The sequence below is a fragment of the Triticum aestivum genome, chromosome 2D, assembly GCF_018294505.1.
Source record: "Triticum aestivum cultivar Chinese Spring chromosome 2D, IWGSC CS RefSeq v2.1, whole genome shotgun sequence".
NCBI lineage: Eukaryota > Viridiplantae > Streptophyta > Magnoliopsida > Poales > Poaceae > Triticum > Triticum aestivum.
In genome coordinates, this window is record NC_057799.1 from 110,018,232 (window position 1) to 110,090,320 (window position 72,089).

General features: G+C 46.8%; 3 protein-coding genes and 1 non-coding gene across 6 annotated transcripts; 3 read left to right on the forward strand and 1 right to left on the reverse strand.

Annotated features, from left to right (window-relative positions):
- Window positions 1-19,621: 19,621 nt before the first annotated feature.
- Window positions 19,622-20,918, reverse strand: LOC123051992 (ribonuclease 1). Its single transcript, XM_044475006.1, has 2 exons — window positions 20,666-20,918; window positions 19,622-20,514 (listed from the first exon to the last, which is right to left on the reverse strand). Exons 1-2 carry the CDS (start codon window positions 20,759-20,761, stop codon window positions 19,885-19,887), a joined length of 726 nt encoding a protein of 241 aa, XP_044330941.1. The 5' UTR covers window positions 20,762-20,918; the 3' UTR covers window positions 19,622-19,884.
- A 1,212-nt stretch (window positions 20,919-22,130) lies between these two features.
- Window positions 22,131-22,211, forward strand: TRNAL-CAG (transfer RNA leucine (anticodon CAG)). The gene has a single exon. It is a non-coding gene; the product is annotated as a tRNA-Leu (tRNA).
- Window positions 22,212-28,684: 6,473 nt separating this feature from the next.
- On the forward strand, window positions 28,685-30,172 carry LOC123048963 (probable leucine-rich repeat receptor-like protein kinase IMK3). The gene is made up of 2 exons (XM_044471970.1): window positions 28,685-29,199; window positions 29,288-30,172. Exons 1-2 carry the CDS (start codon window positions 29,163-29,165, stop codon window positions 29,482-29,484), a joined length of 234 nt encoding a protein of 77 aa, XP_044327905.1. The 5' UTR covers window positions 28,685-29,162; the 3' UTR covers window positions 29,485-30,172.
- A 10,992-nt stretch (window positions 30,173-41,164) lies between these two features.
- Window positions 41,165-45,209, forward strand: LOC123048964 (uncharacterized). 3 transcript variants are annotated; one of them, XM_044471971.1, is made up of 7 exons: window positions 41,165-41,305; window positions 41,411-41,501; window positions 41,924-42,848; window positions 42,955-43,034; window positions 43,143-44,152; window positions 44,442-44,594; window positions 44,775-45,209. In XM_044471971.1, the coding sequence occupies exons 5-7, from the start codon at window positions 43,619-43,621 to the stop codon at window positions 45,156-45,158; spliced, it is 1,071 nt and encodes a 356-aa protein (XP_044327906.1). In that variant the 5' UTR covers window positions 41,165-41,305; window positions 41,411-41,501; window positions 41,924-42,848; window positions 42,955-43,034; window positions 43,143-43,618; the 3' UTR covers window positions 45,159-45,209. The 3 variants fall into 3 exon arrangements, with proteins under 3 accessions (XP_044327906.1, XP_044327909.1, XP_044327908.1); XM_044471974.1 differs by having other exon boundaries at window positions 42,970-43,034; XM_044471973.1 differs by lacking the exon at window positions 41,165-41,305 and having other exon boundaries at window positions 41,356-41,501.
- Window positions 45,210-72,089: the final 26,880 nt, after the last annotated feature.

Sequence of the window (72,089 nt, forward strand, 5' to 3'; positions counted from 1 at the left end):
GCATTATTCAGGTGTGCATGAATCCCTCTTGGTCAGGTAAGGATTGATGAGTACAGGAAGACCTGTGTTAACAAGACAACGATGGCATATCACGCGGACCCATTCATTCTTGCCAGCGATGCTACCCAGATTTTCTTTATGGAAGACCACTTGGATAAGAACGGTCATTTAGCGATGCATGGGAAGAGAAGGGTACTGGGTGTCGACGATGTTGCCGATGAGGACGAGTACGATGAATTTGATGAGTTGCCAGCCAAGGGACCATGCACCCGTGTAACAGAGCAGCGTAAAATCATCAAAAACCCCAAGTTCATTCGGGGTCAACTTAATGATCCCAGTTCCCCCATGTACATGGGAATTAAGCCGTAAGACTAGTCTTTATGCCTACCCTGCAACTTACGTTCAATTTAGAACTGTCGCGTGTACTGAATTTGTGAGTTATGCCCGGTTTTCTGTTGATGTAAGAACCGTTAATATGTTGACCTTGATATGCTGTCAGCTCAGGCAATGAATATGAACTATTTTTGTTATTATTATTATTATATCATAGAGGTAGCACACTCAATTGATCTCACTACAGTATGTGCAGCGGCGGTGCCAACACCAAAAGGCTATGGGTTCAAATACACTAATCTCTCTAAAATCTTCTAATTTTTGCACAAATATGAGTAGAACTAGGCTTGCAATCAAAAAACCTGTGGGGTCGGCTGACCCCACAGGTTACCCATGGAATCGCCACTGAGTATGTGTGAACAAATATATGCAATCTGGTTTGCGAATAGCACATGGTTCGTTGATGAAAGTCGTGTGCCGACCAAACCCCGCCACCCCGCCCACGATCTGAGTCGTGCTTTTTGATTGGCCAGAACCCAAACCCCACGGATCGTACGTCTACACCATTGGATGCTCCCAGATCGAACGGCGATCCTCATCCCTTTCGACAGCACATGCAGTTCCGGTTGTAATTTTATTTTTATGCACAAAATGCACGTTTATCTCAAAAAATGTCTTAAATATAGCTAACAATATCTGAAATGCGCCAGAAAATCAAACCCGTGGTATAATGGTGATTGCGTACCGTGGGGAAATTTTTATGATGCCAAACGATGAAGTCACCGGCCACAGGAGTTTAAATTGACACGTCTCCTTTTGGAAAACCATGATCCTTCATGTGAGATGCTCCGGTTTGGAAGGAGCGTTCATCAAAACTTGTGCCAAACTTTACCAATTTTTTTCCACGGGGTCGTGAGAGCACGCCACAGGCACACATCAATTTTGATGATGTCCGAACTCCATCTGAATTTCCTATAATTAAAATACCAACTAGGCCTACGCTAGTGGCCGCACCCCGCGGCCAAAATGTTTGAAACTTCTCCCCGCTTCTCGAACAAACGGATGAAAACTCACAAAGCGACGCACAAATGATCTGTACACCTTTGCTAGGATGATAGTAAGGGGGTATCATAGCTACTATCATGCATGCCAACTAGGCAATTTTGATGAGCGGTCATTGAATTAATTAAATGAAGAAAGAGAAGGTTAAGTATCATATCATGAAGCGTATCATAATAAATGCTATGCTACTATGTGTCATGCATGACAATATAAATAAAGTACTACATATGATACTAGCTACTTTATGATACTATGCATTAGAGCAAGTACACAATAGAGTGACATAAGACTAGCCACAATGGGTAGTAACATAGAATGTTACTAGTCTATGTTACTACCTCTATAGTGGGGAGTGACATATATGTAGTAACATGCAACACTTTATTTATTAGGCTATAGACTCATCTTGCCTTGAGATGTCTGATGTTACTCATACTACCAGTAAGACTAGCCACAATGGGTAGTAACATAGACTAGTAACATGCCCATGTTACTAGTCTATGTTACTACCTCTATAGTGGGGAGTAACATATGTGTGGTAACATGCAACACTTCATTTATTAGGCTATAGACACATCTTGCCTTGATATGTGTGATGTTACTCATACTAGTAGTAACTAGCTATGTTACCACTTTCATCTCTTTCTTCATTTATTGCATGCCACATCATCTATTTTATCTAGATACGCGTGATGTTACTCCCACTGTGGGTAGTCTAAGCAGGCTATAAGGAATAGAATAATATATATGTGCTTATTAGTTGGAGGAAAGAGAAGAGAAGCGGGCTCTTGGTTAGTAGAGCCAGCTGCAACACGAGACCCAAGACACTTTGTGAGGATGTAAGGTAGGCCAATTATTGATAAACTAGTACGTATATAAAACTTATTATTGTACATGCCCACTAAGAGGTTGGCTGTATATGACATGGCAACTTCTTATCACTACTAGGGAAGACCCTAGCAGTAGCGCGGGTATTTTGCCTATCAGTAGCGCGGGAGGACGCGCTACTGATAAGGCGCTACAGCTAACGTGTAGGAGTAGCGCCTGTCGTCCCACGCTACTGCTATACATGGATAGCAGTAGCGCGCTTTGGTGAAGAGCGTTGCTGCTAATATCTGCAGCGCTTTTTAGAAGGAAGCGCTACTGGTAAGGCAGCGCTATAACTTTGTTCCCCTCGCTACTACTAGTTTTATTAGTTTCTGTTTTTTCTGCATATTTGTTTTGTATTTGAATAGGCTTTATACAATAATCTTTAGCATATCATACACATACAAATGTAATCATAGCATATACATACAAATAGTCTCATCAAATCATGTCATCATCATAATCATCATCCAACACAAAGTGGTCTCTCGTCATCATCTCGAAAATAGCGATACAAGTCTCATTACTTGCAACTACATCGTCATCCATCTAAACAATGATATAGGCGAGAAGAGCTATCACTTTGAGTGAGAGCGGAACTATGCAGTACATGAGTTCAGATCCCTCTCTCGCATTAGCGTGAACCTAAACTAACTACTGCTTGTCGCTCGGAAACCGGAAACCGGTACACCTGGGCCTGACACTCCGGCCACTCGTCGTATATATACTCCTGGCGTAGCACTTCTTCGCCATCGATGATCTATGCACCTGCATCGTCACATGAGTCGATGATATGCAACATATATAGTTGAGCAACAGAAAGAGACAGACTTGGCAAAAATAGAAGCAACATATCATAAGAATAAATAACAAACTTGATACTCAGGGAGATAGTCCCCGAGCCTAGTGAAAGGCTTCAGGTCGAGACGCTGAGCGGCTACCCGTGTTCGGACGTCTTCCCGCGACATTTGTCCTTCTTTGTAAAACATCCCTATTTTTCCGACGACCTCCTTCATGATGATTTGGGCAAGTTCGCGCTGGATGTGATAGAACTCAGCTCGAAGTCGATGATCCTCGATATCTCCTACGTTCTTTGCCCATTGTAGAATATGGGCATCGCCGGATGTAGGTCACATGCGAAGGTTCTGGTGATCCCGTCTGTACTCCAGCATGTGGTGTAGGACATAGAATCCAGCATTAAGAGAATCACTCGGTTGCTGGATGCAGCAGAAATCGGTCTTATGGCCGAAGGCGGGCCTGCCGCCCCTTCTCTTCTTGTCCTTGACCTCTCCACCCCGTGCGTCGTAGTAAAACATAGCACTGTCAAGAACATCCTTGATGTAGGTGAAATCCTTTTTGTTAATGTTCTTCGACGATTCCAAGTAAAGAGCGTGGGAGTATCGGGGGTAGAGGATGATGAGGACGGCGCGCCCGCTGCTGCGCAAAATAAGTACACCTCAAATTAATTAGCCTCCACCGTGCAAATGAATGATTGAAATCAAAGGAAGGATATCCGCGCGGATGACTTACAGGGGATGATAAGGCACGAGAATCGCCTCCTTGTCCTTATTGGCGATCATGAAATTGACGATGTATTCCCTCGCGTATTCACGGTGCTTTGCGCAGACTCCCAAGAAGCCCTCGTGCATAAAGTACGGGTCAGCGACACAGATATGAGGTATCTGCTCAACCCCGATGATGTAGTTCATGTGCAAGGCATAAAGGCGGACAAACGTAAAATCCAGCTTCTTCACGTGAAACATGTCGAATATGTAATCGAATCGAAGGAAGAACTTATCCGCGGGGAAGAAGTCGACGTACGACAATTGCCATGGAACGTTAACCACGTAGAGTGGGTATCCTGGATCTTTCGAGGTGATGAGGCCTTTCTCTATCCGCAGCACATCGTCATGAAGTCTCCTTAGATCGCCGAATCTGGCCCCTAGCGCTGCTGCAGGTAGGATTGGTTGACCGGGGATATGCCATTTATCCGCACCGGGGATATCTATATGGTCTTGAACCCGAGGCTGCTGAGGCGGCTGGATCATAGAATCAGCTTTTTTGCCTTTCCTCGATCTCTTCCTAGACTTATTTACTACCGGAAGGTCGTCCATAATACGTTCAGCCTCCGGAGACGGCAATTCAGGCACCGACTGATGACGCTCAAACCCTAAGTAGGCGCCAGTATAGACATACTGTTGAGTGCCATCGTCATCCTCATCCTCATCCATGGCGACGTCATCAGCGACTAATGGAACCTCTTCCTTACCACGTCCTCTATCACGCAACCCGACACCAGACGCTAATTGGGTAGGTGGGGTGTTGATGTTCATACCTTGCTGAGGCTGCGTGCTCGTGGGTGTGCTCCCGGCCGCCTCCAGACGAAGCAGACTCTTTGGCCACAACAGGACCCACCCATTGCAACAATCACCAAGCTGCCGCAGGGTCTCGTCGTCATCCCCCACTAGTACCAGATGAGGCAAATTCTCGTGGCCCAGTTTGACACTGGCCACGAAAACCTTGAAGACGTTCGGGGGGATCGGCCGACTGTGGAACAATGGTTCCTTCGGCTTCATTATCATCGCCTTCCCCATGTCCACCTTCTGGTCGCCGATGGTGTACAATATGGTGCACGGGGTTTCGTCGGCCTGCAAAGAAAAGTCTGCGACGTGAGACATCCAAAAGGCAATGAAAACGGGAGATTATACATTTATTGAAGGGGGCCGGTGTGACAGATACCGGGAGGGCGTCGAGCTTAGCCAAAGACGAAGCACCGCCGAGCACGTCCGGTGCCGGAGCCGGTGCGGGAGCAGGTGCGGGATCTGGTGCGGGAGCAGGTGCAGCTGCAGGTGTTGGTGCAACGCTAGTCGAGCTGCTCCCCAAGAAGTTAGCAAGGGGAAAGTCCACTGCATTTTTTTCTGGATTTTGCCTGGTCCAATTGAAAACGGCCGGAACCAAGGAAGTAGACATATCTACAACCACCTGTTTTGCGGCAGTTACCGCTATTGCGACTGTCTGAGATGATTTCTTCTCAACCGCAATCTCAACCTTCTTGTCGATATTTTCTTCAGTTAACCTCCGTCTTTCCTTTCTCTCCTCCGTGGTCTCACGGTAGTACTTCTTCCACGTGGCGCCGTCTCCAACACCGTGCACGCGTCCATACGACGGTCGAGTCTCCACCGGGAGTCATTTCAATATGTTCAACGCCCGGTTGAATGGAGTGTCCCACTTGGGCCTCGCCAACGCCTCAGACGGCGAGTCGCTTTCGGCCGCAATCCTGTGCTGCTCTCTCTGCAAAAGGCACAAGGATCATTACAAATATGACTAACGTGTAGTCGAATTAATCAGAAACTAAAATTACCAGCAGTCTCATGAACTCCGTCGTGACCGCGTTCGTCTCGAAAACCTTCTTCACTAGGTCCCAATGGTGCCGGGCCCTGAGGACCTCACGCTCCTGTGGGACGGTGAACTCCGCCAAGGGGTCTGGGATGCCCAGACTCGCGGCTTCCACGTCCTCCTTGGCCCATATGGACCTCTTCCTGCCGTAACCACGGCTTCCGAGGTGGTGGCACCCAATGTTCCTCTGTTGAAGCCCCTTCATGTACTTCGACTTTTTTTGGCATCTTCGGCCTCGCAAGCCGCCTTGAATATTTCAAAGTGCTCTGCCGTGATTGTCGGATTATCCTTTACAATCTCGGAGTAGGGTTCCTTTTTGTCGATGATCCTTGCTTTCACCCTTGTTTTCCAGGCAGCCAACACGTCGCTAAACTTGGACATGGCGTGTTTGTTTATCTTCTTCATTGCCATGTCCTTATCTGGATCTTTATAATCCTTTTCATTCCGTCCCGGGAACAAGAATATCTGGTGCAGCTTCTTTAGGAGGGAGGGCCTCATATTATCTATCTTCTGTAGTTTCTCATCGTTGATGGTGGCGGTTGTCCGTACGACGCAGCCTATTTGATTGTCGTAGCACGCACGCGCTTCCTCGGGCGCAGTTGGATCAAAATTGCCATCGTCCACCTCCGTGACCACCAGTCTAGTAGCATGAGTTTGTTAGGAAGCCGCTGCCTCTTTTCTTTCTGTTCTACACCGGCTCCGCTCCCCGAGGCAGCGCCGGCCTCAGTCTCAGCGCCGGTCTTGATGCCGGTCTGAGTCTCGGCGTCGGTCTCAGTCTCAGCGCCGGTCTCTGTCTCAGCACCGGTCTGTGTGTAGGTCTCAGTCCCTGATGCGACCGGTGGGCCCAACAACAACATCGGTTGATCGTCGGCAAGGCTCAAAAATTCGTCTGGCGCCAGGTAGACATCGTCGCAATAACCAGAACCCTGTCCTTCATCGTTGCTAGCCATGTTTCCTACGATTAAATCTAGTCAATTAATTCTAGACCTAATAAAATGAATAATGACATAAAAAGGCCTATGTTTTGCAGGAACGTTGACTCCTTCCCGGTGCGGCAAATCCCGGGCACTCGATATGTCCTAGTTTGTAGCACAAGTCATGCCGAAATTCACGGAAAATTTCGGCATGACCTTTGCTAAAAAGTGGACAAATCGAGAACCTGAAATTTGCCGGAACGGAAATGAATCAACATTCCGGCAAAATATAGGCCACTCAGCTTCATTCCCTGGAAACAACAAAAGGCCACTTGGGCACAATCGAAACATGGGCAAACACAATTGAGGAATTTGCATATATCCTGACCACTTCAAATTTGCATGTCCTAGCGTTTGACACTTCAAGAAAATCTACACAAATCTCATGCTCTCTCAATCTCAATTCAAAAACCAAATATAGATTATATTTAGTTAACTACTGAACTAAACTTTACTCTAAACTAAACCCTACTACCCTAATTAACATATAGTTAAACAAACTCAATTCAAAAACTAAACCCTACTGAACTAATTAACATCTACATTATCTACTACTTAACATCTATTATTACCCTAACTAAAAAACATCTACTATTAACCATACTGCCCTAGTTAACTAGTACCATCACTACTACTAATTAACATCTACTACTACTACTAAAAATCATTATGTATGAACCCTAGTACTAATTAACATCTACTACTACTGCTAATTAACATGGCAGAGGAAGAAAAAGCAGAGAGAGGGGGTGGGGGAGGGGTGGGGGGCTTAAAGAGAGGGGAGAGACGGTGGCGGGGAGGTGCTTGGCGGCGGAGGTAGGGGCGGCGAGGGCGGGCTCGGGATCGGGAGGCGGCGGTCCTGGGCGGGCTCAGGGGCGGTGAGGTCGAGGGAGGCGGCGGTGAGGTCGAGGGCGGCGACGGTGAGGTCAAGGGCGGCCCGAGAGGCGGCGGCGGTGAGGCTGGGCAGCCTCGGGCGGCGGTGGTGAGGATGAGCGCGGCGTCGACGCCGGCAGGAAACGGCGGCGAAGTGGGGGAGACGGCGGCGAAGTGGCGGGGCGAGGGATTTGGGGGAGAAGTGGTGGCCGCGTGGAAACCGTTTTTGCGTTAAGTCAAAAATAACGGTAGCGCGTTAGGGAAAACGCGCTATAGCTAAGTTAGCTATAGCGCGTTTTAGCAAACGCGCTACGGCTATTCCTTCATCTTTTTTTCCCTTTTTCGTTTATTTTTCTTTACATTTTATATTTTTCCTTTCTCCTTTTTCTGTTTCTTTCATTTTCATTTACTTTTCTATTTGTTTTTCATTTTATTTTATTTTCGTTAGCAGTAGCGCTTTACACATAAACGCGCTGCTATAAGAATATTAGTGGTAGCGCTGTTTTTTAAAGATCGCTACTACTATGTGTAGCCCATCGACTTAGTGGTTGGAATTTTAGTAGTAGCGAGTTTTCGCTGAGACGCGCTACTGATATATATGCATCTGCAGTGCGCTTATTTTGCACTCGCTACTGCTGTCTAGCAGTAGCGGGCTTTTTTAACAAGCGCTACTGCTAAAGTTCTGTGTATAACGTTTTCCCTAGTAGTGTATAGCCGACCCTTGGCTGTATTATTAACCATGCTCTTACTGAGGTAGCTAGTATATCATAGACGACTAGCTAGTATCAGACTATCCACAGTGGGAGTAACTTCAGCAGTAACATCGACTCCAACTCAACAAACTTGCTTATGTGGCAATAAGTTAATGAGGAGAGAGATAGTTTTAGTAACTTACCTAGTTACTGTAACATCACATGTCCCAATGCAATATGAGTCTATAACCTAATAAATGAAGCTTTGCATGACACTACACTTATGTTACTACCCACTATGAAGGTAGTAACATATATAGTCTAGGGATATGTGTATGTTACTAGTGTACTCTCCATTGTGGCTAGTCTCATACTCCCTCCTTTCCGGTTTAGGCTGGTTGTAATGGTATTATCATAAGCGGTATCATGCATGTCAACTAGACTTTCTGGATGATGTGGCACACAATTAAATGAGGAAAGAGAGGATGTGGTATCATATCATGATACCGTGTCATATTAAATGTTGTACTACTACTTTGTGTGATTCATGACAATTAGTAAGGCAACCTAAGATGCTAACTTATGATACTATGCATTACGGAAGTAGTATCCTACACTATCATATGCATGATACTAGTATATGATACTCCCCATTACAACCAGCCTTATAGGGCTCAATTGAAAAATCTCACCAATCAAGGTAGATGGTGAGTGGTGAAATACTTTTTGTAGTTTGCAAAAACACCCAATTAATGCTTTTGTTTTCCTATGTATTAATTGCAATACATGCATGCATATATAAAGTACATGCATTGGTCAACTTTCTCTTAATACTTGCATGCAATGATTTAATGCACCTTGGAATCTGGACATGTGATGGGGAACAACCAAATTGAGCCTTATAAAATGGAAAAACTAAAATTTTGAGATAAGCCTATAAACCGGAAAGGAGGGAGTATATATGCATGATACTAGTATATGATCGGCAATACCTCTGTAATGCGCGCATGCGTAGTATCATAAGTTGGTATCTTAGGTTCCTTATTAATTGCCATGCATGACACAAAGTAGTACATCATTTAATATGATACGTTATCATGATATGATACCACACCCTCTCTTTCATCATTTAACTGTGTGCCACATCATCCAAAAAGTCTAGTTGGCATGCATCATACCGCTTGATACTCCCATATTACGACCAGCCTTATTAGGGTGGCCATAGTGGGGGTATCTTAGCCGGTATCATGCACTCGGGAATAGAAAATAAGATGATGTGGCAAAGAAGTAGTAACATATGTAGATACCGTAACATATATATATATAATAAATGCTATACTACTTTGTGTCATGCATGGTCATAAATACGGTCATCTATGATATATACTCCCTCCGTAAACTAATATAAGAGCGTTTAGGTCACTATTTTAGTAATCTAAACGCTCTTATATTAGTTTACAGAGGGAGCTAGTACTACTCTATGATACTATATATGCACTATGAAGGTACGTACGTAGTATCATACACTAGTATCATATGCATGATACTATATATATAGTATATGATACTCCCCACTATATAAGGCTGGCCATAGTGGTGGTATCATAGCCGACGATGTCATGCACTCGGAAATAGCAAGTATGCTGATGTGGCAAAGAATTAAACATATATAAAGAGGGTTAGAGTAACATATAGGTAGATACCGTATCATGTTAAATGCGATGCTAATTTGTGTCATGCATGGCAATAAATATGATCTATATATGATACTATACTCTATGTATTATACTATGCGCTATAATTAATTAAAGGTAGTATCATACACTAGTATCATATATACTGTATATTCATGATACTAGTATATGACACTCTCCACTATACTCGTGATTTCTTACCGTCGAAAAAATTGGAGGCGAAACGATGAACTCATGTTTTCATTCGAACAAAAATATGATGTTAGGTAATGTAAATGTTTTCAAAGAGCACACGGTTCACTCACGAAAGCCGTGTGTCCACTAAACCGTGGCTGATGCACCACACCCCTCTGCCACGCGCGCGATCTGAGTCGTGCTTTCTGATTGGCCAGAACCCAAACCACACGGATCGTATGTCTTCATCGTTGGATTATCCTTGATCAAACGACGATCCTTGTCCCTTTCGACAACACATGTACATGTTTTCAAATAGCCCCTCCCAAAAAAATGTTTTCAAATAGCACATGGTTCACACACGAAAGCCGTGTGCCTACCAAACCGTGACCGATGCCCCCCCTGGCCCCCTCGCTGCGCGCGCGATCTGAGTCGTGCGTTCTGATCGGCCAGAACCCAAACCCCACGGATCGTACGTCTGCACCATTGGATGCTTCCAGATCGAACAGCAATCCTCATCCCTTTCGACAGGAAATGCAGTCCGGCTAGGAATTGATTTATATGCCAACATGCACGGTAAATGCCAAAAAATGTCATACATATAGCACACGAGAGCTGAAATGCGCCAGCAAATCAAACCCGTGGTAAAATTATGATTGGTTTACCTGACAAAAATTTAGAGGCGAAACGATGAACTCACGTCTTCATTTCAAAATTAGTACGTCTTCATTTCAAACGAAATTATTCTGTTTGTGCACACGAGTGCTTAGAGGCAACCATTTGCATAGGCCTTTCCGCACGCGCGGCGACCGGGGATATTTTTCACCCTTTTCACCTAGGCCGCCAACACCCGAAGTCCCCAACACCCCCCCCCCACCGTCCGCCCGCATTTCACTCAAGTAGTCCACCTAATCTCCTTCGCCAGCTCCCCCTCCCCCAGATCCACAGCAGAACCCTCTCCGGCGCTGCAGTGCTCACCCCGGCCGTGTGTCCGCTCTTCGGCGTCAAGCCTACCTCCACTGTTGTTCCCAACATGCGGCGGCCCGAGCCTCGCCATCTTCGTTTGCTCGCCAACCACCCTCGAGCATATCAATGTAGTAACCCTCGCCTCTCCTGTGGTCCGGCCGGGTTTGCATTAAGAAGCCTATTAGTTACTGCTCTCCATCGTGGTGAGGCATATTTCCTCGCAATCCCTCTTCTAATTTCATTCTGTATGTTCCCAAATTGGCTATAAAATAACGGAGAGCGTATATATGTTCATTATCTACCTTCCTTACCACATATAAGTTGTATTTGTTCCAATAAGTTACTGCCTATTTACAGATCGCGGTGCCCGAGTCACACAAACTTAACAAATTAGCCGTACATTTTCTAAATTATTGCATGGCATGTTTAGAAAGCTTGATACCAAGTTGTTAGTTTTATGCTTATCCTCCTTTCCTGAGTTTCGCATGTGTTCTCTGTAGATGCCGAGTAGCAACGACAGCACTCATTCAGGCCATGTATCTTCATCTGATTCGGACAACCCTAGGTCTTCAGCAGATTGTGAGGGATCAAGTAGTCTTGAACGGGATAGAGCTGCAGCAATTACCCTTCCTGTTAGGACACGGAGGAACGCTCCAAGCAAGCCCACACACCAGCCTAAAGGTGTATATGAAGTAACCGAGATTGATTTGAAGTCCTGGGCTCCAACTAAACCAGATAAAGCACGCATGAGGTTCAGCAGTGTGTGTGGATTTATTGGCAGGGCAAGGCTCAACATTAATCTGCTAGGGTTTCGGAAGACTGACACAGAAACACGGCGAAGGATAGTCCGGGAGATCATGGATCACTTCAACGTTCCAGAGCAGTGGAGAATGCAGGTGGAACACGCTGCACTGAAGAAGGCTAGGGATGCTTGGAGAAACTGGAAGCACGTGTTGTACAAGAAGTACTTGAGTGAAGACAAGGACCCAATCCCCGCATACCCCCAAACTACAAAGGCAGACTGGGCAGAATTCAAAAGGGCCAGGGCAACTACAGAGTTTGCTGAGAAGAGTTTCAAGCAATCGAAACTTCAGAAGAAGAACATACACCCCACCGTATGGGTGTGGCAGGATACTACGACATTAAACTGATATGGGAACAGGAGGACAAAGAAGCAGTAGCGGTGGGTGGGAATCCGGCCTTTAGTGAAATCAGGGGCGAACGCGCGAGAGACTACTTGCGGGCACGTGCAAAGAGGCGTGATGATGGAACTTTTTACTTTGAAAACGCACGTGACGCCAAACTATATGAAGTGATGTTAGAGGCTTCCAAGATCCCTGGAAGGTTCTATAGGAACTCAGGGCCATGTGACATTCTGTCCATTGCTCTGGACACGAAAGGGCCCCCTGGCCGTGCAAGGGGTATATGTGTTAATGTCCCGCACAAGAGGGCTTTCACACTCAGCAAAGAAGAGAGGCTCGGCATGAAAAAAGCGAGGAGTGAAATGAAGCAGAATGCATTGTATGAAAGGTTGAAGAAGGAGATTTATCCGGCTGTTCTAAAGGATGTTGAGGAGTCAATGATGATGCAGAAGACTCTAACACTGACAGATAGCTAGCAGATGGGAGGGGAGGCAGGCATGGATGATGCTGCTTATTGCGCGACAACACTGCACAAGAGTATCTGTGCATCAGCTGACCCCAGCGACACTGAGACTGCAGCTGCTCGTGATGATGCTATATCTGATCTATCTGGAATGAAAGACAGACTGAAGGGCGTGCTTACACATTATGAAGGTACATTAAAATGTGCAATAGCATGGGTTTGCCCACCCTTCTTGGAAGATGGCCTCTTCTTGGACAATGTGCCATTGAAGCCGAGCTGTGTGAAGTGCTACGTGACTGAAGTAAAGCCTGGATTCAATGAATTTGCCCTGAAGAATGTCCTAGGAGACTTCGATGAGCAAAGGACCTTGGGAGAAACACTGTTACATCACATCCAGTGGCCACGAAAGGAAATAGAGTTCATCGATGAGATTCCTGAAGCCCCGCCAAGAGCAACCACTGTCGCCCCTCAACCGGTGACGCTCTCCTTGCCACAACATCTCTCGCGGGCTGATGCATCAACCTTTATCAGCCGGCCCGACTTTGTGGCGTACATGCCATGTCATCCTCCGCCCCAAAGTAGCCAGTGGCAAGGCATACAGCTGCTGATGACGCACCACCGGTTCAGATGCCGGCCGCTGAAGCAGCGGGGGGAGACCCAGCTGCAGCACATGCTCAGCAGACCAACCTGGTGGAACAGACTGCTAAGCAGTCTAATGCTTCAGAAGCGCATGTTAAGCAGTCTGTAGATTTAGAACCGACTTCTCATCAGTCCGTCGGTCCGCAGGCACATGATCATCATACCAATGCGTCAGCACTTCGTGCTCAGCAAACCAACGCGTTGGCACAACCTCCTCAGCACACCGACAAGTTGGCACCACCTGTGCAGAAACCCGACATAGCTTCAATGCATGGTCAGTGATACTTCTCCAACGTATCTATAATTTTTTATTGTTCCACGCTATATTATATTCTGTTTTTGATGTTTAATGGGCTTTATTGTACACTTTATATTATTTTTGGGACTAACCTATTAACCGGAGGCCCAGCCCAAATTGCTGTTTTTTTGCCTATTTCAGTGTTTCAAAGGAAAAGGATATCAAACGGAGTCCAAACGGAATGAAACCTTCGGGAACGTGATTTTCGGAACAAACGTGATCCAGAGGACTTGGAGTCTACGTAAAGCAATCAACAAGGAAGGCACGAGGTAGGGGGCGCGCCCACCTCCCCCAGGCGCGCCCTCCACCCTCATGGGCCCCTCGTTGCTCCACCGACGTACTTCTTCCTCCTATATATACCCATATACCCTGGAAACATCATATACGGAGCAAAAACCCTATTTCCACCGCCGCAACCATCTGTACCCGTGAGATCCCATCTTGGGGCCTTTTCCGGCGCTCCGCCGGAGGGGGCATTGATCATGGAGGGCTTCTACATCAACACCATAGCCTCTCCGATGATGTGTGAGTAGTTTACCTCAGACCTTCGGGTCCATAGTTATTAGCTAGATGGCTTCTTCTCTCTCTTTGGATCTCAATACAAAGTTCTCCTCGATTTTCTTGGAGATCTATTCGATGTAATCTTCTTTTGCAGTGTGTTTGTCGAGATCCGATGAATTGTGAGTTTATGATCAAGATTATCTATGAACAATATTTGAATCTCCTCTGAATTCTTTTATGTATGATTGGTTATCTTTGCAAGTCTCTTCGAATTATCTGTTTGGTTTGGCCTACTAGATTGATCTTTCTTGCAATGGGAGAAGTGCTTAGCTTTGGGTTCAATCTTGCGGTGCTCGATCCCAGTGACAGTAGGGGAAATGACACGTATTGTATTGTTGCCATCGAGGATAAAAAGATGGGGTTTATATCATATTGCGTGAGTTTATCCCTCTACATCATGTCATCTTACTTAAAGCATTACTCTGTTCTTATGAACTTAATACTCTAGATGCATGCTGGATAGCGGTCGATGTGTGGAGTAATAGTAGTAGATGCAGAATCGTTTCGGTCTACTTGTCGCGGACATGATGCCTATATACATGATCATACCTAGATATTCTCATAACTATGCTCAATTCTATCAATTGCTCGACAGTAATTCGTTTACCCACCGTAAAACTTATGCTCTTGAGAGAAGCCACTAGTGAAACCTATGGCCCCGGGGTCTATCTTCCATCATATTAATCTTCCAACACTTAGCTATTTTTATTGCCGTTTATTTTACTTTGCATCTTTATTTCTCTTTATCATAAAAATACCAAAAATATTATCTTATCATATCTATCAGATCTCACTCTCGTAAGTGACCATGAAGGGATTGACAACCCCTTTATCACGTTGGTTGCGAGGTTCTTATTTGTTTGTGTAGGTGCGTGGGACTCGAGCGTGATCTCCTACTGGATTGATACCTTGGTTCTCAAAAACTGAGGGAAATACTTACGCTACTTTACTGCATCACCCTTTCCTCTTCAAGTGAAAACCAACGCAGTGCTCAAGAGGTAGCAGTCAGCAGTCCGATGCCTCTGCTCCTATAGCCCAGCAGTCCGTCACAGCAGCACCGCCAGCTCAGCGGTCCCGCATAGATAAACCGTCTGCTAAGCAGTGCGTCCAAGCTTCACTGTCTAGTTGGCAGTCTACCTTGCAGCCAACCAGACGTTCTGCCAGAAATGCTTCAAGTACCAAGAAGGAAGTGGCCAAAAAGGCTACACCCACGACCACGAGGAAGCGCAGCGGGAGAGTGAAGAGGAAAGAGAACGATTGCCTCTTACTTAAAGCACTCATCACCCAGAACCAAATTAACAGCAGCTTGTTCGAATCGGGGAGTAATATTATTTCTGACGCCATGGATAATGAAGAAGTAGAATTGTTACTTGCTAAAAGTAAAGCAAACGTACTTGAAGCACGCAATTACGTCCATGGCCAGCCATTTCTTGTTGGCGAATACTTTGATAAGTGCAGCTCCAGTTGCCGCGAGTTACATGAATATTGCATGGATCAAATGTCAGCAGGTCATAATGCTTTGCTAGTCCACTACAATAGAGATCATTTCCGACATGATGCTGGTTCCCTCAATGTGAGTTTCGAGAACTTACATCTCTTCTTCAACTTCAACGTGCTCGATGCCACTCTTGTTAGATGCCTGATTTTGTAAGTACTTAACAAACTCTGATCAACTTCTCCATACAAGGTTGTAAGTGATAAACAGCTAACTGCATTTTATTCGTCTCAGGGGATTGAACGCACGAGAAGAAAAAGGGAGAGTGTGTATTTCATAGATCCTGCATTAGCAAATGAAACATCATTAGATGGTAAGGACCGACGGGACTGGGCCGTTAACACGGTCATCCATATCTTCGAAAACACGTCTCATGCAGAATCATTTCTCTGTCCATATCATGAATGGTAAGTCAAGTAAACAACCACACATACACTGATTGTCTTTAAGATTTCGACATCATTCATAAGTTCATGGCTTTCTTAATATGTAGCAATCACTTTATATTGGTATTCAATGTTCCAAACAAGAACACAGTTTAATACATTGATTCTCTCAAAGAGTCGACAAACGCTCAGGATCTGACGCATGTTCAGCAATTCTTGGATAGATATTGAATTCTATGATGTTGAAATTAATGTGCATTCATATCTGGTTCAATAATTGATGTTGTCAAAATTCATCATCATTTGCAGTGTGCTCGCATTGTGGAAAACTAAACCAGGGAACCTGTTCAAGAGGGAACTACCTCTGTAGCACGAGATCGTTTCTCCGGTAACACACCGAAATCCATTATTTTCGGAAAATTTATCCAACAGTCTGCAAATACCTTTCCTTACGCTAGTCAAATGTTTAAGCTTCTAAATAAAACTCTTTCTATTTTGTTCAAAGAAAAAATAATACATCTAACACCGGGTAGGTTGTTCCTAACAGGACAAATACATGACTAATTTTGTACAAAAAAATTCAGTGTCCTCAGCAAGAAGCAGGGACCAACCTTTGTGGATACTATGTTTGCAGACACATGATCTCCATCTGCAAATCTGCTGATAGTTGTTACGATCCTCGCGAATTAGTACCAGTAAGTCTATCTTAATTAATATCTTCTACTCCACTCATATGGCACATTCTGATCTTAAAAATACTGCAGCTCATCTTAAAACCGAGGACCCCTGAACCGCTCCCGGCTGGTGAATTGCTGATGGTTCGGAGATTTATCAGCGACTTCTTCCTGGATCACTACATCAATCCCACTAGTGATAATGAAGATTTCAGCATGCGTTCTCCTGAAACATTGAGTAAGAGTTAGCCGCTAAACATATAACGCATGGATCCATTGTTTTCTATCTGAGAGGTCTTCGTATTTCATACACTATGATTAATTATGTAATGCATATATGTGTAGACAAATCATTGGAATTTAGCTACCATATGTTCAATTGCAATTGTTGCGAAATCTGATGAATGTTCTTCCTGTGGACACTATTTGTTCAATTGAATATTGTGGCGAATTTGCTTTTTGCGTGCCGATTCAAAATGGGATATTTTTGTTTATTTGTTCAATTGAATATTGTGGTGAATTTGCTTTTCGCGTGCCGATTCAAAATGGGATATTTTTGTTTTAAACTGGCAATTGCTCCGCACACGGTTCAACTAAATGAGTGTGTGCGATCCACATCGGAAAGCATACGTCAATCGTAGCGGAACCGTCGGTGATACACAGCAGATCGCAAACGATTTGCAGCGCTATTACGTGTGCGTAGGGTCTCCGGAACCGTTTGTGATATCACGTTATCGCACACGAGAACTGGGAGTAAATCGTGCCCAATGCAAAATACAATCCCAGTTGTAATTTTTTCAGAAAACGTGTGGGATCCCAAACGAAAAGCACACGTCACTCTTGCGGCAACCGTCGGTGATACCCAACAAATCACAAACGGTCTACAGCAGATGTGTGCGAAGGGGCTCCTGAACCGTTTGTGATAGAACATTATCGCAGACGGTAATTGTTGGCAAACGTGTGCGATGGAGTCTAGCATGGCAGACGGGTTACGCAGAAAACTCGTGTGCGATGGGGCACAAATCGCACACAATTCATATGTTGGCCCGTGTGCCTTACATACTATTTCCCAAACGGTTCGTTACGACAGACCGTATGGTTTCACTGCGTCATTAGAAACTCTTAATCACCGATACCACACGTGTGAAAGAATTTAGTGTGTGCTGCATCGCACACGATTACATTTTGGAAGGCCTCTGGATCACTGCTCCATATCCCCGATGGTTTCTGGGTCGTGTGGGAAGGACACCCTATCGCACACACTCACTTGACGACGGTCCCAAATGCCGTCGCGGAAAGGGGTTAAAAACCGTTTGTATAGCACCGACGCGTACCAGTGCGAGTACCCCGCCCCCACCTCTGCCTAGGATATTGCCTCTGCGTCGTCCATGGGGTTCCCATCCGTGGCACCGAGCTGCAGGCCAGAGAACGTCCCTCGTAGGGAGCGGTGACGAAAGTAGCGCAAGAGGGAAGTGGCGGGGTAGGGAGTTCCAGACAAGGATGTTGTGGACCTCGAGGAGGATATGTAGCCTCCACTGCACTTGGTCGCCTCGCGCCCGTCCATCCAGTCGTCAATAATGAAGTCACCGACTGCCCTGCCCACGACTGACATTGATCGAACGACCGATTGGGGGATTCTAGACAGATTCACGTAACTGCAGGGGACGACCAACGAGGTGTGCGACTTGCCACAACTCCAACGGGCGCGGAGAAGCATGGGCAACACCGACGTCCGGTCTACACACGTCCTGGTCAACAGAATGTCCCAGCGGGAAGGGATACAAATTTTGCTCCATTTTGTATGCCTTTGTTCGTTATATTTGTTGTGCCCTTGGATACGATAATCGCATATGCTGTTATTTTTCTTTGTATTTGTTGTATTGTTGAATTGTGATGAATTCATGATATATGATCCACGTGCATATATTGCATGGTTTCGAGGGTTTCGATTTAAGGAGTGTGGTTGCCCTGCAACACTTATTCTTTCAACAAAGGGCATTTCTATTGACTCATTATGTAGTTTCCAGGGGATATATAACACAATGAAAACACCAATGGCCTCTGCATAACTACGATGCACACAATCAATACTAATCCACACACAAAGGATCACGCTGGCAAAAGCAAAGTCATACAAGACCGAAGCTATGCCTAGGTGATGGGGAGAAAATGACCATCAACACCAATCATTCCTGACAACACAAGGACTAGGAAAAAAGTTCTCCAAAACCGGGAAGGAAACGATGCGCAAGCACCTCCGTCACCGGATCCAGCCATCGAATGTCAGATCATGGGTTTCCACCTTAAAGATTATATCCGAGCAAACTCCAAGCAATGCCTTTAGCATGGTAACGACACAAAAACACCGTCATTGTCAGGTATGACCAACTAGGGTCAAACCGTTGGTCAAACCTAGGGTATTCACCCCGGAGCTCAAAACCAAAGGTCCTCGAAAAGCACCACAAATCGAATTCATCATGTGTTGCCGCCTCCATTTTCCGCCATCCCAACAGCGTCACACACAAGGTGAGGTCATTAACGAGCGAGAAAGGGCATCGGCATGATGCTCCGGCAACCTCGCGCCGTCCTAGCAAATGAATGCCGGTGGCAGGTATGCAAACGACACCACCATGCCTCGTCTCTTGCCATGGCGTCCTCATCAACTACAGGACTAGTCGTGGCATCCATTTACCATGCACATGTAAGATGTCGTCGATAACGAAGACACTTGTCGTTACATCCGTAGGCCGGCCATGAAGAGCAGCTAGTGTGAGGTGGCACCGCACTGCAAGGTTGAGCACTTATCACAATCCGGCATTATCTTAATCGCAACGCAAGGTCATCTCATCAAAACAACAAAATATCCCAACTCAAAGTGCCGTGACATACTGTGTTTCATCTTTTGACTTTGTTTAGAATTTGTGGAGCAAAATGAAAAGGCAAGATTAAAAGTCTTTATTCGCCTGATCAGATCAGGAATTAATAGTAAACGTTACGTCGATGCCCAGAACTCGGGACTGTGACGGCATTTTAACTGAACCAATAACAAACACAAAGGTACATCCATCACGTAATCCACGCGCGCGCCGTGCAGGCGGCCGGCCGGGACGCGTCGAGCCAATCGGCCGCCGCACCACACCCCGACGGACGGCGGCAAGTCGGCAACGGGTGTTCAATCAGAATTCAAAATTTTAATCAGAAGGCCGGCAGCTGGACCCTGTCTTTGCAGTTGCCCTGCATCGGCAGCGGGCAGTCGATGAGGTTCTCCCCGGCGCGGTCGATGCACTGGTACACCTGGAACAGCTGCGTCTCGCCGGCGACGCCGCGGTTGCACTCCAGGTTCGCCGTGAACCCGGTCCCCTGCTTGATGGCGTCCCTGATGCTGCTGAGGAAGTAGGTCTCACTGTCCGACGGCACGATCCCGGCGTCGGCGAGGATGCCGGTGAGGTTGTGGCGGGCCTTGAAGCCGAGCGCCGTCGCGAAGTAGCCGTGCTGGTCCAGGTTGGAGCAGGTGCCGTGCTTCTCCCACTCGTGGGTCCAGAACTCGATGCTCTTGCCGCCCTTGCACGCTAGCGTCGGCCAGTTGGCGTCCAGCTCCGTCACCAGGTCCTTGATCTCCCAGAGCTTGAGGCGCTCGCTGTTGCAGTTCTCCGGCCAGCACTTCTTCTTGCGCTTGGTCACCATCTCCAGGGCGCCGTCGAGCTCGCCGCGGGTCTTGCACTTGGCGTAGTTGGGCCATAGCCCGTGGATGCCGAAGTCCGTCGCCGGCTTGCCGGTGTCCGGGAAGCAGCACCCCTTCTTCGTGTCACAGAAGGACCCTGGCCACTAGAAAGTAAGTACGCCCAAAAAACAAGATGCCGATCGTTAGACTCACCGCTTTTCTGGGAGGAATCAGGTAACCCTAACTTTGCAATCTGTACAAGAATAGATCTACAGATCGTAAAACCATCATCGATTTGGTAGTGGTATTACTCACTTGCTGAACAAGGTAGAAGAAATCGAATTCCTCGGCGGATGAGACGGCGACGAGAGAAAGCAGGAGCAGGGCCGAGAGCACAACGACAAGCTTCATCTTCAACTATGAGATGTGTAGCCGCAGCTATCGCGCAGCTACTTATAGGACGACGTAATGTAACAACTTTTTTTAGGGGCGTAATGTAACAACTTCATGCAACACGCGACAAAGTATTATATATGGTACTAATAATAAGATAGATATTCGGGCGGAATACGCATCGATCGGTTGGAATATGCCGTTGGTTGATCGGGCTCAGTTTCGAGGAAACAACGTGCAAGCAAGCAACATGGCGTAGATGCCATCGGAGTCCAGGTAGGAGAGACAAGTGTAGATAGATTCCTGATCCTGATCCAATCGTTCAGATTAGGAGAAAAAAAAATCAGACTTCGTTTTCGGAGTAATCGTTGGAAATTTGTTATCATGGAAAATCGTCAGAAATTTCAACATAGTGGTTGATGGGTCGCTTCCTTCCCCACGCAAGGCAGCTGGTGCAAGGAGTAATGAACCTGAGCTAATAATAATGCTGTCGATTATGGGTTTTTAGGTGCAACTGGCATTATTAGATGGAAAGAAAGAGATTATCAATGTGAGTCAGGAGGACGAGGTTTCAATGGAGCCGTGGGCATTTTTTTATGTTCGTTTTTCTTTCTTTCTAATATATGCTTTATGTGTGAAATAGGTTGGGGAAGGCCAATTATTGGCATGCACTTAGTTCCAACCAAGGACTTTTTTGAATGTTTAAGGTCAACACCGCGTGTGGCTGGTGGGACAAGAGCTGGCCGGATCAACCGTAGCTTCTGAATTTCAATGCATCGGTGATGCCGCACTGAAAGTTACTGCAAGAGTTAACATATTGGGGGTTTGGAGAAGCATGGTCGGTCACATTCTTACTTGCAATTTTTGGCAATTATTTGTAGATGTGGCTAGGAAGATTGGTATAAGGTGGGAACCAAAGGAGGTTACCATTGTGCCAATCGCATATGCCATTACGCCTCCCTTCTGAAGTCTCTATATTGCAAATCATTTAGTATACTCTACTTAAGAGATGTTTCAACTCGGTCGCTCTCTGAACTTTGCAAACCATCTGGCTCAAGAGCGGGAGAGCTAACCGAGAAGGTAAAGGATCAACGCCGGGAATGGAAGACGGTGGTAGTGGTAGTCCAGCAAGAATTATCTCATGGTGGTTTCTCTTGGTGAGTGGTGTGGGGCAACCGCGGTAAGCGCCTGTAATCCTTATTTTCATTGAATAAACATCTCTATCTTAATATATAAATATAGATCAATCTGTATGTGGTGAGAATCCTCAAAAGAGCTCGCTGCAGGTTCTTGAAAAAAAAACAAAAAAAAATATTTGGAATGTCTTCGTTGAAAATGATAAGTCTAATAATGTTCATAATGATGAATAACGAAATAGAAGCACCAAGTCAAGATGGCCGAGTTGGTCTAAGGCGCCAGTTTCAGGTACTGGTCCGAAAGGGCGTGGGTTCAAATCCCACTCTTGACATTATTAGAGTTTTTTTCTTTTCGTGAACCCTCTCTTCAGTTAAAAATAATAATACCTCTCTCACACGATTCTTGTTTTCGTGAACTGCCATCGCTTCTCCTGCAATTTGTCTCGGAGGAGTTTCTTCTTGCTTGTTTTATGCGAGGAGTTCAGGTGGCAACCGTTTCACTCTTCAGGCAAGGCGAACAATCTCAACTCCTTCAGCTCCCTTCTCCATTGCCGGAGAGTCCAGCCGGCCCTGAACTGTGTCCCGTCTACAGCATACTGAAGCACAAACGCACGCGTCAACGAGCAATTCTCAGAAGCGAAGGAAATGCTATAGTCTCGACATAACGTACGTTGTACAGCAACATCCATCTGTGGGCCTAACCGACCGCACGAGAAAATAGTCTGAACTCGCTGCAGAAAACCTTTCGATGCCTCGTCAGTGCAGTTTCAGACTTACGGGTCAGAGCATCTGTGCGGTGCCGTGAAGCCAACAAACTCCAGAAACAGCACGCGCCAGAACCTGAGTTCCGGTTCAGAGCATCTGCGCACCGTGAAGTGAAGCCAACCATCCCAGCTCAGAATACCCGACGCATCAAAAAGTAGCCTCATGCATAGATAGGATCGAGGGATAAGGCTACTCTTCAGCGTGCAAGATCGATGGACAAATATCGTGCGTGACATGAGGTCCCAAAGAAAGGCCATGGCCTCCCGCCTCCCTATTCGTGCTTTTATCTTGGGAAGTTTGAGACGGGAGAAACGCAATTGTTTTTCAGCGACGTACTTATCGACCACATGGCACATCATGGCCGCAAGAGTGGTCTCATCCACTCATCCAGCTTGGTCGCGTATTTTTTTTTTTTGTGCTATATTCAAACAAAGGCATTCCTCGGACGGTCAACGAGAAGGCTGGTCATGAGAAAGCTTGGGGTTTCATCGAGCCAGCTTTCCGTTACATGCGGTGTGCAGACACGCCTCGCACACAAATGAGCCGGAACATTAGCTGACCGATTTACATGTTGAATTACAAAAAGGAAAAAAAACACGAGCTAGCGCCCCAATTTCAGCTAAAATAGGATCCACAACAGATCTCGAGTTGTGGCGAGTATTCCAGAGGTTGACCATCTCTCCCTCAAAAAAAAGAGGTTGACCATCTCCAGGCAGTCCACCTCCATTATCACATGCGTGAATCCTTTAAGATTTGCAAAAAGAACACCATCGCGTAGGTCGCGTACTTCCTTGATTAAAGAAGCTACAATGGAGCAGGAATACTTTGCTATGCCCCTTTTGCTCTTATGTTCCTTTACGTATGGAGTACCATTTTAACTGACTATCACATCTATCACCAGAAAATACAGCACTAGGATATTGTGAAGCTTTTGTATTACCTTCATTTTCATTCTCCACCCTTGTTTTAATTTTGAACTTCCTGTTGGGTTATCGTTAGGAATGAAAACGAAGTGGAAACGAACAAAACTGGGTGCTACCACATTTTTTTCATGTTTTTTACCAAAGCGAAAATGAATACAGAAACTCCAAAAATAAATGCAAAAATAGGTTCTATCGGAATCAAAACATATAGCGAATATGGCGCGAACACGAAAACTGAAGTGGGTGTTGACTGAAACTTAAAAAAACCCTTGAACCATAGAGGAAAACACAAGCAAACCAACAGACTTAATCAATTGTTAACGTAACCACAAAATATTATGGTGGTTATTTTATAGGATATACATTGTGCATAGTTTTTCAACTTTGGCAATACAAAACATATTTTCGGTAATTATAAGGACAAGCTCCCCATATAGTAAATCACCATAGTGTATTAGGTCACCTTCTTACAAATACAACATATTTTAACATCACAAAAAAATTTGTGAAGGGAAATTTGAGGCTTGACTCCCATTGTGGAGTGCTCCTCCCAGCGCCTTAAGCGCTAGGGAGTCTAGCCAGCGCTCACGCACGGACGAGACTTGCCTGCTCCCCCGGCATGTGCCCATCCGTGCTCCCGCATATGTGGCTTAATTTGATTGGAACAAAATATGGCTCGGCCCCACCCCCTTAAAATCAGGGGGGAGATGATTAGATTAGAAAGAAAAAAAGAAAAAAGATAGCCGTAGGATGAAGTGGGAGCACAGATGGGAGCATGGGGAGGGAGCATGCAAGCCGGATCCCTCACGCACCACCAGTGGCGGAGCTTGGAGCAAATGAAGGCGGGGCCAAAAGGGCTAGGGAGATTAGAGTGGCCGGAAGATTAGCAGTGAGTTTAGCATTAGGGCAAGTTTATCCTTGCAATATATAACATGGAGGCGGGAGGGGGGGAGGGGGAGGACCCTCCTTGGTCCCGTCGACACTCCGCCGGTACGCACCGCCCATCATTGGCCGGACTAACAAGGAGACAAGCCCTCACCGGGGGATGCACCGGTTTTCCCGGTTAGCCAGCGCTCATGTGATTTAAAAAAGGGATTAAAAAATTCACAAATTCAAAAAAATCATGAGCTCAAAAAAGTTAACAGATTTGCAAAAACAATCACAAATACAAAAATGTTCACGAATTCAAAAAATGTTAGCGATTTTGGAAAAAAATAATGAATCAGAAAAAAATTGCGGATTTCAATTTTTCTTTGATTTGGAAACAAAAGCCTAGGATTTTGAAAAAAGTTTATCAAATATGAAAAAATCACAAAATTTGAAAAATTCACGGATTTTCAAAAAGAAGTTCGTGGATTTGGAAAAAGTTCATGGGTTTTGAAAAATTAAATCATGGATTTTTAAAATAAAAATCATAGATTTGTAAAACATGTGGATTTGAATATGTACATGCATTTGAAAAAAGTTCATGTGTTTTAAAAAAATCATGAATTTGAAAAAAAAGGCGCAGATGAAAAAAAAAGGAAAGGAAAAGGAAATAGGAACAAGAAAAAGGAAATGAAAAGAAAAGGCCAAATAAAAGCCGTCCAGAAAACCGAAAAAGAAAAGCTGGACAATAGCTTGTAGGAGCTTCCCAAAACTAGTCGAAAGCTTCTAGAACTTCACGAAAATGGAAGGGGTAATTTTTGGGAAAGAAAATGAAACAACATTGCCGCGGTCGAAGACAGGGGAAAAAGAGTAAAATGGGCAAGCCCAAGTGGAGGAGGTTTAGCGCCGGATAAGGTTTGGGTATATTGGGGTTAAAATGACGGCTAGCTTCGTTGCTGATAGTAGTAGTTCGGCCACACATGGGCTCTTCAGCTCATTAGGTAATTTCGTGTTCTTTGGTGGTAGAAATAAAAAACAACCATAGGTTCATAGTGCAAATAGAAAATTCCACCATTCTGTTTTTGTTTCAGTTTTCATGTAGAAAATCGGTTTTCCAAATTTTCGTTTCCGCTTTCATATTTCCTTTCTGTTTTTGATTTGGAAATCCTGAAATAAATCCAGGAATAAATGCGAGCATCGGGATTTGAACCCTGGTGGGCTGGGGATGGCACAATCCCTCTAACCATCCAACCACAGGTTTGTTGGTTAAGGCTTATTAGCGATAGTAAAATGTATCAAATGTCCTATATCTTTTATAAAGGTGTCAAGTTCGTTGTAAAAAAAATCAAAACTGCATATTCTGCTCCTAAAATTATTTTAGTTGCTCACTACAGGTCCTATGTCATGTCGACCAGCTTCGAATTATACGCGTCATAGGTTGACCGACGTCACACAACCAATATTTTTGCAAAAGAAAAACCCTTCATAGTTATATTTCTAATTTTGTGGCCCTTCTCTCATGATTTAGCACAATGTCATTCTCGTAATCATCTTTTAGTCTCGTCTCCGCACCACGGGCCTAGATCTCACTCCCCTCAGGTACATGACGGTGGCCCCTACAGTGCTCCATTCCTGAAGACTAGCATGCATGGCATAACACCCCCGCTCACCCACAAACTTATATCTTCTAATTTTGCTACCCCTCTCTCATGATTTTGCACAATGTTGTTCTAGTCATCTTATTTCGGTCTCACCTCTGCACCATGTGAGCTCGTGGCTCTCTCATAGGTCTTCTGACCTCCTCCCGAACCTTCTAGGGCCCCTTCTGGCCTAAAAAAATCACCCTAAAGTTTCAACGTGTTTGGATTTCATTTGATATTGATTTTCTTAAAAGCCAAAAACAAGCAAAAAACAGGAACTGACACTAGACACTAGGTTAATAGGTTGGTCCCAAGAAATGATATAAAATAGCATAAAAATGCATATAGAGCATCCAAGAGAGATAATATAATAGAATGAAACAATCAAAAGTTATAAATACATTGATGACGTATCACGGTGCTCTGTGTTATTGGCCACATCCAAGAGGGTGCCGTCGCCACAGGCGAGCCAGGGAAGCTGCGACGGCGCGGCCAGTAAAATGGCGGCGCTGGAGCGCCACGAGCGGCAAGCGGCACGGAGACGGACGCGGTCGACGAGGGACGGGAGATGGTGGAGTACGATGCCCAGGAGATCTGGCGGCAGGTCTGGCCATGATTTACGGTGAGATTTCCAGGTTGCCATTGGCGAGACTATTGACTGTGTCGCTGGGTCGGGTCGTTGAGGTTTTGCAGCTTGTGTCGCGTTGGTGTCTTTTTCTGCTTTATTTTGCACGGGCTCGTTCAAGTACGGCTCGTGCAGTCATGCCATGTCATGCTTCGAAAACTTTAGTGTTTTTTTCGAAACAGAGGCGTTTTTTATTTAAACGACTATGGCAACTACAGATGTCTGAGGCGACTTCGGCAATCTCAAGATAATGTGTCACGCTTAGTACCTCAAAGGTGATTATAGGGATAGGGTGTGCATGCGTGCGTTCATATGAATGACTGTATGTGCGTATGTATGAGCGTCCATGCTGTACTGTGTAAAAAACCTTTATTTTGATGGACCGTGACAAGTTCTAAGATTTTTTGTCTTTGTACACATGACAATGTTTTCCGAAAATAGTTCCTTATGGCAAATTGGAAATAATTGTTCCCATGACAATTTTTGTAGGAATGTTTATAAAATGTCCCCATGGAAAATTTTAGATATTTTTTCCAACTTTGATGTTTACAAAATTCACCCTTGTGATAAGTTAGGCTTTCTCCAATGATTTGCCACGTGATCTTTACAATTTTTTCAGCAATTTGCCACATTGGCAATTTTTCGAGAACATTTTGTAGAGTATTTTTTTTGTTTTCTGGGGGATAGCAATTATTGAGAGTCAAATCATGGCTACTTTTTGATGTATCTGAATCCTTTATGTAGTGATAATTCAAATTAGGTGCTGTCTTTTAAGATGACAATTTTTTGGAATTTTTGCAAAATCATGATCAGACTAGGAGGCAAACTAAATGGGCTGCCTGGGCCTAGTTCGCCTTGTGGTAGTTCCGCCACCCAACGAAACAATTCGAGGAGAATGAGGTGCGGGGACTATTTCTCACCTTAAGCGAGTTGAGAGGCTGCTCTCGCCGAGGGTTTTTCCTCTTCCCGCTTCGATTGGGCCGGCCCGGCCCATTCGCGCATAGATATACGGAAGAAAAAGAAGTGAGAAAAGGGAGTACCATTTCTGATTTCAGACTATATGCAGTGTAGAAAGTGTAGAAAGCATGGGGGGGGGGGGGGTGAAGTGATTGCTCTGTATTTAGCGAACATTCCTGAAATCAAAGGTGCCCAATTTCGGAGAAGAAATGTAAGTAGAGACTAGCTTTTTTCGAAAAAGGGGGACTCTCCGGCCTCTGCAACAGAACGATGCATACGGCCATCTCATTAAACAAATAAATAGGTTCCAACAAGATCTTAAAGTGTCCAAGTGAAAATAAAAAATAGCTCACACAGAGCCAAAATGGCTAGAAGATAAACTAGCCAAATAAAGGACGCCACAACCGGCTGGCAAAAGAGAGATAGGTAAACTAATTGCCTATTCTATTACATGACCGCCATCCAAAACCGGTTGAAGATATCCCGAGCTACCATCTTCCAGCGGATAGATCCAGTAACCAAACGCTCCCTGACCTCGGTCGGAGTGAGTAGCGACCACGAACGGATCAACGCCGTGGCTCTGAAAATAACCTGCAAAAAATGAATGCGTGTTGTCCTGTTAAAAACCAAATCATTTCTGCAATTCCAGAGCGCTCACAACAAGGCACAGACTCCTACGCGAATATGTCTCGCTAACTCGGGCTCTATCCCGTTAAGCCACGTTCCAAATAACGTGTTGACAGAACTCGGTGGAGTAATATTAAAAGCAATATGGACCGTCCGCCATAAAACTTTGGCTAGCGAGCAATCAAGAAAAAGGTGTTTGATCGTCTCATCCCGATCACAGAAACTACACTTAGTAGGTCTTGTCCAATTACGCTTGTTAAATTGTCCTTTGTTAAAATAATTTGTTTATGGACAAACCACATAAACTGCCAGCCCCTGGTCAAGTTGTCTTTGGTTAAAATAACTTGTCAAGTAGAGACTAGCTAAAGACTACCAGCCACTGGCCGCTGGATTCAGTGCAAGAAAGGGATCCGATCGACAATCAAAGGTTCCCCATTCCTCTTCATCCTTGTGGCTGACCTCCTCCAGCAGATGATCATTGATGCCTCTGAACGGGGCCTCCTGCAGCATCCACTTGTCACTGACCTCCCGTGCCCGGTGCTTCAGTACGCCGACGATAACTCCTCTTATCGTCCTCAAAGCCGATCACAATCAGCTCCTCAACCTCAAACTCATTCTGGATGACTTGTCCAACTTCACCGGGCTACCTGTCTCGTTCACGGCGGACGACCTGCTGTGCGCGACCGCGGAGATCCTGGGGAAGAGCACCTACGGGACGGTGTACAAGGCGACCATGGATGGAGAACGGCAGCTACGTCGCGGTGAAGCGGCTCCGCGAGAAGATCGCCAAGAGCCAGAAGGAGTTTGAGGCGGAGGTGAACGCGCTCGGCAAGATCCGGCACCCCCCCAACCTCCTCGCGCTCAGGGCCTACTACATACATGGGGCCCAAAGGTAACCTCAACTTTTTCCTCCATGGTAAGCTCACTTGCTCTGTTGCTCTGTACAATCAATGCTCGATCGTATGGTTTTGCTTCTTTGCGCTTACATCGGTGTTGTGTCGCAGCTCTTGCGCCGGATAGCAGCCCGGTGGACTGGTCGACGAGGATGAACATCGCGATGGGCGTGGAGACCGACGCCAACATGGTGCACGGCAATCTCACCAGCAACAACATCCTCCTGGACGAGGGCAACAACGCCAAGATCGCCGACTGCGGCCTGTCGCGCCTCATGAGCGCGACGACCAACTCCAGCCCAGCGTGATCGCCGCCGCGGGCGCGCTCGGCTACCGAGCCCCTGAGCTCTGCAAGCTGAAGAAGGCCAGCACCAAATGCTCGAGCTCCTGACCGGCAAGTCGCCCGGAGACACGACCAACGGCCTCGACCTGCCGCAGTGGGTGGCCTCGGTCGTCCAAGAGGAGTGGACCAACGAGGTGTTCGACCTGGAGCTCATGAAGGACGCTGCCGCTGGCTCGGAGACCGGAGAAGAGCTGGTCAAGACGCTGAAACTGGCATTGCATTGCGTTGATCCTTCGCCACCAGCGAGGCCCGAGGCCCAGCAGGTCCTGCGGCAGGCAGCTTGAGCAGATCAAGCCCTCTATTGCGGTCTCTGCCGCCTCGTCCTTCACCGGTGAGCCCAGCCATACTACTGCAACCGCCACCAGCGTCACCGACGACACGAAATCTACAATTACAGAGTAGTCAGCCCCTTGCAGACTGAAATTTGCACTTCTTAGTTACTTCAGCTTCTCAATAAGCAGACCTCAGGGTCGGTCTATTCGTTTTTTCTTCAGTCTGTACATACAAGTGTAGGGGGTAGGAGAATTTTGGTTTGTGATGTCATTCTTTGGTTCCTGAATTCATTTGTATCGATCTGCCAGAAGCACTCCTCGTTATCAGAAGATGATTCGGGAGTGCTGGCTTCCTATTTAGTTTGAAATGAAGTTTGATGATTCATTACTTATCTGCACTGTATTCCAATATTTTTCTCTCCAGATATGTTTGGTTTGTAATGTCAAACTCTTTTCTGAATAAGAAAGTTTTTCTGCCATCATGACAGAAGAAAAAGGAAGAAAAAGGGATTATCTGATGCAACATTTTTTGTTGCTGTGTGGCGTGCAAATGCTCAAATCACCTGCTACCTAATTCGCTAATTATGCACGCTACTTAAATATCGAACCAGGACGAACTCTGATGTGTTTGGTGACCGGCAGACTTTAAGGTTATGGTAACTCGTTAATAGTCTTTTCTTGTTATTGGAATCACTATGGTACTTCTTTTCTCATGGTAATGTAGCTGGTAATATGGAGTGATTCCTTAACAGTGCTGTTATACTATCCATGAAAGTCTAAACTTGTCGTGTGATCATTGATCAATGCAAGCCTGTGATATATCGACCTTGTGCCCCCTTCTCTGTCAATAGATAGAAATGGGCACTGTCTCGTGCAGGTTCTTTCACCAAAAAGAAAAATGCCGACCTTGCCTTGCCGTCGATCTCCTGGTACGTCCAATTCCATCCTGCATGTAAAGTAGCAAGGTGGAGTTTAACCCTTCTCTGAGAGATGGTGGCGTGAATCGCAACCCCAGACATACTATCATTGTCAAATTGCCATCGGACTAGGTCTGAGTGTTACCTGCACATTTGGCTATATCTGCTTACAACTAATAGTCGGCACGAGAGTTCAATGCTTAGAGCATCAGCCGCGCCCCCAACAAGGCCCCTAGGCGATTTTTCGGCTGCCGGCGCCGAAAAATCAGCCCAGTCACGTCCCCAAGGGCTCATTTTTCGCCGGCACGGGCCGAAATTGGCGCCTGCGGACCCGGCCGAACCCAGTGCGCTGGGGGGCGCTCGGGGGCGCCGGGCGAATCGTTTTTGGCGTGAAAGAGCCGCGGGCCCTCCTTCCCAGCGACTCGTCTCTCTTCTCGCCGCTTCGTCGTCCTCATCGCTTCGTTTTGCGCGGCGAATCAATGCCAAAGCTGCCGCGCGCTGCCGCGCCGGTCAGCCTCCTCCATTGATGCCTCACGGGCGGCGCAGTGAAGACCGGACGACGCGCGTCCCTCGCCCGCCACGCGTACACACGGCGGCCACGCGTACGCGCGGCGCCCCCGCCTATATAAGTCGACCCCCTGCGCACCGGTGACGCACAGACTCTCCACCGCCAACGCGCCGTTTCTCCCCCAGTCCTCCCTCTCCTCTGGCCGTCTCCAGTTCAACCATGGCCAAGCGCTTCCCAGGTGACGGCGCGGCGGCGAACGGCTTCGGCCGCCGCCACCTTCACGAGGACGAAGCTCGGCTCCTCTACGAGGCCGAGTACCCGGTCCTGCCGGACATGCGGGTGCCCGGGGCGTGGAGGATCAGCGCCGGCGGGGTCCCGGTGCCACCACCGCCCACCGGGGCGGCGCGGCATGTGGAGATCGCGCGTATCCGCGCCTCTCTGCCGCGGGCGGCAAGGGAAGGTCCACGGTACGTCCCCGACAGCCCGCTGTGGGAGCCCTACTTCCGCCGCCGCCACGCCGAGCAGCTCGAGGCCACCAACGGCGTCGTGCCTCCGGAAGGCTCAACTCCGAAGGCCGGCGCCGATGGTGGGGCGTGCCCGGCCGCACGCTGGAGGCCGTCCTCGAGTACATCGAGGGCGGCAACACGTCGAGGCTGGAGTACCCCGCTCCCCCGTCCTTCTCTCGCCGGCGTGGGAGCTCATGGACGCCGAGGCGCATAGACCCGGGGGCGTCCTCCTCCTCGTCCGGCCGCTCGTCCGGCTCTCCCTGCCTCCGCCCTGTCAAGCCGGAGCCCCAGGACACGCCTGTCAGCGCGCGCACCCGCAGCTCCGGCGTCCGCATCGACGACTCCACCCCCACCTCTGGCCGCCTCGTCATCGTCAGGCCGAAGCCGGAGCCCGGCCTCCCCGCGGAGTACGAGGAGATAGCCCGGCGCGGCTTCTCCGACGAGGACGCCCTACAGTGGGCGCGGGACGACTACCTCTGCGACGAGATGGTCCGGCAGCGCTAGGCCCTGGAGGAGATAGCCGCCCGTAAGCGTGGGCGCGAGGACGAGCACGGCGTGGTGATCCTCGACAGCGACGAGGATGAGGACGCCCCCGGACCGTCCAACCCGCCGCGCCAACCTGGGGAGGGTTGCAGCAGGGACGGCGGCCGCGGAGGAGGCGACGACGACGGCGGCGGCGGCGGCGGCGACTACACGCAGTTCTACAGCCTCCTCGGCATGTAGAGCTGCAAGGGCGGCGGGCGGCGAGGAGCGGCGGGGGAGACGGCGGGCCTAGTAGCGTTTTTTTTAATATTTTAAATATGTATGAACTCGCCGAAGTTTGGTTGAATTTGCGCCGTGTTTGTGCCGGAATTTAATTTTCAAAAAAAATGTGGGCGCCGCGACTGGGGGCATCACGCCCCCAGCACGCGGTTTGCGCCGGTGCACCCTCAAAGGACGATTTTTAGCGCCTCCTGAAGGGCCAACGGCCGGAGATGCTCTTACCGTTACAGAGTTCTGCGAGGGAACAACCTATCTGAAGTTGAAGCGCAGAACATGCCTACGGAATTTATCAAGCTTCCAAACTAAAAGAGGTGAAGCCGCGAAGGCAACTAAGACCTATCTGAAGCTTTCAAACAACATACCATCTTTTCTAGTCTTTGGGTCTCATCAGGAATATGGGAATTTCTCCAGTTCCTGTTGGAATTTCAACCGTTCTTTGGAAATTCTAGCACCCCAAGTTTGCACCGAACTGCACGAATGCAAACTTACCGAAAAAGGCTTTCGCCCCGTTTTATATATAAAGCATAAACCAACAGTGCCCGGTATAACCGCACTCACACTCACCCACCACAAATGCACACACCCACCCAAGGCAGGATACATAGGCGCTGAGCGCAGCAACACACTTCCTAGCACTACATGAGCCGCCGGGGGCTTCATCCGAAGAAGTGAAGCCGCATATGACGAACCGTGGGCTCGAAGGCGGCGCCTTCAGAAAGGATACGACACCGGAGCGCCGCCACCGCCCGATCCGAGGATCAGAGTTTCCCCTGGAGTAACACGATGGGCAATGAGAGCCGCGACGACACCTTCAAAAAGGGAGCGATCATCGCCGTCGCCAGTCCGTCCGAAGATAGAGTAGGTTTTCACCCCGGCCAACGCTCACCGCCACCGAACGCCACTCCCCGGCTACCACGCCGCCCACACGGCCATGGCAGTCGGGCAGCACCGAGGCACGAGCTCTACCCATGAGCACCGCGCCACCACCACTAGGGCTGCCGCCCGGAATCCAAGACCTTGACACCAAGTCCCCCGAGCCCCACCGCTACCCCAACCGCAGAGGCGGGCGGAAAGGATCCGCCTTTCGCACCCCTGGCCGGTCCCAGCGCCGAGACCCAATAGGCTGGCCACAACAAGCCTCCATTGAGCTGTCCTGCTCCACTGGGCGCGAGACGAGCGCAGTCCCGCCGCCGGGTGCGAGACGGGCCGGTCGTGCTGCCGGGCGCGAGACGAGCGCAGTCGTGCTGCCGGGCATGAGACGGGCCGGTCCTGCTGCCGGGCACGAGACCAGCTCGGTCCTACGGCATCGGGTGCGAGACGGTCGATGGACCGCAGCCGGGAGAAGGCCAGCCCTCCGGCGAGAGAAGCGAACGGCCGCGGAGGAGAAGGGGTCGAAGGCCGATACAGGCAGCCTACAGACGGGCCGACGCCAGAACAATCTGGCCGCCGCCGCAATCAACCTTGCACCACCAGAACAAACTTTTACTCTTTCACTGTGATATGTTGCCATGGGGGAATATAGACTTGCCTTTGTTAAACGCAGCATTGTAGAAATAGACATATGGATAGATGTTTATGTAGCTTTGGTGGATATAACCGAACTCTCCTTCTATCTTATCCCTTCCTCTCTAAGCATGTAATCTCAACAAACTCTTGTATGCGCTGTTATCCAGGGAGGTGCGCCCCTGCCATATAACATGCAACGCGTCCCTCCAACGAGGTAAGACGCTTTCCGCCTATCGCACATGGTAATCAGAGCATCTCTCTTCCAATACATCTAGCTTTCCAATCTCCATTAGTGCCTAGCATGTCTTCCTCCGGCTCCTCCCAGATCGGCCTCAACCACCAGGTCACGGAGAAGCTCACCCGTACGAACTACGTACTGTGGCGCGTCCAGATCACGCCGCAGCTAAGGGGAGCTGGCGTCTTCGGCTATGCCGACGGCAGCACGCCGGAGCCAGCCTGCTTCCTTCCTGGCAAGGACAAGGACGGCAAGGACTCCACCGAGCCCAACCCTCTCCACCCAATCTGGGTCCGGGAGGATCAACAAGTGCTCGGGTACCTGCTCAACAATCTCTCCAAAGAGGTGTTGGTGCAGGTGACCGCGATCACCACGACGCACGCGCTCTGGACAACCCTGGCGGCCATGTTCTCCTCACAGTCGCTTAACCGCATCAACAACATCCGCACGGCTCTGCTTCATGCGCAGAAGGGAACTCAGCCGGTCGCCACCTTCTTCGCCCACATGCACGGCCTCGTCGATGAACTCGCCGCGGCCGGCAAACCGCTCCAAGACGACGAGGTCGTCTCCTACATCATCCACGCGCTGGACATGGAGTACCAGCCTCTGGTGTCGGCCCTCGACGCTCGCACCTCCCCCGTCACCCTGGATGAGTTGTTCACCATGCTCAGCAACTTCAATCGGCGCATGGCACTCTACCAGGGGTCGGGTGGCTTCAAGTCGTCCGCGAACGCCGCCTCTCGTGGCCGCGGCGGCCGCCGCGGCGGCCCTCCGCACGGCACGGCCCGATCTGGTGGCGGCGGCAACTCCTCCAACCCACGCGCCGGACATTCCCCCTCCACCAACTCCAACGGACGCGGCGGTGGTGGTGGCCGCGGCTCCAACGGAGCGCGCCTAGATCTGCGGCAAGCTCGGGTACAGCGCTCGGGACTGCTGGTACCGCTATGACGACGATGATGACTCCTCCCAGGACGAGGACAAGGTGGCTGCCGCTGCTGACGGCTCCTACGGCCTCAACACCAATTGGTATGTCGACAGCGGGGCCACCGAACACATCACCAGCGAGCTCGAGAAGGTGACCACGCGGGAGAAGTACCGCGGCAAGGACCAAATCCACACTGCCAGTGGTGCAGGTATGAGGATTCGTCACGTTGGTCATACAATTATTAAAACTCCCCATCGCAAACTTCATCTTAGAATTTTTTTTAAAGTCCCTAGTGCTAGTATGAATCTTCTCTCCGTTCATAGAATTGCCATTGATAATCATGTCTTTCTAGAGTTTCATCCTTTTTTTCTTTTTGATCAAGGATCGGGCAACGAAGAAAGTCCTCTATCGAGGTAGATGCGTTCGAGGGCTCTACCCATTGATACCGGAGCATCGAAGATTCAATAAACAAGCCTACGGTGTTGCCAAGCTTTCGTCAATCCGATGGCACGATCGATTAGGCCATGCCTCTTTTTCTTTAGTTGAAAGATTGCTTAGGAAAAATAAGCTCCCGTTTGTTGATGAGCGCAATATTGAAACAGTTTGTGATTCATGTAAACATGCTAAGAGTCATCAATTACCCTATCCTATATCAACTAGTGTGTCTACAAAACCATTGCAATTAATTTTTTCCGATGTTTGGGGTCCTGCCCCTAGCTTCGTTGGTAGACACACTTATTACGTGAATTTTATCGATGACTATAGCAAATACTCCTGGATCTATCTTCTTAAGAAAAGATCAGATGTCTTTCAAGTTTTCCAAAACTTTCAAGCTCTCGTTGAGCGCAAGTTTGACAGCAAGATTATTGCTGTTCAATCAGACTGGGGGGGGGGGAGTACGAAAAGTTGAACTCCTTCTTCCAAAATCTTGGTATTTCTCACCATGTGTCATGTCCTCACGCTCACCAACAAAACGGCTCTGCAGAATGTAAACACAGACACATCGTTGAGGTAGGACTAGCCCTCTTAGCTGTCACCTCCATGCCCCTCAAGTTTTGGGATGAGGCTTTCCTCACGGCTGTCCACATCATCAACATGCTTCCTAGTCGCGTTATCAACAATGAGACTCCTGTAGAGAGGCTCCTTCACGTCAAACCTGACTACAAGTCACTTCGTGTGTTTGGTTGGGTGTGTTGGCCCAATCTTCGTCCTTACAATAATCGCAAGCTCATGTTTCGCTCAAAGCAATGTGCTTTTCTTAGCTATAGTCCGCTTCATAAAGGGGTAAAGTGCCTTGACATCTCCACTAGCCGTGTCTATATTTCTCGAGATGTGATCTTCGATGAAACCAAATTTCCTTTTGCTAATCTTCATCCTAATGCCGGCGCTAGACTCCGTCAAGAAATACTTCTTTTGCCACCTCATCTATCCGGCCTTGATCACAGGGGAGAAAATAATTGTGATGATCCAATGATGACTAACCCTCTTAACCATGCGCATGAGCTTTGTGATGTTGCAGGAGAAAACGGAAGTGAAAACAGAGAAGAAAATGATGCACAAATTAATCCCCAAGTGCCATATTTTGTGTGTCACGATGTGGGGAGCAAATCTGCCTCGGAGTGCGCTAGATCCGCCTCGGGATCGCTGCAGGAGCAGCAGTGCAGGCAATCTGCGCCGGGATCCGCGCGGGCTGATGCGTCAGAGCCGACAGCGGGTCCGCCCGCCCGTGCGACCGGCAGCGACTCCGCGCGTGCCACGCGCCCGTCCGCAGCTGGAGACGACCCCGCGCCCGCTCCGCTCCAATCAGCGCCCGACAACTGGCAGCACCCGGGTGGTCGAAGCTGCACGCGTTTCCCGGACGAATCGCGCTGCTACAAGCGGCGCGGCTGACGGGCGCTGGATCCGGTGCTGATTCGCGCGGGCCCGCGCAATCATGCACCCCTGATGAGCCGGTCGGGAGGCCGAGATCTTCTGCGGCGCCTGCAGCACCTGGGTCATGGGCCGAAGCCACAGAGGATCCAGGGAGAGCACGAGGCGAATCTGCCTCGGAACCTGCAGCGCCCAGAACTCCTGTTCCTGACTCGGGATCTTCTGTGGCTACCGATCCTGCTGCACCGTCACAACGACAAACACGGCTACAACAAGGTGTGATCAAACCTATTAAGCATATAACAAAGTATGGCCTAGTTTGTTCTACAGGTGAACCAGGTGAGCCGAGTAGACTTGAGCAAGCACTTGGTGATGAAAAGTGGAAAAAGGCAATGAAGGAAGAATATTTGGCACTTGAGAAAAATAACACGTGGCATCTAGTCCCTCCACAGCAAGGTAAAAACCTTATTGATTGTAAATGGGTCTTCGGAATAAAAAGGAAATCTGATGGAACCATTGACCGGTACAAGGCAAGACTTGTTGCCAAGGGTTTTAAGCAACGGTATGAAATAGACTATGAGGACACCTTTAGTCCTGTTGTTAAAGCTGCAACCATACATCTTGTTTTGTCCATTGCTGTCTCTAGGGGCTGGAGTCTCAGGCAGCTAGACGTACAGAATGCGTTTCTGCATGGCGTTCTGGAAGCGGAGGTATACATGAAACAACCTCCTGGGTTTGAAAATGAAAAATCACCCTCATTTGTATGCAAACTTGACAAAGCACTTTATGGGTTAAAGCAAGCACCAAGGGCATGGTACTCACGCCTCAGTCATAAGATGCAGACACTTGGTTTTGTTCCTTCCAAGTCTGACACTTCACTGTTCATTTACAATAAACTGAACACATCCATATTTGTTCTCATTTATGTTGATGACATTATTGTTGCAAGTTCATCTGATGAAGCAATAACTGCATTGTTGAAGGATTTGAGTACAGATTTTGCTCTTAAGGATCTTGGAAATCTTCATTATTTCCTAGGGATTGAAGTGAAGAAACATGATGATGGACTTCACCTCTCCCAAGAAAAATATGCCACTGATTTGGTAAAGGAGGCTGGCTTGCAAGGTTGTAAACCCTCACCCACTCCTTTGTCAAGTTCTGGGAAACTGTCTCTTACAGAAGGTACACCTCTAAGCAAAGAGGACAACACTAAATATAGGAGCTTAGTCGGTGCATTGCAGTACTTAACTTTGACAAGGCCTGATATTTCTTTTGCTGTCAACAAAGTATGCCAGTTCCTTCATGCACCCACCACTGTTCACTGGATTGCTGCTAAACGTATAGTTCGATATGTCAAAAATACTTTGAGCATTGGTCTTAATTTCAGCAAGTCATCATCTACCTTGGTTAGTGCCTTCTCTGATTCTGATTGGGCAGGCAGCCTGGATGATAGGCGCTCCACTGGTGGATTTGCAGTATTTTTTGGTCCTAACCTGATATCATGGAGTGCAAGGAAACAGGCAATTGTGTCTAGATCTAGTATAGAGGCAGAATACAAAGCATTGGCAAATGCAACAACAGAAATTATATGGGTTCAATCTATTCTTAAGGAACTTGGTGTGAAAAACACTAAAGCTCCATGTTTGTGGTGTGATAATCTTGGTGCTACCTATCTGTCTGCTAATCCTGTGTTTCATGCCAGGACAAAACACATAGAGATAGATTTCCATTTTGTCAGAGAAAGGGTTGCTAACAAGCAACTTGACATCCGGTTTGTACACTCTAGAGATCAAGTTGCCGATGGATTCACCAAGGCTTTGCCCACACGGAGTTTTGAAGACTTCAAGCATAATCTCAACTTGATGAAGTTGTGATTAAGGGAGAGTGTTAAACGCAGCATTGTAGAGATAGACTAGGGATAGATGTTTAAATGGTTTCGGTGGATATAACCGAATCCTTCCTCTCTCTTATCCCTTCTTCTCCAAGCAATGTAATCTTAACAAACTCTTGTATGCGCTGTTATCCAGGAAGGCGCGCCTCTGCCATATAAACATGCAACGCGTCCCTCCAACGAGGTAAGACGCTTTCCGCCTATCGCACAGCCTTGCCCTCATTCATGTTGCAGCAAATAGCACTGCAAACACACCAACCTGTTGAAGGATGCGTGTAGTAGCATTTAGCTGTCTTAAACAACAAATAGGATCTTGTTACAGGAATTGAGCTCAATTAAATGGTAGAAGTTTTGAAATGGCCAGATCTCACAAACCCAGACGGAAACACCCAGGTCAACTTAAAGTTTGTTTATTGTAGGGAGGCCGCATCAAACATTTGAATCATTCATACTGAAGATGGACTTTATCCGCCGAATGTTTCTTTCGACAGTACGTCGTTGAAGTTGGCAAAGATTAATTAATTGCTGCCACGAAGAAATTGGTGCGAAGCGAGTGCGCTGGCTCAATGACCCCAACAAATCATATCACACCTGCGTCGCCTCCTGGTCCTGGTCACCTAATGGCTGAAAGACGAGTAATTGTTCAGTTGGAGCGGAAAAAGAAGGCCTGATTGACTTTACTTTCTCAAAGAACCTTTTTTTCGAAATGGAGGTATACCCCGGCCTCTGCATCATAATAATGCATGCGGCCCTTTTATTAAAAATTCAGAAAGTATCACCACAAAAGTCTTACAGCTCGCAAACGAAGCAAAGCAAAGCACATAAAACTGAAAAATACAATCGGACAAAGACAACCGGTACGGTGATAATGAGGACAAGCTCTCTAGACCCCTATCCTGTTATGCGACCGCCATCCAAACCGGTTGAATATAGCCCGAGCCACCATCTCCCATTGGTTGCACCCACTAACCAAAGGCTCCCTGGAGTCCATAGGAGTGAGTAAGGACCACGTACGGATCCAAACTGTAGCTCTGAAGATAACCTGCAAAAAAGTTAAGTTGTGTTGTCTGGTGAATATCATATCGTTTCTGCAGTTCCATATAGCCCATAATAACGCACATATTCCAATCCGAATACGAGCTGCCGTGAACTGTTCAACCCCAGCTAACCACGTCCCAAACAAAGACGCAATATCTACGGGGGGATTGATATTAAAAGCTATATGAATCGTTCTCCAAAGTAACTTGGCAAGTGGGCATTCGATAAATAAATGTTGTATTGTCTCATCTTGAGCACAAAAACAACACCGCGAGTTACCTACCCATCGCCTCTTAAGTAAGTTGTCCTTTGTGAGTATTACTTGCTTGTGGACAAACCACATGAAAATTTTAATCGCAAAGGAACCTTAATCTTCCATATATGAAGTGTGGGTTTAGTCTTTGTAGGGGTTCTGCTACTGCAAAGTCATCATGTACTTGCAGATTTGTATAGTATGAGGCGTTTCTTTTTCCAATAGAAATGGTGCCTGGAGTTGCAGGCTTTCTTGCTTTCTGTTTCGCAGTCCCTTTCAGAATTTCAGTCCCAATCTTGTTTTGCGATACATGTGCTGTTCTTTTGTTTGCTCTTTTTAGGGCTCTTTCACACTAGAGCCCTGGTTTCCAATAATAAGGTTACCGAAACATGGTATTCCCTCAGTCTGAAAATATAAGAACGTTTTTAACACTACACTAGTGTTAAAAACATTCTTATATTATGGGACGGAGGGAGTAGTATGAAATTCATTCCACATCTGCTAAAACGGCAAAGAACATTTTTTTCTCAATGGCAAATGAACAGAACTAGCACTTGACTCTGACAAAGCTGGGCACTGCTACCTTGTTCCTTTTTACCAGCAGAAAGAAGCAGCAACTTTTTCCTGCTCTACCATATTGATTGACCGAGTTAATGTAAGAGCCTTTCTACAAAAGCTTCGATCTGGAGACTGAATGATTGTTGGGCACGGTGAATCGTGCCTGCCGTAGCACACCCAGCCTCTCTGAACTTGTGAATGGTGGTCGCTGCGCTAGATCGAGGTCGAGGTGTACAACGGCGACACGTTGGCGATCAAGGCCGTGAACCTGGCGGGCGCAGTACAACGTGACACTGCACTGGCACGGCCTCCGGCAGCTGCGCAACGGGTGGGCGGACGGGCCCGAGTTCGTGACACAACGCAAACGCAGTGCCCCATCCGCCCCGGCGGCAGCTACACGTACCGGTTCACCACACCATCCAGGACCAGGAGGGCACGCCCACAGCTCCTGGCTCCGCGCCACCGTGCACGGCGCGCTCATCATCCACCCCCCTCCCCTACCCGTTCCCCAAGCCCCACACCACACCGAGTTCCCCGCCATCCTCGGTATGGCCAGCCGTGCTGGTGCTAGCCTCTCTTCTATATCTGCGGCCATGGCAGCGTTGTTCTCCTCTCTGACGTGAGAATATGTACTACTATGTGTTTGTGCAGCGGAGTGGTGGAGGAGGACCCCATCGCCGTGCTCCGGCAGTCCATGATCACCCAACGTCTCCGATGCCCTCCTCATCAACGGCCAGCCAAGGTGAGCGTCGATTGATTTGCACTAGTAAAGTTGTGAACAAGAGCGGCGTGCCGATACATCTTGGAAGCTTTTTTTTCTTGAAAAAAAAACAATTCCCCACCAATGAATGATTCAACAAGCACTAGTACACAAATTCCAGATTTGGTTAAACCGACCAAAGCAACTTTTGGTTTGGAAAGAAGCTATCCAATGCATCTATCAGATAAATCCTTGGTTGCCTTTTATATTCTGCCATGCAAACTGATAAACCAAAGAGACAATCTTCAGGTTTGTACTACTTATTAAACAAAACAAAAAATGTGCAGAAGAAACATTCTAACCAATTTCAGCATGCGTGTGATGTCACCCACTTTGACTAGCAAATGCAAATTACTCCATGATGCATGTTTTCTCCACTAGCCTCACCAACTATACTAATGCAGAGACGAGCATCATCCCGGTGGTCGCCGGCGAGACGAGCCTTCTGCGCATGCATCATCAACGCGGCCATGAACACCGAGCTCTTCGTGAGCCTCGCCGGGCACAGGATGACCGCGGACGCCATGTACTCCAAGCCCTTCGAGACCACCGTCGTCCTTCTCGGCCCCGGCCAGACCACCGACGTCCTCGTCACCGCGCACGCCGCACCGGGACGGTACTACCTCGCCGCACGCGCCTACGCCTCCGCCCAGGGCGTTCCCTTCGATAACACCACCGCCACCGCCATCTTCCAGTACAAGAACGCCCCCCACCACCGGCGCCAACACCTTCAATGGCCCGGTGGGCCGGTCATCTACTAGGTCCTCCGGCCACCTCGGCCGCCCCGGTCCGCAGCCGATGCTCCCGTTCCTGCCGGCGTTCAACGACACGAACACGGCGACTGCCTTCTCCAACAGCCTCCGGAGCCCGCATCCGGTGAAGGTGCCCGGGCCGGTGACCCACCGTGGGGTTCGGCCTCTTCAACTGCTGCCCCGGCCCCTTCTGCCAGGGCCCCAACAACACCCGGTTCGGCGCCAGCATGAACAACGTCTCGTTCCAGCTCCCCAACACCGTCTCCCTGCTCCAGGGCTGCCAGCCCGAACGAATCGTTCGGTGGGAGGTTCCTTGAAATCTGCCGTTCGGCAGTTATCAGGGTCCAAGCCCAAGTCCGATCCTGATTCTGCTCCTCAATTAGACTAACCAACCCGCCGCGCCATCATATATCATCATATCGGAACCGCCTCTTGGAGTCTGCTCAGCTTCGTCGTCTTGGATTGATTTTCTGATCGCCGGCTCGCGGCGGCGACTTGTTAATTGATTCCTCGATCGGCTCCCTCTCCGGCCGGCCAGCTCTTTATTTTGTTAGTAAGATGGCTTCTTCATCATCAGGTACGGCGGCTGCTCGATCTCGATCTGTTGTCGTGCTAATTTTAATACCACCATAAATCATTCGTCAGAATAGGATGGTTTAGTAACTAATCTGCGTTTGTGTAAGTGGATTGCATTGCAGCTCGCGGCGGACCGGCGCCTGCGCAACAAGAAGGAACGACGACGACGACGGTCAGCCTTCCAGAGGTATGGTATGATCGATAAATCGCAGTTCAAAGGCAAATCATTATTCATCAGAATTACATACATTTATGTCTTGTTCTTACGTACGTACGTACTATACATATAATGCAGGATATCCTTGGCCACATACACTCGTTGACGCCGATGCGAGATGCTGCTCAGGCCGCCTGCGTATCCCATGCCTTTTTGCGTTTCTGGCGATCCTATGCCAGGCTCGACTTTAACATGTACACACTAGGATTACTGGATCCAGGCCGCCGCCTGCCGTCGATTGGTCCCATTGACGAAGAATTACCAGTTATAGAGGATCAACTGAGGAGGGGCGTCATTGCAACATTCGACGAGTACTTCGAAAAGAATAGTGCTATCATAAAAGAATTCTCTGCCAGAGTTGATCACATCATGCATAACCACGTCGGAACAGGTGTTCAGACATTCAGGCTTGTAAGTTAGTACAAAGTTGGGTCATCTATTTTGAAACGGAGGGAGTACCTCCCTATGGCTTCTACATAAACCCTGCTGTTCTTGACCGCTGGTTCCAAGCTGTCATCGCACAGGGGATCAGTGAATTTGGCCTGTACCTAGACATGGGCGATGAGGGGCTAGGTTACAACTTCCCGTGCTCCTTGTTATCTAGCAGCAACAGGGGACGCTCGACAATTACATCTTTATCCATTGCTGGTTGCGGTCTCCATTCCCTTGACAGGGTTGGCTGCTTGATAAGCTTGTGTGTAGTGCATCTGCACAGGATGCGTGTTACTGGAGAGCAACTTATCTGCTTCCTGTCTACTTGTCCTAGTTTGCAGGATCTGCAACTTTCCTACTGCAATGACATGGTTTGCCTGAAGATACCTCATTCCCTGTCGCGGCTCAAATTGCTACTGGTACGCAACTGCAACAGTTTGCAAACGATTGGATGCGATGCTCCACAACTCAAGAGCTTTGGATATGATGGGTTGCCCACAACGCAGATCTGCCTTGGAGATTCATCACCCTTAGTGAGGGAGATGAGAATGTCTGGTATGGATGATGAGCCTACAGGCATGCTCTGTTATGCCACCACTAAGCTTCCTTCAGTCGCACCAAATATTAGCTCGCTTGTCTTATCATCATGCTTTGAGGTCAGTGCATGTTGGCTTCAGATTGTTACTGTACGCATGTTATGCGGACATTTTTCACAGATATATCAGAATTATCTTTTGTCCCACTCCCCACACGCACACATCATCCCACCAAAGACATTGACTGCTTTCTTTGGCTATCAACATTTTTTTACAGCTTCACAATGTTATTGTAGTTTTAGTGGGCTTTGTTACAACTATGTGAAATCAGTATTGCCTTTTTACCTGAGCATACGCATATATATAATAACCATATGCTAATAGTTGAGCATCTCTGTCGTTTCTTCAGATTGCGACTCCAATGAAAAAGCTTAACAAATTCCGCCGCCTCAAGTACTTGGAGATACAGCTTCATACGCCAAGACGTTGTCCAGACTTTGATTTTTATTCCCTGGTTTCTATTCTTAATGCTTGTCCTGTCCTGGCTACTTTCATCTTGCGTGTAAGTCAAATTTACCCCATATGAAAGCCTAAATTCAAATATGAGCTTTTACTGTTGAATTATAGTATTTGTATACGTACCTTTAATTTTGTCTGTATGTGTAAGATCTTTTTCCATTTATTTAGTCAGCTGACTAATCAAAGACATGTACGTGATGCATATATTCATACATGCATGCAGTTAGAGATGCGCGATGCTGATGATGCCATTCCGGGAGATCCTGATGGTGATTCCTCACCACGAAAAACGCATATGAGGGGGCAGGGCCATCGCAAGTTGAAGAATGTGCTAATGAGGGGATTTCCTTCTGCAAAAGGTTTGGTTGAGCTAACAAGTCACATCCTTGAGACCGCAGCATCCTTAAAGCGCCTGGTACTGGACACTGCATATGGCTGCCATACGAGGGATTGCATTGGCATATGCTCGCCTTTAACGAGAAAGGCCCTCTTGGAAGCACAGAAAGCTGTAGATGTCATCAAGACATACATCGAGGGTAAAGTCCCCTCAAGTGTTAAATTCAGGCTTATCGAGCCATGTGCCAAGTGTCACGCCGACGACGCATAACCTGCTTGTACGTTAGACCTCCTCCAATAGTTGCATAAGAGCTAGTTCAAATAATCTTTTTTTTATTTTAATAGAAGAAGAGAGAAAAGAACTATCTTTCGATTAAGAGATAGCCTTATGCACACACATTAAGATTATATATATGAAGATGACGTGTGGGTGGGGTCATTCATATTATAAGATATGTGCTAAAAGATACTCCCTCCGTTCCGAATTACTTGTCGCAGGTATGGATGTATCTAGATGTATTTTAGTTCTAGATATATCCATTTCTACGACGAGTAATTTGGAACGGAGGGAGTAGATCATTTAAATAATTGTGTTTTAGACTGTTTAGAGCTAGGTACTGGCACATACCATTGGAGGAGGCCTTAAAAACTTTTTTATTGTAATACCTTAATAAAAAAGCATCAATGGCACCTCCTAGCCAGCTTTTCTACTTAACTCTAATCCTCCTTATGTAAGTCGAGTTTAGTTTTAGTTTTGTTGTGCTAATTAATAAATATCTAGTACAATGCCCGTGCGTTACCACGGGCTCTTAAAATAGGTTGCAAGAGTTACATATTAAATTCCACACGTACAAACAATATAGCACAGACACAATTATTTAATAATTGAAGTCCATTTTTTGCAATGTAAATTGATATCATAAAGAAAAATTAACGACATGTCCATGTAACAAACTGAGCGATGTTCCAACTAAACATCTATTACAAAACTATTAATATCTAGATGATGCGCTTAAGAAATTCTTTCACAATATTAGGAAAGTTTCCTTTAGCTTCATTCCCATGATGTTTTAGCAAGTATAATAAAAACTGCTTCCTCAACTCATACCCATCCTGCACAAACAATACATGTAGTTAGTATGAAAATTTCACGCCGAAGGTCTTAAAACATGTAACGGACAATACTCACCGCGCAAACCGGCTTGACCAATTCTTTACCGTTCCACCAGAGCATAAAATGAGAAACAAAATAGCCAGACACATTCCTGCAGAACTTTAAATTAATAATATAAAGAATATAGTGATAACAAAAATAAATGTTTTTGTAATGAATTCATTACCCGTCTATACTCGTTGGAATACCGAAGGGAAATAAACGTTGCCATTTAGATATATCGGAATTCCAACCAGGCAGCTTTATTTCGAGTGCTTCTTTGAAATCCCTTGCAAAACTTTTAAATTTCAGTGCATGCCCCAATTTTTTATCCTCTGACGATTGTGATGTTTGAATAAGATCCATAATATATAGACGACGTGCCTCTTTGTCGATGACGTACAAGATGTATCGGCCGATGGATGCATGTGGAAGATAAATGTACAAGTGGAGCTATTAGAAACAACAATAAACCATGATAACAATGGACAAAATACTTTACTTACCATGTTGCATGATGAGATGTCGTTGTCCATCCCAGGCCAGCTATCAAATAATGTTGCCAATGTCTGGACAGTTTCCTTCTCGCAAAACTTCTGACCTCGTGTTGACTAAGTAAAAAAGAAATATTGTTTCAACATGTTGATACTAATGACACGTAGAATGAAGAGTTATGATAACTTACACAAAATCTTAGATCCATGTAGTGTATAGGAGGGTCTGTGAACAATACTCCCTCGTCACATGCCAGTATACGCACGACGGTGTTGAAGCAATCATTGTCCATAGGCTGCTCCATCTTAAGTATGCACTGAAGTTTCTTAAGACTTAAGCCCATTGGATCGGGTGTCGAGCTCCAGACCCATAACTTCCTAAAAATTGGATGGTAGGAAGAATAATAATGTACATCCGCTTAAATATTTATACATGATACTTACTCCAAACACCCGGCATCATCGATCGACATGATGTAGTTGTAGAGGCCGACAACTAATTCATGTTGGTCCGTGGGTATGATAGTGATTGGGGCAGGACGTTTGTCTTTGACTATGTCAGGTGGATTCTCCAGGATCTCGAGATCAGAATTAGCTAAAGTTTCTTTATCGTCAGGTTGATGGTATATGGGACCTCCTTTTAGCTTATTCAGCTCCGAATCGAGCAAAATGACAGCTAATTTTTGTCGAAAATGTTTCATATCCTCCTACATATATATATATATACATATATATATATATATATAAATTGATATAATATTTTGAGATAAAATAACGAGATAATGTATAAAAATGAAATACATGGGTGAACTGGTCTGACAGTGCATCTGATGTCCAATATTCCATATAATTTAAAATAAACAATCCACGTGATACACTATAATATTATAAAATAATGCTTTAGAATATCACATAGATGAATCAAATAAACAAACCATTCACTAGTGCGCGTCGGTCCTAAACAAACGGTTTTTAACCCCTTTCCGCGACGGCATTTGGAACCGTCGTCAAGTGAGTGTGGGCGATAGGGGGGTCCTTCCCACACGACCCAGAAACCGTCGGGGATATGCCCTCCTGGCACACACGTTCGGCAAAATGAGGTCGTGTGCGACCGACGAGCGCTCAAATACGGAAATACGTATAGTAGAGCTAAAAAAATACAATTATACGGCGAAATTGTTTCCGGTCGCAAGTACATCCCACACAGTCAGTCCCTGCTAAACGTTTCTGTTCGTATGTACATCCTACATAGTCGCTCCAAGAAAAACGTTTCCGTTCACAGGTACATCACACACAATTTTTCCCGTTAAATCGTTTTTGATAGCATTGCCATTGCACACGATATTAATAATTTTATTGTTTGCGTTATTAAATGCATCAAACACGGTGCGTAGGAAAAACTGTGTGGTAAAGGCTGTCCATCACATACACTTTTTATGTGATAAACGTTTGCGCAAGGTGGCCTAACGCAAACAGTTTTCAAGAGAAAGTCGTGTGTGCAGTAGAGATTGATCGCACAGGTAGTGGATCCTAGAAACGTTTCTGATCTCCACGTATATCGCAGACGTTTCGCTTTCACAAACCGTGTGCAGTGTAATCCCTATTTAATCCATAATTAATCCCTAATTTAAAAGTCACGTGTTTTGAATTTGAAAGTAGGCAATCACTTATTTCATATCCAACCATGTTTATTAAAAATATAGGTTCAACCACGAATCCATAATTCAATGCACAGGTACATATACTAAAGAACTACAGAAGCACCAAGTAAAGAATGATGAACCACAGTTGTACTAAAGACTGTAAAGAGAGAGGCGAAAGACATTCTGGTTGCTAGAGAAGGTGAAGCGGAATGCCCATATTGTGCCCTCCTCCATGCGTAAGGCGCCCACGACTCTAGCCAACCCCTTGTGATGGCTGCCCATCCACCCTTCACTGTCTCCATTAGGACTTCTTGATGCTCATTGTAGTCTGGATGAAATACTTTAACCTTCATTGCGTGTCCACCAATCATGTACTTTGCGAGGTAATCTTGAGTGAACTGCTTCAGGAACCACTGGGAACGAAAAAGATTCAGACATTGTTGTCGAACAACTCATTATGGGCAGTAAAAAGAGAAGGCTGCAGAGTTTGTAGTTACCATCCTACAGCTCACTGTTGTGTTGGATAGAGCATAAACAAATAATTTGTTTGCCACCATTCGTATCTTTTTACTAATAATCCTTATCAGTTTCCTCACTTGATGCTTGTTCATCAATATCTCATTGCCCCATACGCAAAAAGGGTCAATGCATGGATCCTTGCCAAGGGCATATGTACCTACAAGCAACAAGTCAATATTAGAAGCTAACTAGTGTCCAGGCCTGGATCTATATGCACTACATTATGGAATGACGGGGGGAGTACAAGTCGAGGGATGAAGCTAACCTCGGCGGAAAATGATGGCCCACTACTAGGGAAAAGCTTATAGGCAGACGCTTACTAGTAGCGCGGGTTTATAAACCTCACTACTGCTACTTACTAGTAGCGCGGTTTTTTACCCCTCGCTACTACTAAGTTGATACTAGTAGCGCGGGTTTTTAACCCTCGCTACTACTAAGTGGTCTCTACCGTGCCCTCCCGGGACATGCCATAGTAGTAGCGAGGGGTACAAACCCGCGCTACTACTAAGTTGATAGTAGTAGCGTGGTTTTATACCCCTCGCTACTACTAAGTACGAGGTAGGTGAAATCTCCATATCCTCGGCCGAATCCCTCCTCTCTCCCTCACTTTCCCCATCTCTCACTTTCCTCCTCTCTCCCTCACTTTCCCCCTCTCTCCATGGTGCTCCTGCCCAAGAACATCTCCTCCTCCATGGCACCCAACGTCTTCCTCCTCGCATCGCTGGCATCCAGGAGCTCGCCCGTCTTCCCCCTCGCCTCCATGCAACCATGGCGGAGCACCTCACCACCGGTGAGCAACATCGATGCGCCCTCCATCTCCTTCCTTTCTCCCTTGTTTCTCTGTTTCCCTCTCCCTCTCCCTCTCCCTTTGGTTTTACTCACCTCCCATGCCCATGCCTGCACAGGTCGTCGACATGGCCAACTAGGATTTCTCCGCCTTGACCGCGGAGAGGATCCTCACATTGTCGTCTTGCTCTACACTGGATCCGGCCCTCTCCAACAGCCGTCACCGGATCTGTTCTGCTACTACCCATCCACACCTCCGGCGACGCCTGTCGTCGCTGGATCGAACCATTGACACCATTGACAACATGCACGGGGTCGAGATTTTTTTTTGGTTTTCAAAATTAATAGTAGTAGCGCGGGTCACAGACAGGTGCTACAGATAGTTAGTAGTAGAGCGTGTGGAATCCGTGCTACTACTAACACACGTACTAGTAGCGCGGGTGGCACCCGCGCTACTACTATGAGTTAGCTGTAGCGCCGTAGTAGTAGCGCAGGCAACCGCGGTACTACTAGTCTTTTACCCGTGCTACTACTAGGCTTTTTCCTAGTAGTGGCCACTCCCGTTGTTGTCCTGCATAAGTAGTGGAAAGGCATGATAAGTACAAAAATCTTAACATCAAACAAATATAGCAAAGGTAAACAACATCATGTCCAAATGATAGCTTGAATGTGTTGGTTTCAACATGCTGTTAAAGCAGATATAAAATGGAAGGCAATGTTACCGACAGCAGGCTTAACAGCCATCAAATATTGCAATTCAAACTGGTATTGTTGAAAATGAATAGAACGTAGGTAATGCTTAAACATCACACTGGATAAATGTGTAAAACTGAAATAAAGGGCATGTCTTAACTATACCAGGAATAACTGGAACCAAATATAGCCGTTCAAACTGGTATTGATGTAGTCGAGCGGCACAATTTCGACTTGCACATAATGAACCACACATTGTGAATGACTGAAATAAACAAGGCATAAATGATCAGTATAACAACCAAATATAGCCATTGAAACTGGACAGAGTCTCACTGCAACCAACCTAACAAGCAAATACAGATAAACAGGGCAATGCTTGAAAACTGGACAAACGCTCACTGCAACCAACCTAACAAGCAAATAAAGATAAACAAGGCATCTGCTTGATAACTGGAGAAATGCTAAAAAAGCAACCTAACAACCAAATACAGATAAACAAGGCACCTGCTTGATAACTGGACAAATGCTAAAAAGAAAAGCAACCTAACAACCAAATACAGATAAACAAGACATCTGCTTGATAACTGGACAAATACTCACTGCAACCAAACTAAGAACCAAATACAAATAAACAAGGCATCTGCTGATAACTGAAAAAATGCTCACTTCAACTAACCTAACAACCAAATACAGATAAACAAGGCATCTACTCACTATAAACAACCAAATATAGCCATTCGTGAAACTAAAGTGGACAATTCATACTTAAACATCACATAGACCTATTGAACAATACATTTTCGCATAACTGAAATAATTAAACACGACATAGTTAAAGCACCGCACGGAAAATGCTACTACAACAAAGGGTACGGGTTGGCAAGCTAGAAAAGGTAAGATTTGCTGATAGAATGTTGCCTCACATTTCATGGACGGGATCCTTCTAGTTGGAAGAGCACAGACCCATGGTGCACTCTCTGATGTCACAGATGGGCTGTTTCACCTTGGAAGAACCTTCGTGGGTGCCCTCCTCGTGGTCGTGGTCGATGAGATCTGACTTGGCAATTGAGGATCCCAAGCCGCCGCCGTAGAACGTGTCCTCCAGAAGTGACAAAATGGGCTCGATGGCGTATAAAGCTCGCAAATCCTTGACCGCTTGGCGGAGGAGATCAGCGGCAGGGTCTTCGAAGAGATCGACGGCGGTTGAACCTGAGGGATTGGGGATGGACCACTTAGCCTGTGACATGGCCCGCGTGAAGCCGTCGGTGTGGACGAGCTTGATGTCGTAGCCAGCTTTCCTGAGATACAGTAATACGCTAGCCCGCTGACATGAAGCCTTCGGCATGGCAACATAGTCAATGTCTTCGTCGGCTTCCGCGATGACGTGTTGCTCTAGGATCGACAGGTCGGGGCGAACGGAGGCCACCTCGCCAACGTCCGCCGGAGAGGCCATGATAAATCTCTTCTTGGCCAAACGCTCGTCGGGCTCCCCGGGATACGTGGTCGAGCTTAGGCTGCGACATTCTAGAGCAGGGGATGTGGATCTGGTGGGGAGGGACACCGCATGCCTCATCTAAAAATTCAGGGGAGTGGGGCGACGGTATGGGAATCGCTGGATAACCTGAACTTTATTATCTAAGCTAGGAGGAATGGGCAGACCGGCAGGGTTGGCGGCGGCGGTGGCTGCGAGCTAGGGTTCGAAGGGGGGAGGGGGGCGGGTGGGGGACTGTGGTGGTGGGTGGTGTTTGAGGATACGCCGTGGCTACTGAAAATTTTAGTAATGGTGGGTGGAGATGGTGGTGGATGAGGGAGGGCAACGGTTCAAATGCCTCGGCTACTGCAATTTTACTATAAGGTCGGTGCTGGAGGAGTGTGGGTGACGGTTGAAGTACGGCGGCTACTAAAATTTGGGTAATGGAATTGATGCGGGACGGGAGTGCCCAAGATCGCGCACGGTCCAATAACAATATGCGTGTATGATAATAAGGAAAAGTGGCGCGGATCCGCCGATTTTTGCAACGCTCAAGGCGGGTAGTTTGTTTTTTATATTTCTAGCTAGCTGGTCTATTGCACACGGTTCGTCCTAATTTCCAAATAAACTTACCAGCCTTTAGCTTCCACATAGGTGGTGGTTTTACAGCGCACTTGCATCACACACGGTTAAGCCAGTACCTCCACCCTTTGCTCGCGCTTGCGCGATCGTGGTGATTTCAGCGCACTTGCATTGCACACGGTTGAGCCAGTACCTCCACCTTAATTTGCTCGCGCTTGCGCGGTCGTGGTGATTCACATCGCACTTGTATCGCACACGGTTAAGATATTATACCCCGTGTCCGTTGAGGGTCATTAGAGTCTTTGCAGCAAAAAATAACGTTAGGGAGGGTCAAAAGACAGCCACACCAGCATGTGGCCCAAATATATATGAGCGAAAAGGGTGGTATGTGATGTTCAAAATTCCAATGCACAACTATGACCCCGCGGGCCCACGGTTGGGCGCGTCATTGAAGATCGATGAGAGGGGCCAGAAGTCAAGAACTGTTGGGAATCGTAGCATAATTTTTTAAAATTTTCCTACGCTCACCAAGATGCATCTATGGAGTATACTAGCAACGAGGGGAAAGGAGTGCATCTACATACCCTTGTAGATCGCGAGCGGAAGCGTTCCAATGAACGTGGATGACGGAGTCGTACTCGCCGTGATCCAAATCACCGATGACCGAGTGCCGAACGGACGGCACCTCCGTGTTCAACACACGTACGGTGCATCGACGTATCCTCCTTCTTGATCCAGCAAGGGGGAAGGAGAGGTTGATGGAGATCCAGCAGCACGACGGCGTGGTGGTGGATGTAGCGGGATGCCGGCAGGGCTTCGCCGAGCTTCTACGAGAGAGAGGGGTGTAGCAGGGGAGGAGGGAGGCGCCCAAGGCTGTATGCTTGCTGCCCTCCCTCCCCCTTTATATAGGCCCCTGGGAGGGGGGCGCCGGCCAAACCCCATCTAGATGGGGGGGGGGGGCGGCGGCCAAGGGGGTGCCTTGCCCCCCAAGGCAAGTGGGGCGCCCCCCACCCGAGGGTTTCCAACCCTAGGCGCAGGGGGAGGCCCATGGGGGGGCGCCCAGCCCACTAGGGGCTGGTTCCCTTCCCACTTCAGCCCACGGGGCCCTCCGGGATAGGTGGCCCCACCCGGTGGACCCCCGGGACCCTTCCGGTGGTCCCGGTACAATACCGGTAACCCCCGAAACTTTCCCGGTGGCCGAAACTTGACTTCCTATATATAATTCTTCACCTCCGGACCATTCCGGAACTCCTCGTGACGTCCGGGATCTCATCCGGGACTCCGAACAACTTTCGGGTTTCCGCATACACATATCTCTACAACCCTAGCGTCACCGAACCTTAAGTGTGTAGACCCTACGGGTTCGGGAGACATGTAGACATGACCGAGACGCCTCTCCGGTCAATAACCAACAGCGGGATCTGGATACCCATGTTGGCTCCCACATGTTCCACGACGATCTCATCGGATGAACCACGATGTCGAGGATTCAGTCAATCCCGTATACAATTCCCTTTGTCAATCGGTATGTTACTTGCCCGAGATTCGATCGTCGGTATCCCAATACCTTGTTCAATCTCGTTACCGGCAAGTCTCTTTACTCGTACCGCAATGCATGATCCCATGACTAATGCCTTAGTCACATTGAGCTCATTATGATGATGCATTACCGAGTGGGCCCAGAGATACCTCTCCGTCACACGGAGTGACAAATCCCAGTCTTGAACCGTGCCAACCCAACAGACACTTTCGGAGATACCCGTAGTGCACCTTTATAGTCACCCAGTTACGTTGTGACGTTTGGCACACCCAAAGCACTCCTACGGTATCCAGGAGTTGCACGATCTCATGGTCCAAGGAAAAGATACTTGACATTGGAAAAGCTCTAGCAAACGAAACTACACGATCTTTTGTGCTATGCTTAGAATTGGGTCTTGTCCATCACATCATTCTCCTAATGATGTGATCCCGTTATCAACGACATCCAATGTCCATAGTCAGGAAACCATGACTATCGGTTGATCAACGAGCTAGTCAACTAGAGGCTTACTAGGGACACGTTGTGGTCTATATATTCACACATGTATTACGATTTCCGGACAATACAATTATAGCATGAACAATAGACAATTATCATGAACAAAGAAATATAATAATAACCATTTATTATTGCCTCTAGGGCATATTTCCAACAGTCTCCCACTTGCACTAGAGTCAATAATCTAGTTACATTGTGATGAATCGAACACCCATTGCGTCCTGGTGTTGATCATGTTTTGCTCTAGGGAGAGGTTTAGTCAACGGATCTGCTACATTCAGGTCCATATGTACTTTACAAATATCTATGTCTCCATTTTGAACACTTTCACGAATGGAGTTGAAGCGACGCTTGATATGCCTGGTCTTCCTGTGAAACCTGGGCTCCTTCGCAAGGGCAATAGCTCCAGTGTTGTCACAGAAGAGAGTCATCGGGCCAGACGCATTGGGAATCACCCCTAGGTCGGTAAAAACTCCTTCATCCAGACTGCTTCCTGTGCTGCCTCCGAGGCTGCCATGTACTCCGCTCCACATGTAGATCCCGCCACGGCGCTTTGCTTGCAACTGCACCAGCTTACTGCTCCTCCATTCAAAATATACACGTATTCGGTTTGTGACTTCGAGTCATCCAGATCTGTGTCGAAGCTAGCGTCGACGTAACCCTTTACGACGAGCTCTTCGTCACCTCCATAAACGAGAAACATATCCTTAGTCCTCTTTAGGTACTTCAGGATATTCTTGACCGTTGTCTAGTGTTCCATGCCGGGATTACTTTGGTACCTTCCTACCAAACTTACGGCAAGGTTTACATCAGGTCTGGTGCACAACATGGCATACATAATAGACCCTATGGCCGAGGCATAGGGGATGACACTCATCTTTTCTCTATCTTCTGCCGTGGTCGGGCATTGAGCCGTGCTCAATTGCACACCTTGCAATACAGGCAAGAACCCCTTCTTGGACTGATCCATATTGAACTTCTTCAATATCTTGTCAAGGTATGTACTCTGTGAAAGACCAATGAGGCGTCTTGATCTATCTCTATAGATCTTGATGCCTAATATATAAGCAGCTTCTCCAAGGTCCTTCATTGAAAAACACTTATTCAAATAGGCCTTTATACTTTCCAAGAATTCTATATCATTTCCCATCAATAGTATGTCATCCGAATATAATATGAGAAATGCTACAGAGCTCCCACTCACTTTCTTGTAAACACAGGCTTCTCCATAAGTCTGTGTAAACCCAACGCTTTGATCATCTCATCAAAGCGAATGTTCCAACTCCGAGATGCTTGCACCAGCCCATAGATTGAGCGCTGGAGCTTGCATACTTTGTTAGCATTCTTAGGATCGACAAAACCTTCCGGCTGCATCATATACAACTCTTCCTTAAGGAAGCCGTTAAGGAATGCCGTTTTGATGTCCATCTGCCATATCTCATAATCATAGTATGCGGCAATTGCTAACATGATTCGGACGGACTTCAGCTTCGCTACGGGTGAGAAAGTCTCATCGTAGTCAACCCCTTGAACTTGTCGATAACCCTTAGGGACAAGTCGAGCCTTGTAGATGGTCACATTACCATCCGCGTCCGTCTTCTTCTTAAAGATCCATTTGTTTTCTATGGCTCGCCGATCATCGGGCAAGTCAGTCAAAGTCCATACTTCGTTTTCATACATGGATCCTATCTCGGATTTCATGGCTTCTAGCCATTTGTCGGAATCCGGGCCCGCCATCGCTTCTTCATAGTTCGAAGGTTCACCGTTGTCTAACAACATGATTTCCAGGACAGGGTTGCCATACCACTCTGGTGCGGAACATGTCCTTGTGGACCTACGAAGTTCAGTAGCAACTTGATCCGAAGCTTCATGATCATCATCATTAACTTCCTCCCCAGTCGGTGTAGGCACCACAGGAACATTTTCCCGCGCTGCGCTACTTTCCGGTACGGAAGGGGTGACTATCACCTCATCAAGTTCCACTTTCCTCCCACTCAATTCTTTCGAGAGAAACTCCTTCTCCAGAAAGGACCCGTTCTTGGCAACGAAGATCTTCCCTTCGGATATGAGGTAGAAGGTATACCCAATAGTTTCCTTAGGGTATCCTATGAAGACGCATTTCTCCGACTTGGGTTCGAGCTTTTTAGGTTGAAGTTTCTTGACATAAGCATCGCATCCCCAAACTTTTAGAAACGACAGCTTAGGTTTCTTCCCAAACCATAATTCATACGGTGTCGTCTCAACGGATTTCGACGGAGCCCTATTTAAAGTGAATGCGGCAGTCTCTAAAGCATAGCCCCAAAATGAGAGCGGTAAATCGGTAAGAGACATCATAGATCGCACCATATCCAATAGAGTGCGATTACAACGTTCGGACACACCGTTTCTCTGAGGTGTTCCAGGCGGCGTGAGTTGTGAAACTATTCCACATTTCCTTAAGTGCGCACCAAATTCGTGACTTAAATATTCTCCACCACGATCTGATCGTAAGAATTTTATTCTCCTGTCACGTTGATTCTCAACCTCACTCTGAAATTCCTTGAACTTTTCAAAGGTTTCAGACTTGTGTTTCATTAGGTAGACATACCCATATCTACTTAAGTCATCAGTGAGAGTGAGAACATAACGATATCCTCCGCGAGCCTCAACACTCATTGGACCGCACACATCGGTATGTATGATTTCCAATAAGTTGGTTGCTCGCTCCATTGTTCTGGAGAACGGAGTCTTGGTCATCTTACCCATGAGGCATGGTTCGCACGTGTCAAATGATTCGTAATCAAGAGACTCCAAAAGTCCATCTGCATGGAGCTTCTTCATGCGCTTGACACCAATGTGACCAAGGCGGCAGTGCCACAAGTATGTGGGACTATCGTTATCAACTTTACATCTTTTGGTATTCACACTATGAATATGTGTAGCATCACGTTCGAGATTCATCAAGAATAAACCATTGACCAGCGGGGCATGACCATAAAACATATCTCTCAAATAAATAGAACAACCATTATTCTCGGATTTAAATGAGTAGCCATCTCGAATTAAACGAGATCCAGATACAATGTTCATGCTCAAAGCTGGCACTAAATAACAATTATTGAGGTTTAAAACTAATCCCGTAGGTAGATGCAGAGGTAGCGTGCCGACGGCGATCACATCGACCTTGGAACCATTCCCGACGCGCATCGTCACCTCGTCCTTCGCCAGTCTCCGTTTATTCCGTAGTTCCTGTTTTGAGTTACAAATATGAGCAACCGCACCGGTATCAAATACCCAGGAGCTACTACGAGTACTGGTAAGGTACACATCAATTACATGTATATCACATATACCTTTGGTGTTGCCGGCCTTCTTGTCCGCTAAGTATTTGGGGCAGTTCCGCTTCCAGTGACCACTTCCCTTGCAATAAAAGCACTCAGTCTCGGGCTTGGGTCCATTCTTTGACTTCTTCCCAGTAACTGGTTTACCGGGCGCGGCAACTCCCTTGCCGTCCTTCTTGAAGTTCTTCTTACCCTTGCCCTTCTTGAACTTAGTGGTTTTATTCACCATCAACACTTGATGTTCTTTTCTGATCTCCACCTCCGCTGATTTCAGCATTGAATATATCTCAGGAATGGTCTTTTCCATCCCCTGCATATTGAAGTTCATCACAAAGCTCTTGTAGCTTGGTGGAAGCGACTGAAGGATTCTGTCAATGACCGCGTCATCCGGGAGATTAACTCCCAGCTGAGTCAAGCGGTTGTGCAACCCAGACATTCTGAGTATGTGCTCACTTACAGAACTATTTTCCTCCATTTTACAGCTGAAGAACTTGTCGGAGACTTCATATCTCTCGACCCGGGCATGAGCTTGGAAAACCATTTTCAGCTCCTCGAACATCTCATATGCTCCATGTTTCTCAAAACGCTTTGGGAGACCCGGTTCTAAGCTGTAAAGCATGCCGCACTGAACAAGGGAGTAATCATCAGCACGCTGCTGCCAAGCGTTCATAACGTCTTGGTTCTCTGGGATTGGTGCTTCACCTAGCGGTGCTTCTAAGACATAATCTTTCTTGGCTGCTATGAGGATGATCCTCAGGTTCCGGACCCAGTCCGTATAGTTGCTGCCATCATCTTTCAGCTTGGTTTTCTCTAGGAACGCGTTGAAATTGAGGACAACGTGGGCCATTTGATCTACAAGACATAGTGTAAAGATTTAGACTAAGTTCATGATAATTAAGTTCATCTAATCAAATTACTCAATGAACTCCCACTCAGATAGACATCCCTCTAGTCATCTAAGTGAAACATGATCCGAGTTTAACTAGGCCGTGTCCGATCATCACGTGAGACGGACTAGTCAAGATCGGTGAACATCTCCATGTTGATCGTATCTTCTATACGGCTCATGCTCGACCTTTCGGTCCTCCGTGTTCCGAGGCCATGTCTGTACATGCTAGGCTCGTCAAGTCAACCTAAGTGTATTGCGTGTGTTCCGAGGCCATGTCTGTACATGCTAGGCTCGTCTACACCCGTTGTATTCGAACGTTAGAATCTATCACACCCGATCATCACGTGGTGCTTCGAAACAATGAACCTTCGCAACGGTGCACAGTTAGGGGGAACACTTTTCTTGAAATTATCATAAGGGATCATCTTACTTACTACCGTCGTCCTAAGCAAATAAGATGCAAAACATGATAAACATCACATGCAATCAAATAGTGACATGATATGGCCAATATCATTATGCTCCTTTGATCTCCATCTTCGGGGCACCATGATCATCTTCGTCACCGGCATGACACCATGATCTCCATCATTGTGTCTTCATGAAGTCGTCACGCCAACGATTACTTCTACTTCTATGACTAACGCGTTTAGCAACAAAGTAAAGTAATTTACATGGCGTTATTCAATGACACGCAGGTCATACAAAATAATAAAGACAACTCCTATGGCTCCTGCCGGTTGTCATACTCATCGACATGCAAGTCGTGATTCCTATTACAAGAATATGATCAATTTCATACATCACATATATCATTCATCACATCTTCTGGCCATATCACATCACATAACACATGCTGCAAAAACAAGTTAGACGTCCTCTAATTGTTGTTGCAAGTTTTTTACGTGGTTTGTAGGTTTCTAGCAAGAACGTTTCTTACCTACGTATGACCACTACGTGATTTGCCAATTTATATTTACCCTTCATAAGGACCCTTTTCATCGAATCCGTTCCGACTAAAGTAGGAGAGACAGACACCCGCTAGCCACCTTATGCAACTAGTGCATGTCAGTCGGTGGAACCTGTCTCACGTAAGCGTACGTGTAAGGTCGGTCCGGGCCGCTTCATCCTACAATACCGCCGAAACAAGATACGACTAGTAGCGGCAAGAAGAATTGGCAACATCAACGCCCACAACTGCTTTGTGTTCTACTCGTGCATAGTAACTACGCATAGGCCTGGCTCATGATGCCACTGTTGGGAATCGTAGCATAATTTTTTAAAATTTTCCTACGCTCACCAAGATGCATCTATGGAGTATACTAGCAACGAGGGGAAAGGAGTGCATCTACATACCCTTGTAGATCGCGAGCGGAAGCGTTCCAATGAACGTGGATGACGGAGTCGTACTCGCCGTGATCCAAATCACCGATGACCGAGTGATCCAAATCAACACACGTACGGTGCAGCGACGTCTCCTCCTTCTTGATCCAGCAAGGGGGAAGGAGAGGTTGATGGAGATCCAGCAGCACGACGGCGTGGTGGTGGATGTAGCGGGATGCCGGCAGGGCTTCGCCGAGCTTCTACGAGAGAGAGGGGTGTAGCAGGGGAGGAGGGAGGCGCCCAAGGCTTTATGCTTGCTGCCCTCCCTCCCCCCTTTATATAGGCCCCCTGGGAGGGGGGCGGCGGCGGCGGCCAAACCCCATCTAGATGGGGGGGCGGCGGCCAAGGGGGTGCCTTGCCCCCCAAGGCAAGTGGGGCGCCCCCCACCCTAGGGTTTCCAACCCTAGGCGCAGGGGGGAGGCCCATGGGGGGGCGCCCAGCCCACTAGGGGCTGGTTCCCTTCCCACTTCAGCCCACGGGGCCCTCCGGGATAGGTGGCCCCACCCGGTGGACCCCCGGGACCCTTCCGGTGGTCCCGGTACAATACCGGTAACCCCCGAAACTTTCCCGGTGGCCGAAACTTGACTTCCTATATATAATTCTTCACCTCCGGACCATTCCGGAACTCCTCGTGACGTCCGGGATCTCATCCGGGACTCCGAACAACTTTCGGGTTTCCGCATACACATATCTCTACAACCCTAGCGTCACCGAACCTTAAGTGTGTAGACCCTACGGGTTCGGGAGACATGCAGACATGACCGAGACGCCTCTCCGGTCAATAACCAACAGCGGGATCTGGATACCCATGTTGGCTCCCACATGTTCCACGACGATCTCATCGGATGAAACACGATGTCGAGGATTCAGTCAATCCCGTATACAATTCCCTTTGTCAATCGGTATGTTACTTGCCCGAGATTCGATCGTCGGTATCCCAATACCTTGTTCAATCTCGGTACCGGCAAGTCTCTTTACTCGTACCGCAATGCATGATCCCGTGACTAACGCCTTAGTCACATTGAGCTCATTATGATGATGCATTACCGAGTGGGCCCAGAGATACCTCTCCGTCACACGGAGTGACAAATCCCAGTCTTGATCCGTGCCAACCCAACAGACACTTTCGGAGATACCCGTAGTGCACCTTTATAGTCACCCAATTACGTTGTGACGTTTGGCACACCCAAAGCACTCCTACGGTATCCGGGAGTTGCACGATCTCATGGTCCAAGGAAAAGATACTTGACATTGGAAAATCTCTAGCAAACGAAACTACACGATCTTTTGTGCTATGCTTAGGATTGGGTCTTGTCCATCACATCATTCTCCTAATGATGTGATCCCGTTATCAACGACATCCAATGTCCATAGTCAGGAAACCATGACTATCGGTTGATCAACGAGCTAGTCAACTAGAGGCTTACTAGGGACACGTTGTGGTCTATATATTCACACATGTATTACGATTTCTGGACAATACAATTATAGCATGAACAATAGACAATTATCATGAACAAAGAAATATAATAATAACCATTTATTATTGCCTCTAGGGCATATTTCCAACAAGAACCACCTGGAAGTGGCCAAATATATGTACGAATATTGGGGTTGTTTAAAACTTTAAATACACAATGCATAACTTTGGTGGCACCTACCTCGCAAACCCGAAAGCACCCTAACAACCACCTAGCTAGGATATATATAATGACATAATGTCGTAACTAGCTAGGATGCTTGGCCCACCACCTCCCACTTCGTGTCAGCGGGGCGGATGCACGTAATGATCGAAACTTTGGTCATACTTGCATGTCGCCATGACCTACCATAAGATGGGCCAATGAATCTTTCGTTTGGTCAAATGACAGTTGTTTTTGTCGATAAACCGCTTGGGCCAATAGATTGAACCATCATAAACATCGCACGAGAGGGACCACAAAACCAGCACCTCTTGCATGCGGCCCAAAATGATGTACGTTGGGAAGGGGTGATGTGTGTTTTCAATATAGAATAATGTACAATTTAGATGTGGTGCCTACCTCTCGATACAGACACCAACCATGAAGGCAAGGTAGTTAAGGACGAGATACGTACGCAGGGTTTGATGTAGGTCGAACCCAGCAATCCGAGCATCTGGGAGGGAATCCTGACAACGCATGAGCTCGAGCTTTGGTTGACCGACATTTGACGGTGACCGGCCCTAACATGAACTAGGAGGAATCCATTCATGGCCAACACATACCCGTCATTATCGGTCAAAGGGATGATATATATACACTCGGGGAGCCCACAGATATCCGTGTCGTCACAAAAAACCGCACAAGGGAGACGTGGTCGATCAGAAGACACCGTATACACTGCATGCGGCCCGAAAATATGTATGGTGTATGATGTGTTTAAATCCCAAATGCACAACTTCGATGGGCCACGCCAAGTACATTACAAACCGAACACCGTACCCAACTCCAAGCCTGGTTCAATACCTATGATGTCAGTTTCCCAACTTCGAGGCGGCAGCGGGGGGGGGGGGTCGTCCCATGCATGCATTCAAACTTTATTTTGTCTAGCATGGGACACATCTATATACATCTATACACCTATATAGTGTGCGGATAACTATGAAAGTTGCTCGTTGGATGAAGCCAATCGGACGGTACAAAGATGGCAAATCCGAGCAGTACTGACCGTTGGATATCATCTACATTCCACCAGATTCTGTCACATGTACAATCTAGAAGACTCCATGGTTGAACTTAAGCATAATGCACAAACCTCAAAACACAAGCACTTCTCCTTTGTTCTCTAGAATCTTCCATATCTTAATTACCCAAACCTTTTTTTCTAAATGAATTGTCACTTTTTGTTTTTACCTTTACAATGCACAATTCCATGAATCTTAAAATAGTTTTTTTACAAAACTAATTGATTTTGGATGAGATGAACTATTAAACGAACATCTACATCATGCATATCTGGGAGAAGAGGCGGGAAACCGATGAGAGGAGTGGCGAGAAACGGTAGCGTGTTTTGAATGAAAACCTAGTAGAGAAGGAAGCATGAGCTACATGACGCATGCGCACAGTGCTTACCCATGTACTGCATGTGCTGTCGAAAGGGCTCAGGGTTGCCGTTCGATCTGGGAGCATCCAATGGTGCACACGTACGATCCGTGGGGTTTGGGTTCTGGCCAGTCAGAACGCAGGACTTAGATTGCGCGCGCAGCGCGGGGGGGGGGGGTATCATACGGAAACCAACATTCGGTGGAAACCGGTGAAAACCACGAGAAAAAGATGTTTTGAAGTTTCAAAAAAATTCAAAAAAGTGCGGGATGTTAAGAGGATGATGTTTTATTGGCATAGAAAATTTCAAGTTGAAACACATTAAGAGATGTGAGCTATGAAAAAGACAAAATCAGTGTTGAATAGTGCCGAATAGTAATGTCACTATTCAGGGCGGAATTTGTCTTCTTCATAGCTCACATCTCGCAATGTTTTTCAACTTGAAATTTTGTGTCGCAATAAAACATCACCTTCTTGACATCACACATTTTTTTCAGATTTTTATGAAACTTTAAAATATGGTTTCCACGAAATTTTCATTGAATATCGGCTTTCGTGAGTGAACCGTGTGCTATTTGAAAACATTTCGTGAGAAGAATCTCGGTTTTTAAATCCTCGTAAATCCAAAACTAAGCTGAAAATCGTGAAACCTGCCATGGTGTCACGACATCGCACTCATATGTCAAGGAATTTTTTTCGTCCATTGTGGCGCAAGTTTTATTACAAGCCTCTTACAAACCGGAGCTTCTCTCAAAGAAGCCTCGTGGTTCCGATAGGGAAACGTGTCCCTCTTGTGGGCGAAACGTAATCACTGCATATTTTCACCTTGTATTTTCTTCTACGGGCAACATGGAACCACATAATATCCGTGCTGAAATTTAAACTTATTCAGGGTTCGTTTGGCCTTTTTATACACTAATTGAGTTTCCTAGGCATTTAATGTCCATAATTCAAATCTGAACTACAAATACATGCTCCAGTTCACCAAAATGGCTAGAAAAATTATACATGTGTCCTTGGGTGCATGTTTAGGTCCCATGCCAGGAATGGGAACGAATTACAACCGTACTGGTGTCATGGCTCATAGTCAAACATTTCGAATCTCGGTTTTTAAGTCCCCATAAATCCTAAACTCACCAGAAAGTCATCATAGGTGGCGCGGTGTCGCGTCATGGCACATATATGTCGTGGTAAAAACATTGTCCAATTTGGGCCAAGCTTTATTACAAACCTCTTACAAAAACTGGAGCTTCTCTCAAAGAAGCCTCGTGGTTCTGATAGGGAAACGTGTTCCCCTTGTGGGAGAAACGTAATCACTGCCTCTTTTCGCCTTGTATTTTCTTCCACGGGCAACATGGAACGACAGGATATCCGTGCTAAAATTTAAACTTATTCAGGGTTCGTTTGGTCTTTTTATACACTAATTGAGTTTCCTAGGCATTTAATGTCCATAATTGAAATCTGAACTACAAATACATGCTCCAGTTCACCAAAATGGCTAGAAAAACTATACATGTATCCTTGGGTGCATGTTTAGGTCTCATGCCAGGAATGAGAATGAATTACAACCGTACTGCTGTCCTTCGAATCTCGGTTTTTAAGTCCCCATAAATCCTAAACTCACCAGAAAGTCATCAAAGGTGGCATGGTGTCACGTCATGGCACATATATGCCATGGTAAAAACATTGCCAATTTGGGCCAAGCTTTATTAAAAACCTCTTACAAACCGGAGCCTGTCGTAAGAACCCTCATGGTTTTGATAGGGAAACGTGTCCCCTTGTGGGCCAAACGATAATCACTCCCTCTTCTAGCCTCGTATTTTCTTCTACACGCGACAGGGAACAACTGGAGATTCGCGCTGAACTTTGAAATTATTCAGGGTTCGTTTGACCTTTTTTATTCATTAATTAAGTTTTCTAGGCATTTAATGTCCATCATTCAAATCCGAACTACAAATACATGCTCCAGTGCACCAAAATGGCTAGAAAAAACGCACTCGTTTCCTTGGGGTGCATGTTTAGGTCCCAGGGAACGAATTCAACTGTCTCGCCATCCTGCCCTGGCCACAAATATTGCGAATCTCGGTTTTTAAATGTCTGTAAATCCAAAACTCACCAGGAAATCATGAAACTTGGCATGGTGTCACTACATGGTATATATAATTGTCCAATTTGGGCGAAGCTATATTACAAGCCTTTTACAAACTGGAGCCTGTCGCAACCCTCGTGGTTCCGGTAGTGAAACATGCCCCTCTTGTGGGCGAAACGATAATTGATGCCTCTTCTCGCCTTGAACTTTGTTTTCTACAGGCAACATAGAATAACAGGAGTGTCGGGCTAAAATTTGAAACTGTTCAGGGTTTGTTTGGCTATTGTATATATATTACTAATTACTAAGTTTTCTATGCATTTAATGTAGTCCATAATTCAAATTTGAACTACAACCACATGCTCCAGTGAAGCAAAATGGGTGGGAAATCATACATGTGTCATTGGGTGCATGTTTAGGTCTCGTTTAAGGAATGAGAATGAATTACAAACTTGTCGTCGTCCTGAAACAATGAGAATCTCGGTTTTTAAATCCCAGTAAATAAAAAATTCACCCAAAAACATGAAACTTGGCATGGTTTCATGACATGGCAATCACATATATGTCGTGGTAGAAAATCGTCCAGTTTGAGAAGAGGCGCACACATTAGTAGCCAACGAAGTCCTTTTTGAAACAAAAAGCTGACACGTTAATATCGCAAACGGTTGTATTATATTTACCGTGTCGAAATTTAACCATACTCGGTGGCGTGCGTGCAGCTATTTGATTAGACGGGACGAGTGCGAGAAGTCCGCTGTGCAGGTTCGACGGGACGCGTGCGAGCAGTCCGCCGCGCAGGCTCGACGGGACGCGTGCATCCTGTCCACCTCGCAGGCTCGACGGGACTCATGCGAGCAGCAAGGCCGCCCATGCTCACCGGGAAGCGAGCTCTTTGACCTCCATGCACCAGCCGCCGCCCGCCTCGCTCACAACTTCACCATTAATCGGCTAATTAAAGCACCTGGACGGAGGGTGTTTGCTTATGATCCCATGGCAGCATTTGCTTTGTTCGTGTTTTCAACTCGTATTCTGCCCTAATTTAAATTGCCACATAGGGCAACGGATAATACGACCACAAATAAAATGGTAACAGATAATACGACGACAAATTTATAATGGCGCAGATAATAATTGTCTTACATATTCCGGATAATTTAAAATGCCACATGCGGCAAAGCCCGGAAGACACGGGGGCAAGAGAAGAAGGAAATTGCAGACAACGATCTGGGTCGCTACTGTCTCTACTCGTCGATGGATCGCCGGACGGCGAAATCCTCTCACTCCTTCTTCAATTCCTCCCAACTTTGCTTGAAAGCAGCCATGGATTCCTCCACCTCCTGCTCGCACTCGATCCGGAGCTTCCTCAAGCCACCCATCAGTTCCTCAACGACCGCTTTCAGCGTCATCTCCGAGGCATTGCTCTGCTCATGCAGCATCTTCCAGCTGGCGGCCTCCTCCTCCTTCTCGGCGACCAACTTGAGGAGCTTCGCATTGTCATCCATGAGTTGCTCGATGAGGCCGGTCGCCTTGTCAACCGAGGCATCGCTGATCTTGAGCAGCTTCATCAAGTCGTCGACCAGCTCTTGCTGCGTAGTGACACGAGCGAGAATGTCATCGTCGCCGGCGAAGGACTTCAGGAACGCCGGCTCGTCGCGATGACCGACGCCGTGAATGCGCTTGTGAGGCCCTCGTGTGCCCGTGAGACATCTCTGCTGCGGCTGCGCGCCGAGACATCTCTGCTGCGGCTGCGGCTTCGTGGCGGGACCTCTCTAGTGCTTCCGCGGCCTTGGTCTTTGCTGCCTAGTTATATGTCCACCCTAAACTCCTCCTACCGGTCATGGCGGAATGACTTGACAGAAAAAACCAGTTTTGTGGGTGATGAGGAGAAGAACTGTGAAGTAATTTTCGAGTGGGTAGTTTTTATAGCCCGGAGCTAAGTGTGAACACATATTAGTTTGATAGGTGTGAACAGATTTGCAATTACTTATTGCGTTGTAATCAGCAATGTGACGAGAAAGAAGGTCAACATTTATTGATGGCAGAAGGTTGACCATGTGGTTGCTCGCTGTTGAGGCGGCCGCGGCGCGCTCCGCTCTGGCGTTCCTGCGCGCGCTCTGCTCGCCGTTGAGGCAAAGTTACAATGGCAACGGTTAATAATTCTTAATTATTGTCTTACATATTCAGGATAATTTAAAATACCAAATGCGGCAAGGCCCAGAACACTCACAACCTACATATGCACACAATTATAATAAAATATAAGCTAAAAGGCTGAGCTGGGGCCTTCCGACAATGGTCTTCTCGGACTCCATGATCAGCATAGCACCCTTGCGGCCGTTCACTCCGAGTGTCCCGAACCGCCTCCGCCTACGGAGCTGCTGGCGCTGGGAGGCTCTTGGGGCTGCCGGGCCTCTTCCAGAAGAGCTTGACAACGTGCAATCGCGTGCATGACAACTCCGTGGAACCGCTCCATTTCCATGTCTCTGGCCTGGTAGGAAATTCCGTCGATCACCTGCATCCTCAAGATATCACGTTGGCGATGTTCTACTTCGTCGGGGACGTCAACTCCGCCAAGGATGCGCTCGAGCTTGGCCACCACATCATCGGGATCGAGGTTGACACGGCTGCCACGGGCAATGATGAAGCCGCAGGCTGCCTTTGTCTTGACTGAATTGCAGAGGTCCTCTACCCATTCCTTGCGGGGCATCAGGCTCTCGATGAGCACTGGTGACGGCGGTTCTTCGGGTGGGTCGTCGATCATGCCACCGAGAAGCTCTGGATCTTTTGCACGGTGGATGGAAAATTGCTCATCACACCTCCTATGCAATATGTCGATTGTGCTTCCAAGGACTGTGACACCAATATCGCTGCCGATGGGCCATGGTCCCTGCACCGGCCGATGAAGCTCTTGCTCCCCGACCTGCTCCGGCTCGTTCTCCTCGCCGAAGATGTAACGCAGGTAGGCGTCGACGTCGAAGCTTTGGTCGTTGCCTGGCATGCTTGGAATAACTAATGGTAGATGGGTGAGGACTGATCTTCGCAGAGTGTCGCGGTGGTGCGTTGCCGCCTGGGTTATATGCAGCAAGCCGTTACTTGGTGGCGGGTAACCGGTGAGGGAATAGGCGTGGATTTTACAATTCACCCATGTGGAGCGCGGCAAGCATTCGCTCGAGCGTGGGAAGACCAAGTGGGAGCACACACACAACACGAATACCGTATTCGGTGCCACGTGTTATTTATCACACAAGTGTTAACATAAGGAATTGCGTGTGTAACTTACTAATCATCGCACACGAGTACTCGCAGACGCATCGTGTGCGATACTCCTACCAACCGCAAGCAAATAGTTTGCATTTTTTAAAGTTTTTTGTACACACAGAATCACACACGAACTAACTGTATTAACCGTCTGTCTTGTAAATTCTCATCGCAAACAGTTCATCCGAGTCGACTGTTTGCCACGTATCACACACATCTTGTTAAGTTGAACCGTTTCCATTGCGTTCGCTTATCGAAAATAGTTCGTCCAAGTGAACCGTATGCCCTATATCACACACACCTTGATCTGACTAACCGTTTATGTTGCACTCCTAATAACAAACGGTTCATCGGATCGAACTGTATGCCGTATATCGCACACATATTTATATGGCTGGCCGTTTCTGTTGTTTTGCCTCATTGCAAACAGTTCGAACGGGTTAACCGTGTGCCCTACATCGCACACGCAACTAAAATCTGAACCGTGTTTGATGCGTCCTCCATCGCAAATGTTTTATACATTTCTGACGGTTTTCATACACCACCGTTTGCGATTATGGCATCGCACACAGTTTCTCGAAGGGTCTTTGATCGTAGTGTCGCGTTAGCAGCATCCTGCAGTTGTGATTGTAACAAGTGCTTACCCATCGGTTTGTGTTGCCTCATGAAACTGCTCTACAACCGTCCATTTTGTAACATTGAGATCGGGCCACTTATGACCTCTGATAAACTCCGGACTATGCTCTACAAGTTTCAGATGCTTCTTGAGTCCTAGTAACTATTTTATATATGAGAAATATTAGGGATCAAGGCAAATAAAACATATGTTAAGATGAGCAAAAAAAAGCTAGTTACCGTAGTAGCAAGGTCATTGCGTTTGACCCGAGAACCAAGTGAGTCCAATACTTGAATCTCACGTTTTTTGGCATTGGCGACTGCTAGATACCAATGGTAGCCCGGCATGTTAATCGAAATGAATAACTGGTGTAAATATCATACAAGTCACAGTCACAATTAGATATAAATATTCATAAATCATTATACATATGAATTAAATAAAAACAATCCGTAATTATATGCATGGATAACGAGACAAGGCTAACCATATCTTGCTGTAGATAAGTATTAACATGATGCACGATGTGATGATATTTTGATGGGTCTATGTCTTTTTCCTCGTCTTCTTTTATCCGGCCAGATACAAACGTGCTAATAATGTGTACCTTTTCACCTACCCTGTCTTGTAGATGCTCGTGAGCAAGCATGCAATATATGTAAGCATTTATCACCCGTAATCAACATTTAGATTATATTTATATTTTATGATATTATATATTGTTCATATTATTAATTACAAAGTTTGTGCAATTGGTCTTACACTATCATGTAAGAACATATCATCTTTCATAAGGCATTCCAAAACGTTCGTTGATAACAAGGCATCTCCAATGTCCACGAACTAGGTATTCTTGGGGGCAGACTTGATTGATTCGATGACTGTAATATCTGTAGGGGTACAAACATAGTCTCTCGACATCATAAAAAAGTGAGCCAACTTAGTCAACAAAATGAGCCAAATTAGTTAGATACAAAAGGCAATATCACAAAGATAAGATTGATAATAATATTGAAAAATGCCTTGTGCGATAACATTAAAATTGGCATCCTTTTTTGGTTTGTTATGAGATATCACCGCTTCCATATCATTATGTTGTAAAAAAAACTCGGTGAATTTCCGTCCCCTTTCAGCGACGTCGCTTCGGAACCCTCGATGGATTCTTTTTGTGCATCTCCAAAGTCCATATCCATGTCTCCTATATTCTGAAAAAATAATAATATATATAAAAATACACCTTTTGTATTATCATGTATAATATACATACAAATAAAGGTTAGCTATATGCACCTCTTCTCGTGGTCTTTCAGTGCGGTCTGTCATCGTTACATCAGTGCGTATGTCAGAACCCATCACTTTATATCTATGATGAAATATAAATGATATTTTCTACTTCATCATATAATCATAGATAATATATAATAAAAATAAAAGTGAAACTAACATAACCTTTTTTATATTATTATAAAATTATGTTGCTTAAATCATTTTACTAACACAACAATACGGGGAAAACAACCAACTATAATGTTCATATATAGATAAGTATTCACCTGAAATTTCTTAAATCATTTTAAATTATTTATATAGGCTATGGAAAATTGTCCAACAAAAGATAAAAACATGCAAGCAAACCAACATAAACCAAGTATATTCGTTTTCTTCTCTCAATTTTTTTTGTGATACCCTCAATATATGTAATAAGTATAAAAACATTTATTTTTATGAACCACGTTTAATATATATATATATACACACACTTTTATTGTTTTTGTGAGGTATATATATACTTTAAATATCTATATGAATTAACTATCCACCACGGCCCAACCAGCACCCAAGCTTACTGTAACGCCCACGATGCGGCTATATCTCCCACGTGTCGAGACACGACTTAGAGGCATAACCGCATTGTAGGTTTTGTCGCAAGAAGGGTCATCTTCACACAATCCCATGTAATGAACAAGAATGGGATAAAGAGTTGGCTTACAATCGCCACTTCACACAATACATAAACAAATTCATACATCATTCAAGATACACACATAGACCGACTACGGTCAAATCCAGATAAAAAGAAGATAACCCAACTGCTAGATCCCCGATCGTCCCAACTGGGCTCCACTACTGATCAACAGGAAACGAAACATAGTAACGACCAAGGTCCTCGTCGAACTCCCACTTGAGCTCAGTTGCGTCACCTTCACTGGTATCATCGGCACCTGCAACTGTTTGGAAGTATCTGGTGAGTCACAAGGACTCAGCAATCTCACACCCGCGAGATCAAGACTATTTAAGCTTATGGGTAGGAGAAGGTAGTGAGGTGGAGCTGCAGCAAGCACTAAGCATATATGGTGGCTAACATACGCAAATAAGAGCGAGAAGAGGAGCAACGGAACGGTCGTCCACTAGTAATGATCAAGAAGTGATCCTGAACTCCTACTTACGTCAAACATAACCAAAAAGCCGTGTTCTCTTCCCGGACTCCGCCGAAAAGAGACCATCACGGCTATACACATGGTTGATGCGTTTTAATTAAGTCGAGTGTCAAGTTCTCTACAACCGGGTATTAACAAATTCCCATCTGCCACATAACCGCGGGCACGGCTTTCGAAAGATATTACCCCGCATGGGTGTCCCAACTTAGCCTATTATAAGCTCTCATGGTCAACGAAGGATATTCCTTCTCCCGGGAAGACCCGATCAGTCTCGGAATCCCGGTTACAAGACATTTCGACGATGGTAAAACAAAACCAGCAAAGCCGCCCGATGTGTCGACAATCCCGATAGGAGTCGCACGTATCTTGTTCTCAGGACACACCGGATAAGCGAAGCGTACAGGTACCGACGTAACCCAAGTTGCCAAGGGATGGTCCCACACGGTGCTTTAGTTTGGACCAACACTTAGACAAGCACTGGTCGGGGGGGGGGGGGGGGGGGGGTAAAATAAAGATGACCCTTGGGATGCACGACTCCCAAGGGGAAAAAAGGCTAGGTGAGGCAAATGTATAACTAAGGTTGGGCCTTGCTGGAAGAGTTTTATTCAAAGCGAACTGTCAAGGGGGTCCCATAAATCACCCAACCGCGCAAGGGACGCAAAATCAAGAAACATAACACCGGTATGACGGAAACTAGGGCGGCAAGAGTGGAACAAAACACCAGGCATAAGGCCGAGCCTTCCACCCTTTACCAAGTATATAGGT

Excerpts from the sequence above, each read along its gene's own strand:
- LOC123048964 (XM_044471971.1), top strand. The coding sequence starts at position 43,619 with ATGGGCGATGAGGGGCTAGGTTACAACTTCCCGTGCTCCTTGTTATCT. Across the intron at positions 44,153-44,441 it reads TCTTATCATCATGCTTTGAG|ATTGCGACTCCAATGAAAAA; the intron begins GTCAGTGCATGT and ends TCGTTTCTTCAG. Across the intron at positions 44,595-44,774 it reads TGGCTACTTTCATCTTGCGT|TTAGAGATGCGCGATGCTGA; the intron begins GTAAGTCAAATT and ends ACATGCATGCAG.
- LOC123048963 (XM_044471970.1), top strand. The coding sequence starts at position 29,163 with ATGGGGCCCAAAGGTAACCTCAACTTTTTCCTCCATG. Across the intron at positions 29,200-29,287 it reads CCTCAACTTTTTCCTCCATG|CTCTTGCGCCGGATAGCAGC; the intron begins GTAAGCTCACTT and ends GTTGTGTCGCAG.
- LOC123051992 (XM_044475006.1), bottom strand. The coding sequence starts at position 20,761 with ATGAAGCTTGTCGTTGTGCTCTCGGCCCTGCTCCTGCTTTCTCTCGTC. Across the intron at positions 20,515-20,665 it reads TCTTCTACCTTGTTCAGCAA|TGGCCAGGGTCCTTCTGTGA; the intron begins GTGAGTAATACC and ends CTTACTTTCTAG.